At 32.5% G+C, this 63,543-nt stretch overlaps 2 protein-coding genes and 1 long non-coding RNA gene across 3 annotated transcripts; 1 reads left to right on the forward strand and 2 right to left on the reverse strand.

Annotated features, from left to right (window-relative positions):
* Positions 1–28,495: 28,495 nt before the first annotated feature.
* On the reverse strand, positions 28,496–29,612 carry LOC123665491. The gene is made up of 2 exons (XR_006745052.1): positions 29,572–29,612; positions 28,496–28,650 (listed from the first exon to the last, which is right to left on the reverse strand). It is a non-coding gene; the product is annotated as an uncharacterized LOC123665491 (long non-coding RNA).
* A 1,138-nt stretch (positions 29,613–30,750) lies between these two features.
* On the forward strand, positions 30,751–46,435 carry LOC123665703 (peroxisomal membrane protein PEX13). Its single transcript, XM_045599965.1, has 5 exons — positions 30,751–31,070; positions 32,700–32,836; positions 33,572–33,708; positions 38,050–38,215; positions 45,881–46,435. The coding sequence occupies exons 1-5, from the start codon at positions 30,778–30,780 to the stop codon at positions 46,201–46,203; spliced, it is 1,056 nt and encodes a 351-aa protein (XP_045455921.1). The 5' UTR covers positions 30,751–30,777; the 3' UTR covers positions 46,204–46,435.
* Positions 46,436–49,889: 3,454 nt separating this feature from the next.
* LOC123665702 (40S ribosomal protein S7) lies at positions 49,890–53,785 on the reverse strand. The gene is made up of 5 exons (XM_045599964.1): positions 53,675–53,785; positions 53,147–53,308; positions 52,637–52,821; positions 51,973–52,120; positions 49,890–49,999 (listed from the first exon to the last, which is right to left on the reverse strand). Exons 2-5 carry the CDS (start codon positions 53,306–53,308, stop codon positions 49,922–49,924), a joined length of 573 nt encoding a protein of 190 aa, XP_045455920.1. The 5' UTR covers positions 53,675–53,785; the 3' UTR covers positions 49,890–49,921.
* Between the last annotated feature and the right edge of the window lie 9,758 nt (positions 53,786–63,543).

A 63,543-nucleotide genomic window follows, 5' to 3' on the forward strand; every position in this document is an offset into this window, starting at 1 on the left:
CGGAAAAATAAGTTTCCGAAAATATCTTACTTATAACACTTATAGTTTCTATTAATCGATCAAAACTATAGCCATTTAAACACATTTTTTTTTGTGTGCATTTAAAATATATTTAAATGAGTTAATACCAGTATAATTACAATTTTATTAATAAAATAACAAACAAAACAAAATATTTTACTTTAATACTGAAATTCTTTCCTATACGCAAAAGGTGGTAATGGTAAGCCTATTTTCGAATACCGTTTGATTTTTCTTTTCCATATGTGTACCAAAAATCCAATTTGAAAGCCCTTTGGGGCAATGATGCGGATCAAGTAAGGCACTTACTACTAGAAGTGAGTACATTGCTCGAGCCAATGTTGGCCCAGCTGACCCATTCGTAAAACTTGGCAGCTCTCGAGCAAGTTAGAAAGCCAGGACTCTTGCCAGGAACTACTTACGTAACTGCACTAGTGAAAATCAAAATAGATTTATTAAATAGGCTTCAAAAAATTAGTTTTTTTAATGTTATATATGCCATATGTACAGTTATATTTTATTGTATTGTGTTGTGTTGTAATCTACTGTGTATATTTCAAATGAACCTAATATTTTTGTTAATGTTTTAAGTAATAATTTCACGTTTTAGATATAAGTGGAAACTTTGCTAGCTTAAACATTGTTATTATTTTGTGAAATAAATGTATTGTTTTGTGCTGTTTGTTTTCCAATAAATAAATTAAAAAAAAAATACTTTCGAATCGTTATTTTACAAATAAAATTTTTAAAAGTGTTTATTATTTTTAGTAGTAGTAGCTTATAAAAGCTACCACCGATTCGGAATGTCGATTCTGCAGAAAAGAAGAAGAGCAAGCAAGAAACTCCGCAGTTCCTCTTTTAAAAATGTTTTAATACAAAATTAGTAATATCTTCCATGAAATACAGCGTCACTAAGTCCACATATTTTTATCTATTAATTCCTGCACGAAATAATAAGCTTTAGTTATTATTATTTTTTTGTATATACTTACTACAATTAGACAACTCAGAATTTCTTAAATCAGTAACAAATATTCCAAATTAAACTACAAACTAAATACATACATATTACATACATACGTCTCTTACGTAAGTGCGGAGAGGATAGCATCTCATCTAAGCGTCGTATATTGTGCCAACTGACACGATAGTCGTAAAACTTGGACGCCCAGTAGGTCCAGATAAAACAAATTATGTAATACCACAAGGATGTTTCGTTTTATTTTATATAACTTTATGAAAACACAACGAAAAATAAACTAGAAAAATATGTGAATAAGGATACGACTCACATTGCTCGTAAGTAAGGCTCACTTTTAAAATACGAGCAGTTTTGTCGCTGCAATAGGTAGTTTAATTTCCGGATTAACGTAGGAGTAATGCTACATTAAATACACATCATATACAAACATATGTATATCGTATCACATATGTACAAAGAGTGTAAAAATATGTCTCCAGGATTTTTTTATACGCGTATGGCTCGATTACATCATAGCTTATAGACGCTTGCAAGACCAGAAGCATCGCAAGCGCGGTGCCAACCTTACCCCCCAATCCTCACACCCGAGGCTCTGGTCACCTTACTCACCACAGGAACACAACACTGGTTGAAAACAATATTATTTAGCTGTGATCTTCTGTAAGGTCGAGGTACTTTCCCAGTCGGGCTACTCCAGATTTTCAGCAGGATATGTCTGTTGTTCCATATGTCAGTTACATCTTAATATATATAAATTAAGCGTCACGTTGTTTGTACGCGATGGACTTCTAAACTACCTAACCGATTTTAATCAAATTTATTTCAAATTTGCGTGTGCAGATTGATTCAGAATGAAAGATAGACTATATTTTATTCCGATATATATAATTATTATATTCAAGAAAAAAAAAATAAAGAATAGTATAATATATATTTTCATTGAAATTAAATTCCAAACAACAGCTTGAGATATGTGGTAAAAAAAGCTCAAAACAACGACAAGTCAGTGTTAGTACCAATCAGATCCGTCTTACATGTATGTAACTAAAATGTGAATTACGAAAAATGCTACAAAATATTTAAAAATGGATGAAATGAGACAATATTATTAATTAAGAAAATCATGCAAACAACAATTAAGGAAATTTAGATTATGGTAACAAAACTGATTTATAATAATAAAGTCAAAATAATAATACACAAGCAAACTTTGGTAGCAAAGCACATTTAACTGCAAAAGTTACAGAAAACGTAAAAATTAAATTTCCCCTAAGACGGAAGCACTGTTAGAGGAGAATTCTCTCCTAATTAAAGAAATCAGTGACCTATACCTACTACATTGCAGTGTATGAGAGGCAATATTTAATGACAACGATTTCTAGATACCAACGAAATATATTTTAAAACCAGCTGTACCCTGCGCGCGTTGCTACGCTTTATTTTTTTTTTTAATTTTTTGTCGTACCGACTCAGACCTTTGTGGGCTTATAAACATCACTTTGCTGAAGATCATGACATGATCAAATGCATATTTTACGATTCTATAAAGGACATACAGACAAACATTCATTTTTATATATAGAAGATAAATATAAATACTCGTATCTAGTATACACAGTCGTCTGTTCCTAAGACACATAACTTAAAGCGTGTGTTATAGAATAAAGCTGATACATATAGCTTCATTTTTTATATAAATAATAAATAGTAGAAACACGGACTTAAGACGGGAATCGAACTCACAACGAATGGAGTTAAAAGCGAGGTCACTGCAAGCTGCGCTAACGGACTGATGATAATAGTATTTCTAAATATACGATAACGTAATTTATTATAAGAATACGAGAACTAAAAAAGACGTACTAAATGCATTATGAAATTGAATTTTTCATACAACTTCACCTAAGTAATAGGATACTAGTTCTAAAAGTTCGCCATTAACTTAATTAAACAACACAAATGTAGCAAAACGAGAGTATTAATTGCGTAACTAGCAGTGTGTAATTTTTCAAGCCAAACAATAATTGAACATTAACAACATAGATAAAACAAATAATCTAAGCAAAGTTTGGCTAAACTTCATATACGACTAGCACAAATAAAGGAAAGTTTTTTAAATATCAAAATCAAAATCCAAAATTTCTATATTCAAGTCGCACTTCAAAAGCACTTTTGATTCGTCATTAAACTAAGTATATTCGTTTTTAATAAATTTACTATTGCTAATGTAAAGCTACCGCCTACTCGTCATCTAGATTCTGCAGAGAAGAACAGGCTAAACTCCGCAGTAACTCTTTAAAAAAAACTGTAAATCATTACTAATTCAGCCATCTATTGAAGTACAGCGCCAATAAACCCACATATATTCATCATTAATATAAAATTTAAATTAGGGTCACAATTATGATTTAGAATGTGTACAAGTTACAAACTAAGCTCTACAGTCACGTGAGGTGAATAAACCTCGATCGCGAGGGTCCACCTCTATCTCCTTCATTAATCCTGTCACAACATGTTCACGCAACTTTATTAATATGATAAAGTGAATCCGCCGGCTCCGCTGATCTTCCGCATATTGCAAGCCTCGGCTAAATCTTACGAGATTGCATAATATTGTTCGAGGATTTCGTATTCTCTAGAGATTCGATCGAACATCGCTGAGATGTTTGCTATTGAATTCCGTTAAAACGTAAATATTTTATATTATTTTTAAACATCCAAATAATCTAAAGGAACAAATATAAAGTATAAATATTCGAAAAAGGATTTTTTTATATGTTAAAATAGCACTTTTGCAGTAAGTTACATTGTCGACATGGACCCAAAAATATAGACATTATTAATAATGATATATTATACATTAGATTAAACTTACAAAGAATAGTATAACAAATATAGAATTCGATTAAAACGATTTATAATGTCGAATAGTTTTTATAGTGATTTGCATTTATTTTGATGTTGATTAATTTATTATAGCTTATCATTGCATAAAAGCTTACATAAAAGCACTCTTTGGAGTGCATATGTAATAGAAATTGTTGAAAACTTTGCTGGTTTTTTTACTATGCATTTGTGTTAATGTATTTTATCATGTAAATCTGTTTGTTTCCCAAACATGAAATAAATAAATTAATTTATTAAATTAAATATTTATATGTAAAATATTTTAAAATGTATACGAATGTAGCAGATTCAAACAAAAATAATGACGACACGCTCAAAATTACCAATTAAAAAACATATTTATGATTCTGAAACGCACCATGTTCACTGCTACTAATAAATAAAATATTATTTAGACATTCAGTTACTCGAGGTTGTACTGAGCATAATACCACTGTGATATGATCAAAAACTATAAGGCCCGGTGAATACAGGCAAGCTTCACGTGGGAATCGAAGGCGACACAATTGTACGCTGATTGTATCGTTTGAGGTCCAGCTACCAGATTTACTGCTCACGATAAAACTGTTATTCAGCTCGTTAGCTTCGTTTCTGGGCACTGTTTCTCTTATTGTCGGTCTAATGTTATTAGGAAATGTTCATCATTACAGCCTATACAGTCCACTGCTGGACATAGGCCTCCACAAGTTTACGTCAAAAATAACGTGAACTCATGTGTTTTGCCCATAGTCACCACGCTGGGCAGGCGGGTTGGTGACCGCAGTACTGGCTTTGTCGCACCAAAGACGCTGCTGCCCGTCTTCGGCCTGTGTATTTCAAAGCCAGCAGTTGGATGGTTACCCCGCCATCGGTCATCATTAGGAAATGTTATCGGGTGACTAATTAGACTTAGACCACACGAACGGTTTCTGCGTCAACCTACTCTGTCACTTTCGTGTTTGTGTCACTTTAAAATATGTTGTCAAGAAATTTGTACATTTACAAAAACTTTAATATCATTAAAAAGAAACTACGCATAAAGCCTCTTTAAGGTAACGATTAAATAAAGCACAGTTAAAATATATCCCTCGATTATATCAGATCCAGCGTCGTGGTGTGCCGCTTCAAGTCCAAAGGAATTATATCAAAACATTGTTTGAGAAGCGAATCATTTTAATGAGCTAAAGGGAACTCGGGATAATTAAATCGGAAAAGAACGTCATAACGACACGGTTAATTATTTTAAATAGGTTCTTTTTTCCACATTACAATTACAACATTAAACAATAAAAGAAACGAAAAAATTGTAAGACTTAATAATCTTAATTTCTAGGAATCAACTCCAGCTATTTGTAAAATCTCCTGTTCTAGGAGAAACTTTAAATGAGTACTTTAAAGATCCTCTAGAAATAGCAAGCTAGTCTTTAAATAAGTTTACAATCTTATTATAAAATAAAATTACAATCTAATTTTTATTTTTTTGCAAAACGATAAATAGACGTACACATTTAATATACTTTTTTTAAGTTAACTTCTAATCTACAATCATATAAGATACAAATAATTAAAACGAGTTGCATTTATAATAAATAACAATCACTTCAGCCTATTGCAAGTCCACAGCTGGACATAAGCCTCTACAAGTTCGCGCCAAAAATGGCGTTAACTCATGTGTGTTGCCCATAGTCGCCATGCTAGGCAGGCGGGTTGGTGACCGCAGGGCTGATTTTTAATAAATAACAATATAATTTCATTTTTTTTTCTAATACGCCAGCTAAATTTCTACTATTTAAATATCAATATGAAAACCCTCATAATACATACATAAATTAAAATTTAAAATATCTAGTACAAACAAATTACAAATTTATTTCTCATAGTTATAGATTAGTATAAAATAATCCTTTTAGGAATTACTCAAGTATTACATCACATAATAAAGAATCATAAAAATTAAATTACAAAAGGGCTATAAAGAAAATACATTTCAGCACAGTCAACTTTGAAGAAAAGCATCTTAACAAGCTTTAGAGAATTCCGAAAGAGAATAATTAACAAAACTCGAAATACGATGGGACTAGCTACACAGATAAATAAAAAACCTGCTAACTCAGTATAAAATTGGAAATGAGTTCGAGTAATTCTCACCTATCTCTAGAATACCCATTAAGTGTCAACCACGGTCTGTTCAGAAATTTGTTTTCAATAAGCATAATTTTTTTTTCTTATTTGTACTTTTCTTTAAGGGGAATTTGGTATGGTAGGTATTGAAATAGACCTGTCTATACTATACTGTTCCTTTGTTAACCATATGTTTTGTTATCGATGTGAATGGAGCTAACGAGTTTTAAGGCGTATTTTGAAAACAAATACCACATTTTCGAGAATAACTTTCTATTTACGAAAAGTTTTAGAATTATGACAATGACACAAAATTACTTACTTCCGTCATTAATTAATGTTTGTCTGACATATATTATAAAAATATATTAATAAAACTAGCTGACCTGGCGAACTTCGTATCACCTTATTTTTTTAACCGACTTCCAAAAAAGGAGGAGGTTCTCAATTCGACTGTATTTTTTTTTTTTTTTTTTTTTTTTTTATGTATGTTACATCAGAACTTTTGCCCGTGTGGACCGATTTCGACAAATTTTGTTTTAATCGAAAGGTGGTGTGTGCCAATTGGTCCCATTTAAATTTATTTGAGATCTAACAACTACTTTTCGAGTTATATCTAATAATGTGTTTTTACTTGACGCTTTTTTCGTCGACCTACGTTGTATTATACCGCATAACTTTCTACTGGATATACCGATTTTGATAATTCTTTTTTTGTTGGAAAGGGGATATCCCTAGTTTGGAACTAGGATCTGATGATGGGATCCCAGAGGAATCGAGGGAAACTCTCGAAAATCCGTAATAACTTTTTACTGGGTGTACCGATTTTGATAATTTTTAATTTAATCGAAAGCTGATGTTTATCATGTGGTCACATATAAATGTTATCGAGATCTGATAACTACTTTTTGAGTAATCTTTAATAACGCGTAGTTGCTTGACTATTTTTTCGTCGATTACGTTGTATTACTTGTCCATGTAATTGAAGTCGGTTTTTTTTCGTTTGCGAGCAAACACAATTATTCTGAAATATAATAATAACATAATATATCAAAATAAAATATAGCCTATCTTTTAAGTTGGATCAAACTGCACACGGTGTGCAAATTTGACTAAAATCGGTTAAGTAGTTTAGGAGTCCATTGAGGACAAACATTGTGACACGAGATTTATATATATTAAGATTTTAAATTCTTTTACATTTATTTAATTAAAAATGAATTGCCAAAATACACCATACTGGATAATTCTTTTTTTTTTTTGTGTTCGTTGTTGTCAGGTAAATTTTGTACTTATTATAAGAAAATTTAAAAAAAAAATCACGAAAAGAAAAATGGCGGTCGAAAGTTCGCCGGGTCAGCTATATATACAATCACTACTGAAAATATTTATCTTAAGTTACAAGAATTCGATAAAAAAATATGCCAATGGCTTTAATATAACCCCGTCAGGTAAAATCTCAACCAACCCGACAGATACGGTTATCAGTAGTGCTATTCTGTAAGAACATTTTCGTGTCTCGACAGCGGAATCCGCGGTGAGATATCAAATTCGTATTCATTAAAACTCGACAGTCCCGTAGCGCCACACTTGTGAGTGCGGCGACGAGTCGAACCCTGTTGCGTGAGAACGGTGACATTTAATAGTATGAATTCGGTATTCTGTAAGGGGATTTACCGCTTCACACATCACAATTCGACATTTGATTCGACCCTTGACTTCATGCACATATTCTAAAATAAAGTCATAAGAAAAGAATATCGATAAAATAAACACAGCTCTAAATTGCCGCTCCTTCGATTCGACACTCACTTCACATCGCTTGTGCGTACGGAATGTTTACAGAATTCCAAACCAAGGTGAAGTGGGTTCGCTTTCGAAGTGAGCGCTGTCACTCAGGTGAAGCTCGATATCGAAATTGTTATTTACAGAATAGCCCTGCAGTACCGCTATAATCAAAACATTCGATTCGACGGATAATTATCGAATACCCAATTTTCTGGTTTATAATAAGCGAGTTTGTGCTTGGGTTGGTATTACGTTTTATGTAAGAATTTGCATCACAAGAAGTAACAATGTGCGTATAGTTATGATCCAGTTGCTTTGTGATTCTTATATTTATCACCACATACTTAATGCTGATCTTCAACTTTTCTTCAAAATTTCATTGATATAAAAATTCAATAATGACAAAATAATGACAAACTTTAAAAATGTATTTATTTATAACCAACTTTAAAAAAGGAGGAAATTTCTCAATTCGACCGTAAATATTTTTTTTTGTATGTTCGGGGACAGTTTCGTCGTTTATGAACCGATTTAGATAATTTTTTATTTGTTGGAAAGGATATCCCAACGGTGGCACCATGTTAAGGAAACCATTATCTGATGATGGAATCCCAGAGAAATCGAGGGAAACCCTCGAAAATCGTATTGACGACTAGAGCCTTTGTTATTTTTTTCGTCTACTTACGTTGTATTACTTGTCGATGTAATTGAAGTCGGTTTTTTTCGTTTGCATGCAAACACAATTATTAATTTTATACTAAGCAAATCTATTTTTTGTTTGCAACCCCTGGACGATGCGCAAAACGATCCCCACCCCGTGATCAAGTGCTCAATATCCGTGTCGATACCTTTTTTTAAACAGAGAAAGTGACCTCATCGTACTGAACATATAAGTAACACCGGATACCTAATTTTCGAATTAATATAAACCAGAACATAAAAATAACTTCACTTAACATCAGTACACATCAACATCCTCTATACGTATATTTAACACATAAATTAAAAAAAAAAACGCTCAAGCAACAACACGCGGTGAATATAAAATTAGTTTCTATAAAAAAGTATGATTAATCTTTGGAAAAAAAAACGCATCACTCGAGTCTATTTTTACACAATCATCTGCATGCGCCGACGCAACTGTTTACGATAGCGCTGCTACTAGTCGATAACATCGCATCACTTCGGTCAATAGCATTCTGTTCCCCACGAGTTTATTCATACTTAATTTTAGTAAGTACATTTAAAAAATACGTTGAACGATTTTGCAATTGAATCAAACTTACTATATACTAGCTGGCCTGGCGAACTTCGTAACGCCTTATTATTATTTTTTTTTTTTGTTATAAATATAATAATTATTTATATCGAAATAAAATATAGTCTATCTTTCAAATTGAATCAAACTGCACACGATGTACAAAATTTGATTAAAATCGGTTAGGTAGTTTAGAAGTCCATCGGGGACAAACAACGCGACGCGTAATTTCATTTGTCTTTATAATAAGCTTTGTGATTAATATAACCATTACTTGCTGATAATGTTCGTTAAACAAAACAAAATCTTCAGTTTTATAATATACAAGTATTATCATAAATTACGAAGTTAACTAAAAGATAAGAATAATATCTATTATCTACAATAAACATTACCTACCTACAAAGCTAAATAAAATTTCGCAGGATATGTAAAATTGTCACAAGAAAATTGAATAAAATCACTCATAAAATGATACGTAAGTGTTTGTAGGTGTACCTATATCGCTTTAGTAAGGCACGCTAACCCGTAAAATGCGTTGTAGTCGGGTTTTACGACCGCGGGAGAAAGTGGCAGTAATTGATTTCGCATATATATGTAATTAGCTTGCGAGATCAGGTGTGTTACGTTAAAAGGCGTCAATTGAGTAAGATTCTTGCGGTCCAAATGAGCTTTTGAATCAGTGAAAGGGTACTTGTATTAATCACAATTTTTATACTTTTTTTTTTAATTAAATAAATATAAAAGAAATCATAAAGCTATTCTCTAAAAAACTATTTTATCAAATCTTTCTCGTACATAACTCTAACTTGAAGTAACTTATGATCGTTCGCACAAAAAATGGTTAGCAGTTTCTGTATTCTGTTGTATTATCTGTATGTTTTTTTTTCTCAAAAGAGTAAATCCAAATAAAACAATTACTAAAGCAACTATATGGCTATATATATAGAGAAACTTCGCTAAATTAACGCGGAAAGCCTAACGTACAACTGTTCTGTCTAATCATGAATGATTCATCGAAACAATCGCTAATAACATTCGCCTACTCTACTGCTCTGTATGAAAACAGGTTAAGAATGTATTTAAATAATAAAGCGATTATAACTGCATATTATTTATAAGTACCTAACTGTAGTGAACAACCATATAGCTTCAAAGATATACAGTTAAAAATTACAAATAGTCCTCCAAATATTCCTTTTAATTTTTTCATTCTGAATTTTTTTAGTTAATAATGCACTGTAATTTAAAACAAACTGCTTAATAAGTATCTACTTTTTTCACAAAATAAAAACAAATTCACAGGCTTATCCGTTGAAATTAATACGTAACTTAAAAAAATCTGTAGAAAGAAGTCCTCCAAATATTTCCCTAGTTCTTTACCCTATACTCTCATTTAGCTAATTACACATTATCATCATTACTTAGTATAAAACAAAGTCGCTTCCAGCTATATGTATGCTTAGATCTTTGAAACTACGCAACGGATTTTGATGCGGTTTTCTTTGGTAAATAGAGTGATTCCAGAGGAAAGTTTATGTGTATAATACACGCATAATATAATACAGGAACACTGATAGTATTTGCAAACGTGCGAAGCCGGGGCGGGTCGCTAGTTTATTTTAACAATCTAGATGAACATTTAAACACTAAGCACTTACGAACCCGAAGGTCGTCGCCCCCCAGCAGGGGTTAAGATAGCAAACAAGATGCCATCAACTCATTTAAATTCAAATAGGACGATGTATAATGTATTAAGTATTTTTTATGATCCGTTAAAAATCGTCATAACATTACGTAAAATGTGTAATGTACTAATGTTCATAGCCTTTTGAAACCGCTGAGGAAGGAAGAGCGGAAATGATAAGCTGTCAATGTAGAACAATAACAATAAAATTTATTATATAAACAAATATGATACAACGAACTAAAAACACGAGAATATGAAAAATAAGCCCAAGTACAATATTTAGATTTGCTACATAGCTACATTTTTTTTTTTCGATAAACATACATATAAATAATACATATATAAATAATACATATATAAATAATATATATATAAATAATACATATATAAATAAATATATATATTTAGATAGCAAGTCTTTTTTCCAAAATGCTAAACGGGGTTTTATAATTCGAGATTGGCTCAAAGAATGTGTCTGTAATTTTTAGTTAAAGCAAAGTAAAAATAAAGACAAAATTCATACAAGTAGGATAACATTAACATAAAAACATTATATAAAGAGTATATAATAAATCCCAATATAAACAACTGTTGTAATATTAATGTAATACAAAATTACATCAAAATCCATAAATTCAGTTCAATCGTCGAGCTGTCAATGCAATTACATACGACTCTATTTTAAGAACATTTGACCCACTATGACCGTGTAACAAAATTAAGATACGGGTGCATGACACATGATTTTACAAAACGTGGGAATTACGTTTTAATACTTCGACACGTATTCGATCATCTTTCAAATATTACCAAGTTAAAAAATCATTAAAAAATTTGAAACGAAATATTCGATCGAAAAATAACTAGATAACAATTTATATAATAGTACTGTTATTATATTGTTCTCGACGTTATTATACGGTTCTGTTGATTCAATCAAGAGTAATGGTTGCTATGGTTACTTCGAGTTATAATACCTACGATATTATTTTTGGATTCAAATATTACGTTGAGAATAAGGTGGATGCTAATATATTCTGCGAAAACGTATTGATGTTTACGTATTTGTGCGGTCTCAACGTGGATAGGCCATTTGCTAAATCAGATAAAACACCCTAAATATATTCGTAAACGTAGGCTTGGTATTCATGTTCTTTTCAACAAAAGGCAATGTCGAATTGAGGACAAACGAAAATTGTGATTTTCACTTGGATTGGAAAATGAAATTAATTTATGATAATAATTCAAAAGAATTCGTCTTTCAAACATTTCTCTAATTCTTAATTTTATGTAATACTATTTTTAAAATATGTTAGTTTATATTAACTGTAAATCTTCATTCTCGTTTCCATCATTTTTCTAATAAACTTCACAATCTTTGATGACTTTAATAATCTCATCAGGGGTTTTTTATTTTTTTTATTAAAGATAATGATGGGACTGGCATGGAGTAATGTATAAAACTCCCTTAATAAGAAAAGGCTCAACATAAGACATAACCTAACATAATTAAATCAATAAAAAACCTAAGTCAATTTATTAAAATATACTAACAAAACGAATGTCTCGTCTCAAATGTACTTTTCTACATAATGTACATAAAAACAATCGACCAAAAAATCAAAAGAACAATTCATGATCTAGACCGTCAAACTGATTCCCGACTCGTACGTCATTTAGGTCAATTAGATGCTACTCGATATCGTCATATTCAGTCAAACCCTCGGACGGAATTCTTCGAAGTGTCAAGAACGAAGATCCTCCATCAAACAAGCAATTAACTAAGAATACAACTAAAGGACCAGACCAATCTCTATGATAAAGCTGACAACGAATTTTCGCCTTACACCCGATAACTATACTTCGTAATGAATTAAAATTAGCAGCAGATGTTTTTGAAGTTAATTGAAATGTTTCTCGTTAATCTTGTTATGATAACAAATTCAATGAATTTTTAAACGTCGATTACTTAATATGTTTACTTTAGATATCATCACTTTTAATTATTATTCAATTATTCTATGTGGATTAAAAAAAAACATTTTCATCAGTATCGCAATTCGTCCAGTCATTTAAATTACGATCCAAATCCTTCATCATTTAACAATACAACCTTCCGATATTTGTCGTTAAAAAAAAAAACTAAATTCATAATATCATACTTTTAATAAAGTTAAATTTATGTTCAACGAACAATTTAGAATACATAATTATATTAAATCAAAATAAAATACTAAAACAGTTACAAACTCTTAATAACTAGATATATATTTTCAGGCGTATTATCGGAATTGTGGAAACACAAGCCGTCATTGCGTTTACATTTAATTTAGATTCGCAAACAATACCTACACAAACGACAATGTAGTAATTCTTGCTTTCATCACATCAGGGTAAACGTTATAAGCCGTACAATTTACAAAAAAACACACTGCGACACATCATTTTATTCTATATTCCGTAAAAAATTCACACTCTCCGCGATAAACGTTTGCGTAAACCTACCGCAACGCGTCGCATGTTATCGAACAGAATGCTGCCATATTTCGACATGGTTGCGGTGACGCGAGCGTAAAAGCCGGCGACCGGCGCGGCACTGCGGGTACCGGCCGGCCGCGTGGAGCCCGACCGCAAAGAACTCATACGACGTAACTCCATACACATAAATGCGGACTACTTCTCTATAATCATCTAGCACAAGGTTCAATTTCCACAAAATATCATAGAGAACGCCAATCGATGCTCCTGAAACAGGACAACAGATCTTTCCGCCTCCGCTCCTATCCGCACGACCAGGCTGATACGAATTTTCGCAAATGCTTGCCGCTTTTGCATGTAAAACAAAAACGTAATTTTATAAACAAATTGCCGTATAAAAGACAACTCGACCTGGCTTCTCAAATTTCATTAGCTTTGACGCTAAATGTGAATTCTTGTGGGCGAAAACAAGTGCGATGTTCACAACAATTTATGTTTTTCTTACATTCGTGTTTTATACACTTAAAAATTAGTATGATTTCACTATAGGTTTATAAAAAGCAACGATATAACGGAATAAGTGCTAACTAATATTATGACATAGTACATACTGGTTTTATAATAAACTCTACATACCTAATCCGACTGTATTTTATATGCAAGAATTGTAATACAATGTATATATAATAAACGCATTTTTAAAAAGTGTGTATTTTATAGCATATTAATACATTGTTATAAAATAGCTTTAAGAGAAAGCGCTTCCCGTACATTTCTTTTTGTAAGAATAAAGCACAGCTTCCTTGGAGCCGTGCAGTATATAATAAATTAACAATTCATTGGAAATAATTATAGATTTATCTAGATCGGCAAACTAAGTATTATTTGCTCAATGTTAGTTTAAAAAAGATGAATCACGATTACAGCGACAATTGCTTAAAGCAGTTTGCCATAAAATACACTGAGTGGCTGTTCCTCAGAAGATGATAATAGCATAAACTCTTACTGCCTGCAGTCGGTAATTAGCAAACAATTCGAGGACCATTCACTCCGCAACCACTTGGCTAGCTAATTCACCGTGAGATCGCAAAGCGCTTTAATGAACGTCATATCTCCGCGCAACCCACCTAAATTGAAACCCGTTTTGTGATAAACCTCGAATTTATGGTGCTACTTAAATGCTTAAGTATTATAGCGATGGCAATTTTGTTTGATATTGAAAGAAACTTATAACTTTATTTGTAAGAACCAACACTTAAACTGAAATTGCTATAAAATACACAAACTTTTATATATTGTTAAAAATTATGTAACCTTATCCAGCGCAACTGATAAAAAATTATAACACTAAATTTGTCTGACCCTTACTTACTCTGGTGCGACATAAAATAACTAAATAATCTATACAGCATATGCGATTCAGACATAAAATAAGCGATTATCATGTCAAAAGGACACTAAAAACCAAAGAAAACGGTCCTGCATTTGCAAATATTGACAACTCGTTTCAAGATATCCAGCCGAGTATATTGGAATGGGGTGCGACCGGCGCGTTCCATGACAGCAGCCAATTGGAACGTGGATCATATGACATCGAACATGAGACGGCTTCAGTTACTGAGACTGTATTAAGGCAACACCTTATACTTGATTTCTACTAACAAGTGTCACTCCATACCTAAGTGTAAAAATATTACTTCAATAACATATTTTTTTCTAATATTTTACGAATTTAAACCTGATCCAATGGACTTAACCGAGAACAATGATTAAGTTTATTGGTCGGCGAGAGTCTTTTTATTACTTAGATAAACAGAAAGAATATTAGCTGTAGACTGTTTTATGAAAAACGTTTAAACGTTTTTCATAAAACAGTCTACAGCTATTCTACGTTTCTACTTTAAATACCATAAACCATTTTAGAGAAACACGCTCATATGTATATCATTACTCGTTGACCCCGCAAACGTTGTTTTTAATATTTCAAATATGTTATTAATTTTTTATATTTCACAAAAATCGGTCCAGCCCTTTCGGAGTATTGTAACGAACATTGTGACGCGAGAATTTTATATATGACTAACTGACCCCGCAAACCTTGTTTTGCCATATATGTTATTAACTCCTCAATCCCCCTCCTTATAACTAAGGGGTATGAAAAATGGATGTTGGCCGATTCTCAGACTTACCCGATATGAATTTTCATTCAAATCGGTCCAGCCGTTTTAGAGGAGTACGGTAATTAACATTGTGGACACGAGAATTTATTATATAAGTTTATAACCTATAAAAAGGACTAATTAATTCTCCCATAAGATGCAAAACTAACTAGTTATAACAGTCTACTTTCTCAATATACAGTTCAAATATTTGAGTAGAGCGCTCATGTTGCTTTATACAAGGATCGTGTGCTAAACGTGGCTCTGATTAAATATTTGCAAACATTTTGAAATTCAGATTTTTAGCAAGATTCGCCAAAAACTGATTGTTAAGTTTATAATAAGACTTCAACAGCTAAAATAACTTCCACCGATTAATTATTTTTGTGAACAGTGAATTCTTTGAGTTCTTCAGTACCAAACTTACGTACATTTGTCTTATGTTCGATGGGAAAGAAAAAGATTATGAGGCAGTCTACGTGTTTTAGTAGACAGTAAATTATTGATTTATTCGCAAACCACGCTGATACAGTATTGTGAAATAGTCATTAGGGTTTTAGGTTTGGGTATTTCCTTTCACATTCCTTCTTTGCCACTCGAAAAAAGGCCCAGAAGTGAGAAATGAGCAGATTTATTAAAAACAAAAATATATATTACAACCTAGTTCATATTTTCTTTATATTCATCACTTCTTGGTTGGCATAGTTGTAACGCTTATTTCAGCATCACGCTCGAAAACTTTTGAATATTTATGCAGGTTTTTGTTACAGCCGTTATTACAGCAATAACTTAATTTTTCAGTCAATTTATAACGTTACTTGCCATTACTAAATTGATAGCTGTTATGAAAAATAAATGGCTTTATTCCGTAACTACACGCTTTTGCTACAATGAGTAAAACGTTCCGCTTCACGGACTCTGCCGTGGGAATACGGAACAACTAGTTAACATTATTTATTACATTTGTATGTACATATTATGGCATCTGTTTTAAGATACATTTTTCTTTGAAGACCTTTTTTTTTCATCGATTAACTAAACTGCGCGCGATAAACTATCAGCTGTTACTATTGTTAAGTTACGTGGTCGATTTTTTAATATTGAATCAATCAAGAGGAAGTTTGGAGACTACTAACACGACATACAAAAAAACATAACCGTTATTTGATTCGTAATGAATTATAAGTGTATGTCATACATATACCAATAGACTCGAATATTGGTAATATTTGGTTATTATCTTTTTAGTAGGATTATGGTGTTCTATTAGAATGGACGTAAGATTTAATTTACTTTTGTCGTTTTTCTTATAAATATCTAATATCTGATAATCCTTCATGCTAGCTTATGTGATATTCTTGGTTACAAAACTTTAACACATTTTATCCAAAAGTTACAAAATTGTCCATCCCTCAGAACATCAGACTTACTGACCCGAAACTAAAAGCTCTCCAAGAACTTACTGATACTTGCCCTGATTTTGAATCTGTACGTAATCCTACTACTTAAGACCTTTACGACTTTTGAACAATCTTGCCTTATCATATATATTAATACGCTAAAGTTAAGATGTTTACCTCCTTTTTTAGAAAAAACCTCACAATTACTCCACGTAATAAATTATAGGTATATCATTTTATAGATAATTGCTTGCTCTACCGGCATGTACAACAAAAAAATGTATTTTGTAAATTATAACGGCGTTATAACGGCGTTATAACGGCTTTAATTTTGAAACAACGTCAACATGACTGACGGTCGGTAAATAAAAAGTTAGTCACAGAGATTCGTTTAACGGATCTCCCGCTAGATAGATGTCAGTTAATTACCTCCCACAATAAGATGAAGCATGTATACAATGCTGATTTGCTTTTCGCACTGAGAATGGTTCTGCAAGAAACGTGCGAACTGTTACGACCGTAGACTTTTATGTAGATTCTGAGTATACCGCTTACGGCAGCTAACTGTAATTGCTTTTAAAAAATTCATTTACATGACTTTATCACATCAGGGGTTTGATATTCACATTTGAGAACTAACTTTTTTGGATTTCTTATTAAGCTACTATATTATTAATATCATTATAAGTATATTAATTTATAACAGTAGTTATTGAATATATGAACGCAATTATGTTTTGCTCGGCTTCGCTTATGTAATACCTAAGTCCTTTCAGAAGCCTTAAGTACATATCACTATAAGAAAATTTTAAAATCGAGTTTGTTTGTAATTTTAAAAATTATGTAATATATTTCAAGACTCATAATATTTCTGTATAAATAATAGACTAGAATATTAGAATAGAGAATATATATGTATAATAGAATACTAGAATGATAGAAAATATAAGTTGAGTAAAAATACCTAATAACAGTTTAAAATCCTTCTAAAACATTGTTTACAAAACTAAATTTGTGTGTAGAAGATACGTTTATCTCAAAAAGGGATATAATGAGGACGCACTCATAAAAAGAGATATATTCATATATCTCAGTCAGAGAGGTCGAGGAGTTGGGACAAAATTATCAAAACAATATTCAGAACTGATTTCTATATATCAGTTGAGGTTAAGAAGAAATGTTTATGATACCTCTTTGTTAATTTTTTTTTTTTTTGGAAATGAAAATTCGAAAACTCCCGTATCGTCCTTAATAACATAAGGCATCGCCAAAGTGATGTGTTTATACATTTCTTCGTTTATCGTTGTTTTCGGAAAGTAATACTTTCTTGTAAATGGTGAAAATTATTGATTTTCATCAGCAATCTGAATGTATAAAATGTATCGAGTATGTTGTATATGCAAAGGTTACAAGTTACAACAACTTTCCGTTAGGGCTACTAGGTGTTTTTGACCCAGAAATCTAACACTATATTAACTGGTTCTGTGCATATCTTTCCATACTTAGAATAACAGGCATTGGAGGTTAGTTACACGCGATCCTATCGATAGACTCAGTATTATATGTTGTTATACAGAATATCTCTTAAGTCTATATATCTCATTTCGATTACTGTTATAAATAAATATTTAAGAGAATAATCCTACTTGGTAAATTAATAAAATAATTACCAACAATTTGCAACAATTTTAACTGAGGTAGGGCACAGCAGGAATTTCCTGCTCAAAATATGGAGCAGCCCGACTGGGGTATTACCTCGACCTTACAGAAGATCACAGCAAAATAATACTGTTTTCAAGCAGTATTGTGTTCCTGTTGGTGAGTAAGGTGACCAGAGCTCCTGGAGGGATTGGGGATGGGTCGGCAACGCGCTTGCAATGATTCCGGTATTGCTGGCGTCTATAAGCTACGGTAATCGCTTACCATCAGGTGAGCCGTACGCTTGTTTGCCGACCTAGTGACATTAAAAAAAAAACGTATCGGATTTTTGCATTACAAAATACTTCCTTAATAAATAATATCAAACTTCACAAAAATATCATAAATTAAATATAATAATTAAAAAATTCAGGAGTATAAATGGGACTTACAGTACAATAGAAAAACACAAGAGGGCAAAGATTCCGAATTAAGGCTTAAAATTTGTGCAAATACAAATATCCAAATCAAACCCACGTCCGCGATGAAGGAAAATCATCTATTCTATTTCCTAAGATATCAGCTCTATTTTTAATTCCATTTGTAACTTAATTGTAACCTCAACTTTGCGGTAAAGTCACGTTTAATGAAGAGTTGTTTCATTGTAGGGAATCGGTATATGAATATATTACATCTGGTGTAGTGGTGTGTATGCCGTGTAGGCGCCTACACTCCGGCGGTTTGCGGGTTCGATTCCCGCTCGAGGTAAATATTTTTATTTGTACAAATATTTGCTTCCGGTTTGGATGTCTGTCCTTGCGATTCTCCCCACCGTTCCTCGGTGAGAATATTAAGCTGTCGGTCCCGGTTGTCATCGTATACACCTGATAGCGATCGTTACTCATAGTGAATTTATCAGCCAACCTGCAGTAGAGCAGCGTGGTGGATTAAGCTCCGATACTTCTCCTACGTGAAGAAAGAGGCCTGTACCCAGAAATGGGATGTTACAGGCTGAATCGTTTTATACATTACATTATTATTTATTAAGAATTTTAAATATATAAAAATTTGCGGCCAAAGTAAATATCAATATTAAATATCCATTATTTCAATTAATTTTACCAGCTCATTTATTTATTATACTAATTGTGAGATATACCAAAATATCTTAACTGAGAACTTTTGAAGTGTAGCTTTAGAAGCGTTTATTCCAATGTCATGATAGTATTTGTGAATCGTTGTTTTATCCCAAAAGCTTTTCTACAACAAAATTCACGAAAGGTAGACATAGCACTAGTATAGAACATACGAAATATATACTTCGATACAAATACAAGATTTATATATTAAAAAAAAAAATATATTACAAGTGACAGTAATATTTATTTGCTTAGTACCAATTACCAAACCTATTACTTTTATAAACTCATTTAGGATTGTATATCAAACCGCAACATGAAATATATAACGTAACGCTGAGTCAGAGACGCTATTAGCTTATCGAAGAACTGACGCAACCCATAAAGAAATAAAAAATTCTTGTGAATCAAAATTTGAATAAATCACTATTTACATCGAATTAAAATCCCTCATTTACTGTTCTAGTTTAAATTCAACGAAAGTCGTAAATATTTTGACTACATACCAATTAAAGCATTGAAAATATTTAAGCAAGCGGTGTTAATTTACTTACCAAGCTGAGGATGTGGTGTCGAGTTGTTACCAAAACTGAAAGCAAATATGAAAACATTAAAAGATTTGATTACATTATTATAATCCATACATATAATAAAATGGTAGGAAAGTCAAAACTGTACATTAAATATTTTTTTAAAAGAATATTTGGGGTGTGATCTACAATCGATACCGAAGCGAAAAATATACTTTTTAGACTTTTTGTCTGTTTGTCTGTATGTATGTCCGGGATAAACTCAAAAAGTACTGCATGGATTTACTTCAAATTTGGCACGAATATTAGTAAGAAGTCGGGTCAACATATAGGCTACATATTATCACGCTATCACCTACGGGGAACGAGCAGTATACCTTTATTTCTTCAACGCATTCTGTAACAACGTGTAATCTAACGACTCATATTTGAATGTTGTTGTTATTATGTTAATAACCACGCTATAAGCTAGCTTCACACTATAAATAAAGACATTCTGTAGTATATTTAGTATCAGCATTGCACCCGTGCGAAACCGTGGCGGGTCGCTAGTATATTCTAAAGACACTAGAAAGACACTAGATACCTCACGGTTTGACAAACTGCTTTATTATTGACTAAGTCCTTTATTATTAAATAGTTAATGTAAGTTTTTAAAATGACACAGTCAATTTGACCACTTTATCTCCTACGGGACTTACCTCGATTTTTATTTTGAAACTATCGATGTTTCGGCATGAGTTTCAATATAAAAATCACAGTAAGTTGCATAGAATAAAAAGTGTTAAAAGTGCATTTTTTATTTTTTTGAGTCATCAAGCGTAATAATAAAATACATTAATAAATAAATTAATTAAAAAATAATACCTTCTACTAATTAAAAAAAAAAACTGAATTCATGAAGGAATTAATGAATAAATGAAGGAAGATATCGTAATTTAAAATAAGAACACAATTTAATGAAAGTGAGTCCATTAAAAAAAATCTATATTTGCCAAATCTTGCGTTCAAATCATAAAAAAAAATGTTATATAGTGCATCTCATAGTCTACTTTCAAAAGTAGTTCCCTCGTTCTCCTCTTTCCAATTAAAAAACGGACTTCTCTACCGTTAAAACTTTAACTACTTTAAGAAACTGTCAGAACTCGGAGACACTATTTCGCTGTTTCTTTTTTATACGTTTTATTAAAAAAAGACAGCTGTTGGGCGTAATTAAAGAACATTACTTTATAACTAAATATAATTTTGTATTTTAAAATCCAGTGAAAAACTAGAAATGATTGAGTTGAACATTGAAATATATCAAATCTACATTAAGTATTTAAAACCATTAACATAATCAACCCCGAACCTAATCTACTAATGATAGACGTTTGAAATTTTGAGAAAATATTGATTATACTGTTACACTAAAAGAATTTTTCGATAATAAATTATACGGGTGAAATAGAGACTTAAAATTTTCAAGAAACTCTCATATACACCCGACGCGAACAGACGGACACGACGAAAACAGGATATTTCCTGCTGTGCCGTAACCTTAGTCTTTTATTACCTTTAAATGTTTTAATAATAATTGTGTTTGCTCGCAAACAAAAAAATTGACTTCAATTACATCGACAAGTAATACAACGTAAGTAGACGAAACAGTGGCGTAGCGTAGTGGGCAGGGGCGGCCTGCCCCGGACGGCAATGTAAGGATGTAAGGGATAGCTATCCTTTAATTGAAACCATTTATTCGGACCCTGAAAAATCGCTCTTATTCATCCAGAATCGTATTCTGTGGTTGAAACCTAGCCCCACAAATAACGTTGTTGACTTTGGAAACCTACCCAAAAAATCGAAAAATTTCGAAAAAAAAAGAAATTCCATTAGTTCTAAACTTAGTATAGTGTTATGAGTATACTGGCGAACTTAAAACGTAGCTGTCTGTCCCTTACATCCTGTATACATATTAAGTTGAATATAATTTATTTCACGTACGGGGAAATCCCTTTAAGGTATGGGAAAGTACGCGATTCTTTGAAAAAGCTTGACAATTTACAGAAAATTTTATTGATGGATCGTCAGTGCTCCATTTCACATCGTCCCGTATCTTAATTATGTTACGCTTTCCAAATTGTGATTTATGTGCAAATAAGTACGGGTAAGTTAAGATCAAGGGCCGTCGAATGATCTAAGGTCAAAAGTTGACCGTTTATCAGCATAATATCGTTACAAAAAAAAAAAAAAAAACACTTACCTATCTTGCTCCAAAATGACGCCCCTTAATCTAAATGCTAGCCTAAGTACGTATAGTGGTTGTGAAATAATAATTCAACAACTTTGTGAAAAATTGAATTTTTACGTAAATTTTTTAAAAAGTTTAGTTATTAGTAGTAAGTTTTTTAAAAAGCAAATAGTATTAAAAAACAATGTAAAATTTTCCATAATTATGGTGTAATGTAGACACATGATCGAAAAAAACTTCGATGAAAAAAAAATTGAGGATTTTTCAAAAAGTTAAACCATCACTACATACCTATTATAAAACAAAGTTGCTTTCCGTTGTCTGTATGCTTAGATCTTTAAAACTACGCAACGGATTTTGACGCGGTTTTCTTTAGTAAATAGAGTGATTCTAGAGGAAGCTTTATGTGTATAAAACATGCATAATATAGTAGAGGAACACTGATCGTTTTAGAGGTTTCTAATGTGATGTTGTAAATAAACACATTTTTGCGCATACATTGCAAATATTTATTTTATATTTAGTATTAGCATTGCACCCGTGCAAAGCAAAATAATGATGACTGTTTTTGCCGAAAAGTTATCTACAATAATGTGTGTAATATATATTAAATTGAAATATCTAAATAAGAACAAAGCAGCAGGCGGCAAAATTTTCTTCCGCACCGGGCGGCCGACAACAACGCTACGCCACTGAGACGAAAAAAATTTACAAACGCCCTAGTCGTCACTACGATTTTCAAGGGTGTCCCTCGATTTCTCTAGGATTCCATCATCAGATCCTGGTTTTCTTATCATGGTACCATACTTGGGATATCTCTTTTGCACCAAAAAAAGAATTATCAAAATCGGACGAAGTTATCCCCGAACACACACACATATATACGGTCGAATTGAGTAACTTCCTTCTTTTTTAAGAGCCATTTCACAAAAATCGGTAACAATCCGCGAAATTGTAATATTTTGACGTCGTTAATCTCAGTGTTGGATGCAATAATGTAATTTATATTCTTGAAATATAATAGAGCAACCTTTGTTGTAGTCCATAGTCAGATCAGAATTTTGATTTATATTATGTGTATAAAATTATTAACCTTTTCATCAGCCTCCTCCCTGGGTAAACGGTCGCAATGTATACTTTGAAGTCCTACTTTTCAATAACCTCTACGTTGAAACCATTTTAAAAAAATATCATAATATGTGGAATATAATTTTGTTGTCCACTATCATAGATTTTTATTCCATTTGTATCTCTATTAAACGATAAAAAAAATTTAAAGTTACGAATATTTTCCAAATAAGTACAATTTTAAAAGCGATATTTCTCTTAGAAAACTAAGAAATTTTAACGAACTATCTTCATCAAAGTAAACTTACATCATGAATACAAAAAAAATAATTAAAAGATGTAATTATTTTTAATACATTTTATATTAAATAATAAAAAGATAGTATATATTGCCACGCATCAAGCCCGGTAAATCAGTCGAGCGCTAGCGCTCTTAGAGGTAAGGTCCACGCCAAATTCTGCGCAGCCGTCTCTTTCGCTCACACGCGCCAAGCGCCTGTTGTTATAGCGGATAAAACGCATTTGATACTTTCATAATAAAATATAAATAAAATAAACATATTACGAAAATGACTGTAAAATAATATAATGATAATTTCTGTAAACAAATGTATAATTTAATTTTCTTTTCTCACACTATCAATACAAATAGGCATTTCAATCTGTTTGTCTTGTTATTTGTTAATTAATATGTTTGTCGGTGTCGATGTCATAAAATGCTTTTTTATTCATATCGTAAATATTAGATTCATTCGTAAACTGAAAAAAACTAAATCAATTTAAAAAAATTGTTTCATAAAATTGATTTTTTTAATTTTATTTTAAATTTATTGACTGTTGTTATATAACATACTTGAAATTTTTAACAAATTAATTATGTAAAAAACATTTTATACCATAGTTATAATTTTTATTATACATCAGAAAATGATCACGATGGTCTTTTGGTTGTCACACTATACGTACTAGCACAAAGATCGCGCGGCTCGTACGACTCGCGCGATGCGACCACATTTACCTAAACTTGCAGAGCGTAAAATTGTGAAATGGCTCTTAAGTCGTTTAAAAATATTACTTTACGTGAAGCTCTTTTCTCCACTTCACCTATCTAGATAAATATTTTAGTAATTTAAGGATTGTCAGTAATTTTATTGAAGACTAAAATAGCATTTCCGTAAAATAATTCAAGGGACTTCTTTAGAAAATATTTTTAAATAAAGCGTATCCAAAATTTTATACGGAATAAAACAATTTAGTAGAATGAAGCCGCCTCGGCGCGTGCCTTTATGAAATTTATCTTACTTCCAAACGAATTCGGTTACATCGCTAGTATTGCATGAATATTAAGTAATCTTAGAAAAATACCTACTATAATCTAATATATATGAAAATTCAAACCCCATTTCCCTTGGTCACGCCATAACATGAGAACGACTTGACTAATTTCACTCTGTTTGTTCTTACGGAATAAAAACTGAAGAAATTTGTGACAATTAGAAAAATTTCGCATAACCAAAAAGTATTTTAAAACTTATAAAAAAATATAACGATTCACTGAACTTTTTTTCATTGAACGCTTGAGCGTTTCACAGAGCTACGTCTTTCGGGTCAGCTAGTAAGTAGTAAGTAATATGTATATGATGAAGAAACTACTGATTCGATCTTAATAATTCTGTTTTCGTTTGTAAACATTTTTGTAAGAAGAACAGGCTATATAAATCATACACAGTACAGTAGAGCAAAAAACACCAACTCGAGCAACAAAAAAAAATGCGGGTTTTTTATTACACAATAGCTTTACACATTTTTGTTTGCTTATTTTTCCTATTCATACGAGAATTTTGCGAATTTCCTTTACTTTTTACGCCAGTTAAAGCATGTGTAGAAAAAGTCGCGGTATTAGCGATAAAGCCACCTGGATCAACTGATCTGTTTTAATTTTATTACAGTCAACAATATCTTGATAGAAGGGATGTGAATTAAAATAGAAATAACAATTATTTCAATTTTTTGGAAATGCATTTTCACCTAATACTGCGTGAAATTGTGGAGATAAGTGAAATTCGAAAAAATTAACTAAATAAAACAACAGACGAAAAGAAAACTCAGAAATAGAATCTTGTAAGCTTATACGTTACCGGCGCAATCAGAATCTTCTGTACATATATTAAAATTATCTTAAACAGTAAAAAGAATATGAAACGATTAGAAAGCATAAATCTAAGAAGATATATATAAGAATCGTAACTTTATTGATTATCCATTCATAAGAACGGAGAGTAAAACTAAATTGTATACTGTTCAATGACCTAGTTTTTTCTTAAGAAATATTAAAAACTCAGAAACCTACTTTTTTTTATAAAATGGGTTTAAAGGAAACAATGACAACAAATGTTTAGCTTCAAATCAGTACACCGTGAAACATTTCAGAACGAAATGGCGGCAACAATAGCGGATCTACGGATGCTACCCGCGAACGACAGTGGCGCCGTTTCCTGCGTTTAGAAAATGAGATGCCTATTCACATTCACAACTTGGCCGTTTATAATATAATACAGGATTTATATAAAGACCATTATATACATACATACATGAGAATATGTTTAAAAGTTTTGATATTTGTTAATATTCTTGGGAACATTTATAATGTGAACTTCTTTTACATTGTAAAATTAATTTTAAATTGAAGATACGTCTTTATTAAATTATTGTTGTTACAGACAAAGAAATTACACACGAGTTTATTAATAAAAAAATAATCCTGCATGATGTCACTTCCAGACACACCACTATCCACCCAATGCTGGACAATGAATGCTGGACTTCTGTGAAGAAAGGTTGGAGTTTTTTGCTTTTTTAATCTTGTATTTGTAAAGTCATATAAGTTTATTCACTAAGGATTGAATAACACAAGTACCTAACATGATTGTAAATATTTTAACACGCTGTATGTTTTAGAAATAATATCTTAATATATTTTAAAAAAAATTAAAAGTACCTAAGTAGTACCTAGTAAGTGATTATAAATTTTAACATTTTTTTACACATATATCGCTGACCACAAATCAAAATCTGTCATAGCACAAATATTTAATTTGTGACAGTTGCTCTTTAAAAGATCCAGTGTGATAATTGATCATTATTACTGGTACAAATGATATAGCCTTGAAAACATAGATTTGTATATTTTCCTATCACCATATGTACCAGTATATAACTACTGATAATGGATATAATACTTATTTCAGTAACTAATTGTACAAGTTAATACTTTTAAATCTCAACAGTTTAGACTTATCAAATTTTGTTTACGGTATTTAATTGTATTTTAAACCTTGTAGGTCGATAGGCAATTTCATTCTTTCAGACTTATATTATCCTATTAAATAGTTATGGTGTCAAATATAAGATTTACTTTATTCAAGTAGGCTTCAAAAGCACTTGAATGATTATTTTAAAAATTAAAATTATATCAACAGTGATATATTCAGTACTTCAGTTCTGTAAAAATTTTTTTTTTATTTTTTTATATGAGTGTTAATTTATAATAAATAACTTTTAAAACGTTTTGCACTGCTTTTATTAATTAAATATATGAATTTATCCAGAGTGCAACCTAATTAACAAGTTTAGTGTAAAAAGAGTTTCCAACATAATCAGGGTGGGCAGATTTATCGCAGAAACTTTCTGGAGATTAATAGTTTAAATGGAAGTTATCATATTTCTAAATTTTTGAATTGGTACAAATGAGGTATTTGATATTGAAGTAGCAATTGTTTTATAAACAATATTTTTTTACACTAAATATGTCCTATACAAAATTACTTAATATAGTCAAATAAATGTATTTCACAAAAAATACACTAAGTATTTTTCATTTATAAACTGCAGAGCTTTAAAAAAAATATATGGATTTTACTTGAGGAAATATTGATCTACTTTATTAGATTAACGTTATAAACGGCATATAACATTACCAATCCACCAACCAATATGGCAATTATTTTCATTTTCTAAGACTATAAATATTAACAAAATATTTAAAAACTACATGAGATATTAAATAGAATTTAAAAAATGTTTTATGACCAAATGGTGAATATAAATAATATTTATCAAAGTAAATGATAAAAATATATAATTTTTATCATTATTTTAAGTACGTAGGATTTATTATTTGCTTATTTCAGCGATCTAGTAATAATATCCATGATAACATAAGGAGATAGGAACAAAGGCCGGATAATCATGTTTTATCACTACTTTTTCTTATTATCCATTATAATATATAAATTCTTGCACGTCACTATCGCAGTATACCGGTCGCAAAAATGTTATGTTTACTATATTTATTAAGGAAATTTAGACACGAAATAACCAGCACTGAAATAAAGATGAACTAACAATCGTAATAAAATGCTGAAAATGAAGTATTTTATTCAAATAATCGTGACAAACTTGATATCCCTGTGGATGACAATTAGAACAAATGTTATCGACATTTTATTAAAATTATGAGTATATTACAGAAACAAACTTACCTTAAACGAAGTTTTTTTTTTACTTTGTCTTATTAAATCATGAGATTTGAGATAACACTTTCAAATTATGTGATAATAACAACAAACATTTAATAGAAACTATTGACACGATTGACACCCCAAAAGCATAGACTAAACCATAGATTATACACTTATATACTGGTATAGATACGCCACTCAGAAATTAAAATTGATGTATCACGACCTCCCCCACTAACAGATGGCGTGCACATACAATTTTATTTCTATAATAATACTACAGGTGGCGCTGTTTATTTATTTTTTACCAGATTGATTATTATTTAAATAATATACTGTATGTACTTTTCACACTTTTTCCACTTATTTATTAATACAAACAGTTCGTATTAATAAATTGGTGGAAATAGTGTGAAAAGTATTTCATATTTATCATTAACTTTTATCAAAAAGTAACAAGTATGTACATTAAGAATATTTTCTATTTTTTTTTGTGTTAAGTATTAAAAATTTGATTTCAAATTAATTCTATTTTACCTAATATTAACAGATAATCGAGGGTTTAAAAATAAAACACCAGTACCATATAGAATTTATAAAACTGTTGTTTATTTTCATCTTTTATTATAATAATCGGATGCTTGTTTTTTAACATGATCATTCCTATCAAAATTTCAAAATTTTCATTGGTTTAACTTCTCTGTATGAGGATATTCCCATTTGGGAAAGCGATGTAAGGGTCCTGAAAATTTTTAATATTCTTAAAATATTGCTTTATACATAAAAGTGATACTAAAGAGACATAATAATGAATTCTAAATGCAATGAAAGGAATAAAAAGAGTTAATTATTACTTCTATTTTATTAAGGGTGTGATTTAAACAGTTTGCAAAGTATTTGTATCATTGTTAGCAAAAAAATATTACTGATTAGCTAGTACAATTGGGCAACAACATATAGTCAGCAAATATTTCTAAATCCGTCTGAAATTTGTATTGTCTCTGAACAGTTATAGTATTTTTTTTTTGTGGCTGAATATATGTAAAAGCAGCAATGAGTGACCCATGTGCTGGTAATATAAGCCTTTAAGATAATTATGCCTACTGAAATAGTATGCCAAAAAATACCTAACTGCAAAATTAAATTAGAAAAACAAAAATTCGAAAGAAAGGGATCCCTATTTAGTAATATTGGGATAGTGTCATATATATAGCTTTATTTTCCACCCACTTTTAACGAACACTGCTGATTTTGAAAAAAAAAACGTAATCTATTTTTATTGCTAACCAAAATTTAAATATGAATGCCAATCAATCTTGCTCCGACAAATAATTATTTTGCAGTATGACTGTTTTTTTTTTGTAGATACATAATAAGACAAGCTGCTTGCTTATGTTTGAATTACTAACTATTATTATGATATTATAAAGAAAAAAATTTTGCAGCCTCATTTTATTATTACTGAAAAAATCCTTGTATGCTTGCCAAATGATTTATAGGCTGTTTTTCTTGCTAACCAAATTTTAAAATGGCATACAAATTAATTACTTCTTTTATAAATTTTTTTACTAAGTCGAATAGAGAAGAAAAGAGTAATCTTGGTATAATACTTAATGTCTAAATACTGCTTTGAAACGTTTCTTTAAATAATTTGAATACTCACCATCAATATCACATTTGAAATAACATTTTAATTCAGCTGATTTCGGCATTTTAAAATACTTAATCAAAATTGTAAAATTTGTAATCCGTGTAATAAAGAGCCAAGTTAACAGTCATGCAATCAGTCCGGGGTCCAAATAACAATCCAGGTGATGTCGTAACACGTAGAAGATCAAAAAGTCCGTAAACAAGCCAAAACGTAGGGAATAACACAATAAAATTAAAATCACAACGAACACTGAACAAACACAAATAAACGAGTGATTCAAAATTCAAATATGGCCGACTAATGCACGATGGGCCTCAATAATATTGCCACGGCAAAAAATATTGGAGATAAATTAAAATATACTTATATTTTATAATATATTTTTTTATACCTATGAATCGTACAAAACATGTTTAATTGATTATTTAAATTAATTATATTTGCAAAAATTCTAGACTCTACTGCCGCTACTGCCATCTATTTTTGGCACATTAATCTATCACCCCGAACTCACCCTCCTCCTCTAAAAGATGGCGTTAGTTTGTATGAATATTTTTGAATTACGATATTGTATGAGAGTTTCACACCCCTGGACTAAACGATGCTCCGATTGGAACTAGGTCAAACTAAAAAATATGTTTCCTTGAAAAAACGAAAATTTATTGAAGATAAATAAAATTAGTATAACTTACTTATTTGTTACTAACTACTAACTTAGCAAAGCATGAATTTGAAATAATTTTTTTTTTCATTATATTTTTAATACAGTACTGTGTCTTATTAATGTGGCAACATTTGTGCAAAATTGAACAAGAGAACTGTCATATTTCCAGGCTCCAGCTGACGTTGAGTCACAGAGTATAAAAAACGTTTTATATTTATTATAATCACAAAATTCCATCACTTGCTTTTACGGTTAGTTGTACATAATATACTCTTTGGTTAGTTGTTTCTCAACTTCCGTAAGTTATCATATCAGAAACTTGAAGTAAACTTGTTTTTCTTTTTAACAATTAACTAAAACATAGTGAAAATTCAGTTCTTATACACAGTTAAATGACGTGATTATTGCTGTTTAGTGTAATACACACAATTATTAACGTGTTGAATTATTTATATAGTGTGAATATTTATATAAGTGTAAATACAACAATGAGCGATGAACCAGCGAAGTTGTTCAACGGGAACTCTGACCCCACTTTATCTAACGCTGGTGTAATGGACGGAGGCGAAGGTCCTTCGTTCAGAAACCCAATACCATCAACATCATTTTCTAATAATATTGGTCCTCCAGCCTTGCCCCCAAGACCTGAATACATGCAGCCTAGCTATGGAATGAATGCTGGTTATTCTTATGGTGGTATGGGAGGCTCTTATGGCATGGGAGGATATGGTGGATATGGATACAATGGTTTTGGAGGTGGTTATGGCATGGGAATGGGAATGGGGATGGGTGGTATGAACTCTTATGGAGCATTTAATAGATATGGACCTATGGATCTTGAGAGCAGGTAAATGTGTATTGTGTATTTGCCCATTATGCATATGAGGAAAATAATTCTATTTATAAGTAGTAACAAAGATACGTGTGTATCAACAAAGTGTCCTAATAAACATTATATTTTACATTTTATATACATATATAACAATACTCTTCATCTTGTATGGTTTGACTATATGAGTTTTATTATTAGGTATTTGCTAGATTAATAGACATCTTCATCAGACATCTATTTGAATTTTGAGACAGTTATTTGATTCAGCTTAATTTTTATAGCTTCTTATTTTCATCCATGGTAATTATGTATAAAACTGGCCTCTAATTAATGGGACTAGGGGGGAGAGGGGTGAAGGGGAGAGAGGGTTTGGTTTTTCACCCTCCCCCCCCCTCGGATAACTATTATCCGTGGTTACGGAGATAAAGTTTTGAGGTTAAATTTTTAAATAGGAAAAAATTAACCTACTACCTTTGAGGTTAGAATAACGCTTGGCTCTGGCGCTGCGCGAAGTGCAGCACTCCCTCCGCACCTTCGGCTTAACAAAAAACACTAGGAGTAGGGCAGACCAAGACCACGTGGACAGTGGGGTGCTCCGATTCGGTTTTGGGTATCATTCGAATTTCTATACCTATATTCTAGCATGCAATACTAGAATATTATTACTTAGAATATTATTTCTGATGCGTTATTTTGTTTAAAAGTGTCTATTTGTCAGTTGTTAAAGGTCAATTAGTATTGTATGATGATTTTGCAGTAAAGATGGTTTTTACGTACATTTGTTCGAAAATAACATGTGAAAGTCGTGGAACGGAGTATGAGTGCACTTCCTGCAGCAACGCAGTTAAGATAGAGTCAGAAATAACAAAAATTTAATGTCCCATAAATTAGAGGCTGGTTATGGACATAATAGCCTCATCCATAAATAGACAAATGCGAAAATCTGTTCACTGCTAAATTTGATGTTTTAAAAACAACCATTTTCCTTTTATCTCAAGTTATTGACGTATTTAATGGTTTACAATGATTTATTGCCTATTGTAAGATAATGTTATTACAATAACGTTGTCAGCCTCATTATTAGAGAGAGAGCAACAACATTATTTGTAGAATTAACGGTTTAATAACTTGCAAAATAGGTACATGAACCTAACCTAACAAATTATTATTAATAAATATCTTTAATATTTACATGCTATTATCGTATGCTCCAAAGATAAGCAACTTAATGCCTATGTTATAAGTAACTACAAACTAATAAAGCTACTTTGTCATTGTTAAATTCATTTATAAATTCATATCTTACACATAGTCAGGATGGGAATTGAACCCACAAACCCAGAGCAGAAAGTAGGGTCACCGCACACTGTAAAGAGGCTAGTCGAGTTGGTGCAGTAGTCACAATAATTAACTAATGTGTTAGCAGTCATGGATTTGGACATGGTCATGGACAATTGTTTAAACATTAACTTCAAAACAAAATTTGCTCATAGTCTTGTGATTGTATGGAGTTAGGAATAGTATGTACCATAATTAACACCTTCATTATTACTTTGAATAATTTAATTGTATTTACCTACTTACACTAATATTGTTTTGTTTGTAAATGTTATATTTTTGTCTCACTGCTCTTCTTTCTTTTAGGTTTATTCAAATGGCAGAAGAGAGTTCAAGACCAACTTTTGACTCAATACAGAGTGTTTTACACGCAGTTGGCAGTATAGCTATGATGTTGGAAAACACATTTTTTGCTTTAACTAGTTCTTTTAGAGCTATCTTAGGTAATTAAAAATATACTTTATTCGTTTAGACTTCATTAATAGTGCTTTTAAAATTTATACATCAATTTCAAAAATATATTATAAATATAATTTATAAATCACAAAAGGATTTTTAGCTATAAAACTAATATTGTTATGTAAACTTTTTTATTCAGGCTTAATAAATTATATAATACAATAAGCTATTACTGACGTAGCTTGATAACCTTGTAAATGAAGGAAATGTGTATAAAAGATTACATTCATATTTTAAACTAAAACTAAATGGACAATGCCCACATGCAAGCGTTACATAACAGATTTTTAATCTCAAAAGTATTGAAATGAAAAATGGATACGCCACAAAAAGAAGCTTTGTGCAAACATGCACTCGCCTTTTATTTATAAATATTTTAGCATAAAATGGAGAAATAGATTTTTTCATTTCTCCTAATAATAGTTTAAAAATATTTCCTTAAAATTAGTTTTTAAGTGTATGTCCGAAAATATACTTTTTTTTTCTCAATTGGCAATTCTCGTACATAGTACATTTACCATTATCAAACAAATATACTCTAAAATAATATTCAGTTCTATATTTAAATCTATTAAGATAAATTTAAACATGGCTTTTAATCTGTCAAACCACAGTGGAGCAGTGTGATGGATTAAGCTCGACTCTTCTTCTTTATAAAGATAGACGCTTTGGCATATTGATGGGACATTACAGACTAAATTATGGTTTTTTCTTTATAGGCGTAGCAGAAAACTTTGGTCGTTTAAGATCATTATTTGCACAGTTCTGGTCCACATTTGCAGTTGTTAGGAGCCTGAACTGGCTTGTCAGGAAACTGCTCGTTTTGCTCGGCATAAGAACTGAAAACGAGTTTAAGGTAAGTTAATGTTTAAATGATAATAAAACGCCGCAACGGCCTAAGAGAAAGAGAGAGAAAACTGATTTATTCCAAAATTGTTGAAATTAACTGTTTGTCTTGTATTGTTAATATTTATCTTCATTCACATTTTTACCCGACTGCCAAGGAAGGGTTATGTTTTTCGCGCGTATCTTGTATGTATGTATGTATGTATGTATGTATGTATGTATGTATGTATGTATGTATGTATGTATGTATGTATGTAATATTCTTTACTACCTCATATTTCCAGAACCACTGAACGGATTTACATAATTGAGGTATTGTTAGGTTCGTATTAGCTGCCCAAGTGTTCTTAGATAGGTGACATTAAAAAAAATCAAACATGGTGGCTGCGCGAAGCCATTGTAATTAATGAAAAAAAAATTTTTTTTCTCGAATACTACAATATGGATATCAAATTGAAGGGCACAATACAAGGATTTTAAAAAGGTATATCATGATTATTTTAACCTAATTATTACAGATAAAACGTTATAATTTGTGTGCTGTGTTTTCAAAATTACTTAGTACCTACATATCAGTACTTATTTAATTACTTTAAAATATACTGTATTGCACAACCAGAAACAATGCATATGTACAAAAGGTGGTCTTATTGCTTGCCAACATTCCTTTATAAAAAGGTCATGAAAAAGAATTAGGTGACCTACAGAAAAATACCTACAATATATTCAGACAAAAAATGACTTCACACAGTTTAATAAAAAAAAACATTTTCTTTTTCAATCAAATCCTCTTCTTTATAACGACTGTTACTTCTGTAGTAACGTCAGTCAGTCAGTCAGTCAGTAAGTCAGTCAGTCAGTCAGTCAGTCAGTCAGTCAGCCAGCCAGCTCAGCCTATTGTCACAGTCCACTGCTGGACATAGGCCTCCCCAAGTTCGCGCCAAACATGAAGAATGTTCTCAAATTTACTAAATCTTTTTTAAGTGTGTTGCTGGCTGTTGTATAACTTTATGCTGGGTGTACCGATTTTATGATTCTTATTTTAAACGAAAGCTGGTGCTTGCCATTTGGTCCCATTTAAATTTGATTGAGATCTGACGAGTCTTTTTTTACTTATCCCTAATAATACATATTTACTTGACTATTTTTCTTTCTACCTGCGTTGTATTGGGTATTTGATAAATTGAAGTCAGTGTTTTTTTCGTTTGTGAGCAAAAAAAATATACATGTTAATTACTATGCAACACAACATTCATTGCTAATTCACTATTCATGAATTTAAAATCCGGCCATAGCTTTAACTATATTACTACTGTACATATACTAGAATTAAATTTTAAAATAAAGATATTTATGAATAGAGGAGATCTTAATTATTTTATAACAAGTGATAAAAATGATAAAGTAATCATTTCATTTTAAAACAAGTCATCTTATTCGCAAAGATATTTAATCTGGATTTTTTTACGTAACTTTGTAATAGTTTTTACTGTAGCAGTAGGTACATATCGATACAAATAAATCAAATTGGAATGTCTGTTTTTAATATTGAAATAACAGCTTTTTACTAAATTAATATGGAGGTATACACAGTACATATATCAAAATAACATTTTTTACAATTTTAGTCAGTCTGTCTGTCTGTCTGTTTGTTCCGGCTAAACTCTGATACGGCTGGAGCGATTTTGACCTGACTTTCACTGGCAGATAGCTGATTTATAAGTAGTAACTTAGGCTCCTTTTATTTTTGAAATTTGTTTATTTTATAAATCTGCAAACAGAATAATAACTTTATGTTAAATTCCACGCGGACGAAGTCACGGGCACAGCTAGTAACAAAATATATTAAACCCAGTGACAATATAATAGATGTTATGTAAACATTTCTTATCTATAGTAATAATAAGACCCGTGTTACTCCTTGCAATAGTAATCATGTAAATAGACAGATAATGAATTATAATTATAATTCATCTAAGTAAGAAATTTTACATTTTTTTTAGAATTACAGATTTATGGCTTTCATAAATATGACATCACATTGCGACCTTATAAAAGAGAGATTAACCATATTAACTCATGTGAAACACGGATAGTGATATAAAAATTTGTCATGAAAGTTTTCTCTTAAAATTCAATAAAATTACATTTTGCTCGCTATATCCTTCTTGGTATTTAATTTTCAATTTTCTAAATATAGTCTAGATATTATGTTGATGTTTCCTCATCCGAAATGGCAATGGAACAAAAGATAAGTAATCACAATTAAAATTATTATAAATCAAATATAACAATATGAGAGTTCTGTCTGTACAAATTGAGGCCATTTTGTGTCAAGAGAATCTTTGCGTTATCCCAAATAGAATCCTACTAATATTATAAATGTCTATGTAAGTTTGTTTGTTATGCTTTAACGCGAAAACTACTTTGTGTTCTTGATGATTCGTGTGAAATCGACAGTATAATTGGTGTATACTGCGGATATGCTTGAGTTACTAAATAAAATATATTTATTTATTTGTTAAGGACAACCAACAGAAGATACAATATAAATGCTTTATTTATTTTATACTTTATTGACCATCACAAATATATTACAAACAAAGCATAAAAATAGTTACAGACAGTGAAGTACAATGGGCGGACTTATGGCTAATTAGCCATTTCTTCTAGACAACCCATAGCTAGCATAGCTTTAATACATAATAGGTAAACAATGATCATTGTAATTGTTTTTATAGGCAGTCACTACATGCTATACTGCTCAGTGTAATGTAAATTTAATATATAAAATCACAACAAAGTGGATTTATGAGGGAAATAAAAATAATATAAGAAAAACATTAAAAACGCTAAAAAAATATTAAACAGCGCAGATACTTTAGCCAAAACCAAATGTATAAAAAGAAATAGATTTACATTTCAAATGTTAAATGTAAAAAAATACATCAGTTCAAAAAAAGACATTAATAATAATAATAATACAAATATATATATATTACACAGGAGATCATTAAAGAAAATAAAAAAGGAAAAATACCAAAATATTAACATGAATAATAGATAAGATATGTAATCGTTAAAACATTAAATTTGAATAAATTTATGTAAAATTGTCTTGGTAAAAGCATATCAATTTCGATTTAAAAACACCATAAACATATAACATTATATGTAAATAATATAATATTTATAAATAATGTTTGCTAGGTACAATCTTATTTATCGATTTCTTATGTAGTGGATATTTTTACGACTGGAATTATTTAATGTGACATTACGAATAGGTCCTTGGTAATGCTTTGTCACAGCAACTGGCTGTTGCGCATTATGATAGAGTTCGCAAATTCAGTCTCCGCATCTGGATATTTTTTTTTTTATAAACCTTACAGATGATGGTCTTGCCTCCGTGGAAGTAAATTCTAAAGCCCACTGAATGACTTAATTGTAAAGCCTTCATTTAATTATTAGTTCTATTTAAAACTCTAAAATGTTTATGGTTTAATTGAATATTTTTATTGGCATTTTTATGATAGAATTTTTAATGTGACAATTAAATTTAATATATTATTATAAATACTATATTGTAAAAATTGTATATGGGTTATTACTTACCTGAAGTAAAGATTTTAATAACATTTTTTACAATAATAATACTTGTTAGCATATTGTAGGAATATTATGGACCTTCCTAACCAAAACTGAGGGATATTCGAAATGTAATCTATGCGTCACTTCAGCCTATCGCAGTCAACTCCTGGACATATGCCTCCACAAGTTCGCGCCAAAAATGGCGTGAACTGCCCATAGTCACCACGCTGGGCGGGCGGTTTTGTGTCCGCAGGGCTGGTTTTGTGGCACCGAAGACGCTGCTACCCGTCTTTGGCCTGTTCAAATTCGGCTGTATTTCAAAGCCAGCAGTGGATGGTTATCCCGCCATCGGTCAGCTTTATAAGTTCCAAGGTCGTAGTGGAAGTGTTCTATGCGTCACCGTTACTGAAATTATTTTATAATATTTATCTAATACCCATTTATATATACGTGACACAGGTGTGTTAGTAGCAGAGACGAGTGTAGTTATAAATTTAAAAAATCAAAATAAAAAATAACTTTACTCCAGTAGACTTTAACAGAACTTTTAATACGTCGTTTTACGAATTAAAACTATATTTGTTTTATCCAATTTCTTGTAGTTAAAAATGATGCTACCACCGATACGGAATGTAGATTCTACACAAGAATCCTCAAGAAACTGCGCAGTTAGTCATTTAAAAAAAAACTGTGTAGTATAAAATTGGTAATATCTCGAATCTATTAATATATAAAAAAATAATTATAATAATCATTCCAGGCCTGGGCTGAGGCAGTAGCGGCGTCACAAACTAGTACTGCAACCCCAGAACAGCGCGCCAAAGGCTCGAGCTGGCCCATACTACTCTTCTTCGGAGTGATCGCCGCTGCCCCATACATTGTACTTAAAATGCTAAATGGGCTTTCAACTAGCATACATGAAAGATGTAAGTACTCACATACTTATGTTTGCAGAGAGGATACTAAGTTTTTCAATTTCTACCTCTGTAATTGTCTACTGGACTTGATACAAGAAAGAAGAAAATTATAACAATACAATACAATACAGGGAAAAAATGGACGAGGAATACATAGATAGAACTAAAAAAGAATAGGTTAACTAGGTTACTGACTCGGCATTGTTTTTGTTTTAAACGCTGATATTCTGGCAGAACCTGCGATGAGGCAATATAGGTATTGGTAGTAAGTTAGTCCAAACAAATATACACTAAAGTTCATAATATATATGTCAGAGAATTAAGAAGGAGAAGGCATACTTTTCGGCTTGAAGGTATATTTCTCTCTCTCATGATCTCAGAGTACTCACTCAGTCTACTGTGGGCATAAGTGGGTAATGTTGACACAAGTAAACACAATTAATGATATCACCAAATTATTATAACACTGGAATCAGTTAACAGAAAGGTAACGCAGTACGGAAGGCGGGTAGCGGGGGGCGAAGACTAACTTCTTAGCATTCGATGGATTCACGGTTCACCGTGCGGGTACCGAGTCCATCGTGTGGCAGAGGGAGTAACTCAGAGCAGTGCCTAGGACTTGCGACCCAGGTGTAGGTTTAAGGAGGCCCCCTTTGCAATGCGCATCAACGCTCACCTTCACTGCTCGAGTTATACGTCCCGCCTAGCCAAATTAATCGTAATAGGTAATAATTAATTCGATTGCACAAATTAATTATTGAATGAGTCTAGGTTAAGCTACTAGCAGGATACAACAAGTGTATCGTGCCAAGCCAGAGCCAAGACTGCCTTAGCCGAGGTGACACCGTTCGTTTTATACACGTCAGAACAATTCGAGTAATATAATAACTGAGGGTAGGTGACTATCGAACGATGTGCTAGGTGGCGCGTCGATCACCCCACTACTCTAACAGCTAATAATTGACAAATGACATTATCTGAATACACCCAAGTCAAACACTTGACGTTCTGTATTCATACTCTGCGACACGGCCATCTTGACAAGTCACACGTCCTCGTGTGATGCTGTAATAAGGAAAAAGGTACTGCGGTATCAAAGTCTCATCTCGGCCTATCCTGATTCACACTTAATCAAGGATAAAGTGATAGTACAACCACTTTTGATAACACACCATACAACCATACGCGAAACTATCATTAAATCAAAATTAACCAATCCCGATTGGTATGAACAGGACTCCATTATTAGTTCTACATAAAGTCGCTACAGACTGATTTCAGTGGGAGGTAGAAAAATATCTAACTTGAGGTATGCCGATGATACTACTCTTCTCACTCAAACAAAAGAGGACATGGAACACCTGCTGACACTTCTAGAGACAACAAGCCTCTCCTTTGGACTTACGATCAACAGAGATAAGACCAAAATGATGATAGTGGATCGAGCCGAACTAAACCATCCTGACATCTCTATGATTGGCAACTATGAGGTTGTCCAATCTTATGTGTACCTTGGTTTGACTATTGCAAACACCGGAGGATGCGAAGACGAGATTCGAAGGAGATGTGCTATTACAAGATCTGCCGTTGGCAAGTTAAAAAGAGTCTGGTGCAACCGTAATATCACCAGAGCCACGAAAGTCCGCCTAATGAGAAGCTTAATCTTCCCGATATTTCTTTATGGCGCAGAAACGTGGACGGTTAGACTCAAAGACCGACGCAAAATCGACGCACTCGAGATGTGGTGCTGGCGGCGACTGCTGCGGATCCCTTGGGACAGCGTTTAGGACCAATATTTCGATCCTACAAGAATTAAAAATCAAGCAGAGATTGTCGTCGACTGTGCAAACTCGAATCCTGAAATATTTCAGACACATTGTTCGAAACGAACAATCCATAGAGCGACTCGTTGCCCAAGGGCAGGTAGAAGGCAAACGGTCACGCGGTCGATCACCTACGCGCTGGACAGACCTTATCAAAGCTGCGACACAGACCTCCATAGTCCAGAGTTCTCGAGACGCCGAAAACCGCATCAAGTGGAGACGTATAGCGGGAGCTACTTTAGCCAATGAATCGTCGTCAACCATGACCACTCTGTCAAGAGTGAACGACTAAGAAGAAAGTCGCCACTGTCACCTAAATCGAGCGACAGCAGCTCATGCCACTCAGAGAGTGACGATAACCTTAATTAAAAGAGTCGTTACTGTCACCTAAATCGAGCGACAGTAACTCATGCCACTCAGAGAGTGACGATAACCGTAAGTCGCTACTGTCACCTAAATCGAGCGACAGTAGCTCATGCCACTCAGCGAGTGACGATAACCGTAAGTCGCTACTGTCACCTAAATCGAGCGACAGTAGCTCATGCCACTCAGCGAGTGACGATAACCTTGCCACCTCCATCGAGTGACGATAACCGTAATCAAGAGTCGCCACTGTCACCTAAATCGAGCGACAGCAGCTCATGCCACTCAGCGAGTGACGATAACCTTGCCACCTCCATCGAGTGACGATAACCGTAATAAAGAGTCGCCACTGTCACCTAAATCGAGCGACAGCAGCTCATGCTACTCAGTCAAACTTTACGTAAAAGAGGAAAGTAGACAAACTCTACGCTCTAAACTTAAGATATTTGAAGGACTTTACAATAATCTCAGTCATAACTAATCACTACACATAAATACCACAGCCATGTACCATCGACGTTATCACAACCAAAACTATAGACGTACTCTACTTCCACAACAAGTTACAACCAAGCTTTAAGAAATCTCCGAGTGAATACCTCTAACACCACGGCTCTCTAGCCGAAGAGCAAACACATTACTCTCTCACAACGATCTCCATAGACCACGACCTCCGCCAGAGTTAAACGCACATCGCACACCCACGGACTACGACTACGAAATAACTACTGGTACGGTCAAACACATTACGGTCGATAAAGTCATTCACTCAAGTTTCTTAAGCTTCATTATCAACAAGATCTTAAATTACATCAATTTCGCCTGGTACATGACCTACTGGTATTTTCCCTAACCTATCGTGAGTATTTGTAGGTACGTTCTAATTTTGTCTGATTTACCTCTTCGTTTTGAATTAAGACCAAGTCACCAATGTCAAACTTTAAAATTTTAGCCTTAATTTTATTAAATCTAAATTTGTCGTAACTCGCACTCGTTTCTATGTTCCTAGCCACTTACTCTGCTATAAAAAGCAAAGAGAACCTATCTGGCACCGCGTTAGAGTTCATTTCTTCACAAGTAGTATAGGACTCACAAACAGAAACCGACTGGGGCAAATGATGTTAGCTTCTATTAGCTCTCTAATCTTAGAACGCACTATCTACCTTTCATCTGGACTGAGCCTGTAAGACGTTAAACAGCACGGTAAACAGTATGATTCGCATCAAGAAATCTAATTATTAGTTCACTAGATGTGACACGCGTGTGGGGTAAACAATCAATAAAAGCGTGAACAAATTCCTTAAGCAAGGACAGCAGAGATTCATTACTCAGAATACCTATGTCGATATCGTCAAGATTGTACAAGAGTCCCGGTTCGTAAGTACAGGTAGCAACAGATTTTTATTTTGCGATATTAAAAAAACGACTCAGTAATGCTAATTGTACACCTCGCTTTGAAATTTCTCGACCAATGATTACGTCATATTTGAAACAATCATCGGGCAATCACATGAAGTAGAATCGATAAACGACTACCACTAATCAACACGTCACAAAGGACTTGTTCAGTACAATCTTCATTAGCATAACATACAGCCTGTAAATGAATAATCGCCCTATGAAGTTACGGCCAACAGTTTGTCTAACAAGATAACATTCGGCACTGGAATCAAAATAAAAATAGTACGACTCACAAGATTGTTGTAATTTTCCACAAACGCCTGCCACTGTACAGACATCCACGCGTCGCTCTGCTACAGCGTCGCCGGGATTGCCGCGACGCTGAAACTCATCACGACGCTCATGACCGTTGTGACAACCACGGCTATTGCGGCGACACTCACGACTGGGGTTGCGACTACCGCGGGGGCTCGATACTACGATCACGCTCACAATCTGACATTGTAACTGAATCGAAACAAAAACAGAATCGCAAAATCAATCGCTACACAATTACCTACGTATCACGTATTAAAACAAAACTAAATTCAACAAATAACCGGTAAATCGAATAACGTAATCGAACACTGAACAAAAACCACTTACACACCGATAAGAATACAACAGAACGACCGAAAAGAACTAAAATATCGATGTAACCACCAATCACCACAAAATATTGCAACTAACTCGCACACTTGCTAAAAACAGATGTATTGTCAGGGGATAGGCCTATAACTTCACATATTTTCTGAATGATAGCTTCCATACCGGAAGCGAAGAGAGACATTTGGTCGTTCAATGTAACTAACTAAATTAATTAAATTTTGAAAGTGGGGTTGGATCTGATCCCGCTTCTGATGTCAGAGAATTAAGAAGGAGAAGGCATACTTTTCGGCTTAAAGGTATATTTCTCTCTCTCATGATCTCAGAGTACTCACTCAGTCTACTGTGGGCATAAGTGGGTAATGTTGACACAAGTAAACACAATTAATGATATCACCAAATTATTATAACACTGGAATCAGTTAACAGAAAGGTAACGCAGTACGGAAGGCGGGTAGCGGGGGGCGAAGACTAACTTCTTAGCATTCGATGGATTCACGGTTCACCGTGCGGGTACCGAGTCCATCGTGTGGCAGAGGGAGTAACTCAGAGCAGTGCCTAGGACTTGCGACCCAGGTGTAGGTTTAAGGAGGCCCCCTTTGCAATGCGCATCAACGCTCACCTTCACTGCTCGAGTTATACGTCCCGCCTAGCCAAATTAATCGTAATAGGTAATAATTAATTCGATTGCACAAATTAATTATTGAATGAGTCTAGGTTAAGCTACTAGCAGGATACAACAAGTGTATCGTGCCAAGCCAGAGCCAAGACTGCCTTAGCCGAGGTGACACCGTTCGTTTTATACACGTCAGAACAATTCGAGTAATATAATAACTGAGGGTAGGTGACTATCGAACGATGTGCTAGGTGGCGCGTCGATCACCCCACTACTCTAACAGCTAATAATTGACAAATGACATTATCTGAATACACCCAAGTCAAACACTTGACGTTCCGTATTCATACTCTGCGACATATAGTTATAGCTGACGATTTTTTTTTGTATGATAACAACACATAAAACGAATGTAGACAACAATGAAATGTAATCAATGTATATTTGTACCCATTAAAGATAATATAAATATATTCATGATTAAATATTTGAAATAAAAGTAACGACGATATTGTTTATATTTTTATATAAACTTATATTTTAATACAAAAGATAAGTGTCACGTGCAGTGATTGATATTGACGCATTAACTGTTAAGAATTATGAAAAAAAAAAGTTATCAGTCATTCTAAGATAAATATTAAAATTATCTCCATTCTCATATCTCTTTTCAGCTCTCACTGTATAGCCCCATTAAAGGCCCCTTGTACGTTAGCGCTTAGCGCTTATTTTTATAAAATATCATGCACAACCCACAAACAAACACAACAAAGATATTAGTGAAAAATTATAGGTCTAGCGAAACATTAATCGACTGATTCACATTTTTAAATCTGTATATATATTATTGTTTGTCTATATGTCCTTTATAAAATCGTAAACTTTGCATTTGATCATATCATGATCTTCAGCAGTGTTGTGCATGAGCTCTCAAAGGTTTCGGAGTTGCTGCGACCAAAAAAATAAAATAAAAAAAAACGTAGCAACGCACACAGTGTAGCTAGTTACTCTACACTACACACTACACTACACTAGTAGTACAGCTAGTTTTATTATATGTATTTTTGGTTAATGCAATTGATAATTTTAGTTATTAAAATACTTCAACAATGTTCGAATTTAACACATTGTAATAAATTATTAAAACAATTTTGCTTTTGCCATTTTTGGATAAGCTACACAACTACATAAATTTTACATTATAAAGCACTATAGTCTACTATTTTTAACCGACTTCAAAAAAGGAGGAGGTTACTCAAATCGACCGTATTTTTTTAAATGTATGTTCGGGGATAACTCCGTCGTTTATGAACCGATTTTGGTAATTCTTTTTTTTTTTTTTTGTTGAAAAGTAGATCCTAGAGTAGATCCCTAGTTTGGTACCATGATAAAGAAACCAGGATCTGTACGTCTACCATGAGTTTCCAGAGACGATACACGTTAGCGAGTGTAGTAGAAAATTTGTATGGCAAGTTGAGCAGCGCCTCTACCGGATACTATTGTTACTATATTTGGTACCATAAGTTTTCTCAGGACAGTTAAGTTAACTACACTCGTAAATGTCATTCTAGAGCGCCGATATTTTCATACAATTCGCTACCATGAGTAACATATTTGACAGATGTCACCCTGTTTAACGTTACTATTATAGTTGCGTCACTCACTTGAAAAAATCGTGCGAGAAGTTTATAATTATTAGGTTTATATACTATTTAATTGCATTATATTTGGTAGAACATAGCCCCGTTCCTAAAACACAATTTACGATATAACAATATTATTTTCTATATTCAATTTACGAAATAATATAATACAAATTATACAATTTATTTAGAAAATTATGATCACGATTTACGTTAATAAAGAAAGAGATAAATAACCATAACACTTAAATAAACACTTACTTTTTCATATAATCCACCATGTTCGAACTGGGAAGCATTAGTTCTCATTTTTTATATTTTGTTGTTTTAGGATTATTGTATAACAATTAAACAATATGATTGTTTCACAAGTGTTTGACAACAACTTAAGTTAGACATTTAAACTGACGGAATAAATTGAAAAAATTTAGAAGTTCTTGAGCTCGCATGAATACACTGTAATATGCTGCTTTGCATTTTTGTCGGATTATTTTAAACTTCGTTTAGACCTCACTTCATTCGAAAGTCATCATGTTTACTCTTTCTTTTTTCTATACGGAAGAAAGAGATAAAGATATTAGTAACTAATACCAATATAACGGATTTAAAACTATAAGTCTTATCGAGTGCTCGATAGACTCTATAGTGAAATTCAGAAATACTCGTAATAGGTATGGTATAGATAACTATTTCTGTTGCGTTTCTACGTTTACTACTGTAGTTATGTCATGTGCGCTTGTAACAAAAACTCATGGTAGACGTACTGATGATGGAATCTCAGAGAAATCGAGGAAAACTCTCGAAAATCCGCATAACTTTTTACTGGGTACCGATTCTGATGATTTTTAATTTAATCGAAAGCCGATTTTTATCATGTGGTTACATTTAAATGTCATCGAGATCTGATTACAACTTTTGGAGTAATCTTTGATAATGCGTATTTACTTAATATTTTTTCGTCTACCTACGTTGTATTACTTGTCGATATAATTGAAGTCGGTTTTTCTTCGTTTGCCTGCAGACACAATTATTTATTATTAAAAAAAAAAACAATTGAAATAATTTACTTTAAAACGCTCGCATTTAATAGTTTTTCAATTACTTGTAAAGTATAAAATTTACAAAAAATGTTTAATACGATAAGTACAATACCTTACACCATTTTTTTTTATAATTATTACAGTGCAAGATCCAACCACATGGCAAAATCCCCTACGAGCAGTTGCCCAGCACGATTTCCAGGCATCATCTCCTCAAGAAATGAGCTTCAGTGCTAACCAAGTTCTAACAATCGCACCCCAACATCTTCAGGGTAACCTCTGGAACTCAGGTTGGCTTATGGCCTCCACAGATAGACAAACTGCTGGATTAGTCCCAGTCAATTATATAAAAGTTGTTAAACCTGTAAGTCAAAGTGAAAATGTTAATAATACAGCTAGTAAATCAAGTGATTCTCCTGATCAATGTAACGAAAAGTTAGAGAAATATTACAACCAGGAGCTTTAATTATAAATATAGTTTTTGAAACTGCAAACATCGATTTTTGTTATTGTACAGTTAATTTGACAAAATGTCTAAAATATTACTGTCTCCCCTGCATGCAATCTCCTTTTGTATTGTTCAGAAATTTAAATGAAATGGTACAGCTATTATGTACAACTGAAATGCTATCAAAAATATTCAATTGAAAAATTGCATATGATATTAAAAGACTATAAATATATTTACACAATATTAAGATTTATTAATTATTATTTTTTTTACCATTTGGTTGTGGTTTATTTTTAATTGCCTTTTTCTTATTAATTAGCAAAATGATAATTGCTTTTAATCTACAAAAAACTGCAAATTTAAATAGAGGATACATTGTAAATGACCAAATTAATTGTTGTATTTAACAAAGCCAGGTGATTTATGTTTTTCTTTGAAATAAACAAAGGGCATTTTTAAACTTTTTGGTGAATGACAAAATCTTTAAAAACTTACTTTGTTTGCCAGGATTAAAAAAAAATATGTTTATTATTGTGTTTTATCTGTATATAATTAGTTTAATGTCTTAATGTAATTGTTAATTAATTCGGAAATTTTATTATCTGTGGTATTGTAAAATGAAATTATATTAAATTGATGGTTACATATTTTTTGTAAAATTGTTTTTACATTGAAAAATATTTTATTTGTAATTATGTATATAACACGTTAAACGCCATGAGGGACACCAGTTGGGCCTCACTTGTTTGGTCCATGGGACCAGCTTAAAAATCCTTATTTACAAAATTTTTATGATAAGTTTTTATTGCACTACCATTCCCATTCTTAAAGATCTTACTTATTTTTCCTTACACTAAATAACATATTTTTCTGAGTCATATTTTTTAAGTTGGCTCTGGCTCGCGGTCATGTGGTGTCCCCCATGGCACAAACAGAAAAATTACAAAATCAAAGCGGCGCGGCGTTTAACGTGTTAAGAAAATATTAAATTTAATGGGTAGCGATATTAATGAGATTTGTAGCTATGGGCTTGATATGGGATTCAAAAAGAATATTTCAATTGTTTAATTTTGCCTTTTAAGTTCTCTCTTCATTCTTTTTAGTAAAATGTGATGTGGTGATGACGTATGTGATGACTGATTTTTATAATAAAATTATATTGACTACTAATTCTATCTTTGTTTTGATATAATTTTACTCGTTTATGCTTAAATAAAATCGAGGAGTATATTGGTTTGAAAACATCTTATCTTTATCCTGTGTATTATTATATTTTGTCTCTGAAAATATTAGGGGAGATTTGAAAATTAGTTTTCTTTTTAATATCATCATCATCATTTCAGCTTATCACAGTCCACTGCTGGACATAAGCCTCCACAAGTTGCACAAGCAAAAAATGGCGTGAACTCATGTGTTTGTGTTTTAATATACTCGTAAGCTATTAATATTAAGCGGAGTAACAAAATGTTTATATCTCTTGTCTTTATAATAATTTAGACACTTGTTGAAATACCATTTATTCGGGAAACAAAATATTATTTCATTATTCATTTAATTAAAAAAAGAAAATTAATCAATCAATTGGGAACCTTAGTTTTTGGTCAAATACATTAAAAAAAATTAAATTCACATTCTGCACTAAAGTACAAGAAGTAGTCTATTCACGTTTGCTAATTAGGTTAAAGTAAATTAGCAAGCCGTGTTCATATTGAACAATTACAGTCAGCTATTGACATGGTACAAAAGCGTCTGTAAATTTTAAAAATGGATACCGCTAATAGAAGCTTGTATGTTATATAAGGTAAACTTGACAAGTATTCAAAAATTTAAAGTTTGTATCTATTTTTAACCGACTTCCAAAAAAGGAGGAGGTTCTCAATTCGACTGATTTTTTTTTTTTTTTTTTTTTATGTATGTTACATCAGAACTTTTGACTGGGTGGAACGATTTCGACAAATTTTCTTTTAATCGAAAGGTGGTGTGTGCCAATTGGTCCCATTTAAATTTATTTGAGATCTAACAACTACTTTTCGAGCTATATCTAATAATGCGTTTTTACTTGACGCTTTTTTCGTCACCTACGTTGTATTATACCGCATAACTTTCTACTGGATGTACCGATTTTGATAATTCTTTTTTTGTTGGAAAAGAGATATCCCTAGTTTGATATCATGATAAGGAAACCAGGATCTGATGATGGGATCCCAGAGAAATTGATGGAAATTCTTGAAAATCCGCAATAACTTTTTACTGGGTGTACCGATTTTGATAATTTTTAATTTAATCAAAAGCTGATGTTTATTGTGTGGTCACATTTAAATTTTATCGAGATCTGATAACTACTTTTGAGTAATCTTTGATAACACGTAGTTACTTGACTATTTTTTCGTCGATATACGTTGTATTACTTGTCGATGTAATTGAAGTCGGTTTTTTTTCGTTTGTCTGCAAACACAATTATTGAAGTTTGAGGATAAATAATACACATTATCAGACTAGTATCACTTCAGCCTATCGCAGTCCATTGACGGACATAGTCCTCCACAAGTTCACAATAAAATTATACCTATATATAACAACATAGAAGCGATGTTAAATACTTGGGTATTGAAGTTTGACGTTAAATAATGGTCTAAGATCCCGATATAAAACGACCTTCACCGAGATGTTTATTTGATGAAATGTATTATTATATATATCTCATGCTATGCCCTCTTCTATCGCATGGTTGGGACCTCTCAGTTGCATACATTCACTCGCAGCAATATTTCACTTTTCAAAATTCGACAACCGGAATTCGGGACTGATTTTTCGCAGGCAACCCTATACCATCGTGAAGATCGTTTTATATCGGGATTCTATACTATAATACACATTATTAGTCTTTAGTGTCACTTCATCACCATCACTTCAGCCTTTGGGGAGCGTGAGGAACAGGTTGTGCAATTCCTCATCCCCCATCGAAAAGGGAGGTTCCTCCGACCAGACGAGTGTTGTGTCTGGTGGGCTACCGCCTCGACGGTTGTTGTCGGGTTCTTGTATACATACATGTTCAATTGCTCTGATAACTTGATATCGCGATGTAGGGTATGTCAGTTCTTAGTTCGTATGTTGAGCGATATATTTTGCTACAAGCCTATCGCAATCCATTGCTGGACATAGGCCTCCACAAGTTCGCGCCAAAAATGGCGCGAACTCATGTTTTTTGCCCAGTCACCACACTGAGCAGGCAGGTTGGTGCCGCAGGGCTGGCTTTGTCGGATTGAAGACACTGCTACCTTCCATCTTTCGTATAATTATATCATACAATTGGTGGATAAGAGATCTATATTACAAAACCATATTTTATAACTTGACATTTAGTATTTAAAAACTTGAGATCATGTTTTTAATTAAACATAGGTAGCTGTATGTATAAAATTATTTTTTACATATCCAAGTCCTAATAACTGTACAAATATAATAATACAATACGCGTCTTTTTTATATCATTTTTTGCACTTTTCAGAATCAGTTTTCTATACCTATAAGTTGTTGACAGGTTTTTAATTTTTGAATTGTGATAATTAGTCAAGCCTGATTTTTTTTTTTTTTTTTTTATTAGATAATTTTAATATTGAGAAAGGTAACTAAGACAGATCAGTAACCTAAAATAGTGGGTAACCAAGAAACTATGAGTAAAAATAAATGAAACGAAATTATAATATTTAAGTTTTATTGTAAAGTCATAAGTCTACAAGTAGGGTTCAGGGAACTCGAAAGTTACCTCACGCCCCGTCAACTTCTTGTATACTGACTGGAACGTGTCCACCTGTTAACAAAAACAACATATTACATTTAATACAGATTCAGTTTGACAAAAATAAATAAGATTCCACTGAAAATAACTTTTTTTTAGCATATATTAATTTAATTTAAAAATGAATTAACATTAAAAAAATATAACTATAATATATATAATTATCAACGTTCTTATGCAGCATTTAATTGTTCTAGTAAGTAACTATTGTGGAAAAGAAAGACATTTCCACATTAGATCAAAAAAACAAGAATTTCATACAATATCTATCATAACACACCTATTTATGTACTTTATACAATTAAAAATTCACTTCAAGCCATGTTTATTATTTTAATAGCATTAAACATCAGACATAATTATTGTACATGGTTTACAATTAACTAGGGTCAGGTAATTACACATTTGTGACATCTATAATATAAAAATGAGTCGCTGAATGTGTTGCTAAGCGCAAAACTCGAGAACGGTTGGACCGATTTCGCTAATTATTTTTTTGAAATATTCCTTGAAGTATGAGGATGGTTCTTACGGAGAGAAAAATTCAAAAAAAAAAAAATTAAAATTTCCTGAAAAAGTCTGAAAACAACACTTTTCTATACTCCCATACAAAAGATTTGTGATGATAATACTTAAAAGTCAATTTGAACTTTAATACCATACGATAAAGTTTGTGTTAGGCGATACGAAGTTCGCCGGGTCAGCTAGTTTTTAATAATACTGTAAACAAAGCAGCTTATTTTGTTTGATAAATGCCTCACACTTAGGATTTTCCACACCCACAACAATATACATAGCTAAAGTATTATTAACCACGAATAGTTATACAATTTATAATTTTCCAGTTTGCAATATTCATAGATTACAAATTTTGTCAGTCAAGTCAGTTGACCACATTTAAATATTATGGTGACATACATAAGGTATACATATGGTTTATATAATATACTATATTCACTAATAGAATTTTTTATGATATACTAATATGAATGATTTTGAACTTAACATGTTATGGTAAACATGGGCTGGTTTCCGCAACTCGACGACTTTGCGCCTATTTTGCGTAACTTAACATAGAATTCGTCTTATTTATTTTTGTATTACCCACACATTAGGGAATTCTAAACATTTTTAATTTAATAATATCATATCAAAATACAACTCTTCCAGCGGGGATCGAACCTGCACGCATAGTACTATACTTTCTTGCACATATCAAGGTTGGCTGGTAGAAAATGCATTAACGTTAAGCCCGCCTTTTGTACACACTTGTATTAGTGTAATTATTGTACAATGAAGAATTTAAATAAATAAATAAATAGTAGCATGATGCTCTCTCCTGTCAAAGATTTTCTGTAAAAGAACTCACTAGACGGAGCCGCGTCACTTAGAACCGAATATAAAATCATCAGATCAAAAATTTTCGATCTAAGCACCGACACAGTCAGTCGGAAGTGCAGGTTTGATTTGATATGATATTAAAAATGTTAAACTTACGCCGAGTGTCACGAAACAAAATTAAAATTTAAGTAGCGATTAAACTAATTTAATCACAAGAATTTCATACAATTTTTGCGATTAAATTGGTTTAATCACTACTTAAATTTTAATTTCTTTTCGTGCAACTTGGTGATAAAATGTTTGATATTAAGGATTTACATATCACCATTACATATTGTTATTCAAACTTTTGTGACTATTTAATTAGATAAACAATTAAAAGGTCGTTAGGTCTTAATGCAATGAGTTTTGTTATGATAATGCTAATTTTGTCAATTAGGTACTATAATATAAAGTGAATCATTCACAAAATAACTTTTAACAAAAACAAGTTTATTTTTTTTAAGCTATGATTGTTCAAATACTCTATCATAGTCTAAGTTTTATTAAAAATAATTTCTGTTGAATTAAATTATTGCTTAAATTAATTTTCTTTTATCCACACAATTAGTTTAATAATAAATAATACTCATGTTTATATTTACCTTGTGTTCAATGGTGGTCTGCTGATTCTTGTCAAGGTGCACTTTGATCAGTTGTGATCCGTCGAGTTTCACCCTGATCCTCTTGCCGACAATCTCAGCAGGAAAGACAAGATCCTCGAGGATAGCATCATACACGGACGTCAAAGTCCTGTAATAATCATATTGTTTGTAGTGCTATTATTTTAATAAGATTTAGTGATTTCATATTATTCTTTAGTTTTTGCAGAAATAACAGGGGCAAACATGTTGCCGACCTGCTCCAGGAGCTCTGGTTACCTTACTCACCACTGGGACAAACAACTTAAGAGCAGTGTTTACTTATTCAGGATATAGGATTACCTTCAATTAGTTTTGACGTTACCCACTTTTGATTTGGCAATACTATTTAAAATTTGTAAAAAAAAAAGAAAATCTCCCCCTTTCTAAAAATAGTGGCCTATTCCCAGCTGTGGGATGTTACAGACTGAATCAATCAATGATCAAAAATATATTAAATGATGCATATATATGATTTTATGTAAACATTGTTTTTTGTTTGTTTTTTTTTTATGCTTCAGCTTGTCTACTAGATAAGGCTGTATTAGCTTTAAATCCACCTTTTGAACAATGATTAAGTTGTGTAATAAATTTTTTAATAAACAAAATAGAATAACTTTTATTTTACCTTGATCTTGGCCTCTTCTGTTTGTTAGCGACACGTGTCTTGTGGCTAGGTTTAGGTAGAATTTTACGGTCACCAATGAACACGACATGCTTGCCGCTGAATTTCTTTTCCAATTCACGGACCAGTCTGATTTGAATCTTCTGGAAAGCCTTCAGCTTGGGCATGGGCACATAGATGATGATTGACTAGAAATTAATCAAATAATTAAATTATTACCAAGATTTTAATTTACAGATCAACCGACAGTGAAACAGTATTTATTTATAAGTATTTTAAAATGGAATGAGCTAGAAGTAATATATAAAAACTGCAGAATAAGATGTACACTATTAATTTGGATTTTAATCAATTAGAGTTTGAATACATTCTTAACAATAAACAAAACATCACCGGACGTATCGGATACTTCATTCTCACAATTTTTATTTTAATAGTTGTATAACATTTCCAAACGAAAATATGTACAATTAATAAATAGTATTTTGATGTTATAATTCTGTAGTTACTTACCTTTTTATTATGGAGTTCAATTTCCTTAGCTTTAGTAATGTAAAGCTCCCTTAGTTGGGCCTTCAGGTCAGAGTTGGTCTCCAACTCGACCAGCGCCTGAGAGATCGAGGTTTCGAAGCCATCAGGCTCGGCAGCGCTCGCTTTGATGATTTTCGTACTCATCTGGAAAGCCAACAATCACTTTATAACCAAACTTTACGATGTATAGGTTAGAACACTTTTCACCCTAAATACAATAAATGTACACTTGAGCACATGCAAACAATAACACTTTTAAATATATAACGCTGTGATATTAACTACTGTTCAATATTATTAGCTTCTTTCACTTTTTACAAATAAAAACAATCCTGGACACGGAGAACAGGAATTTGTCACTCATAAATATCATGGTAATCTTTACCCTAAAAATTGAACTTTTGTCGTTAATATGTTCTTTATAAAGTAAATTACGTTTTAGTTTTAATATTTGAAGAACGAATGCGTTAAATTTACAATTATTTAAAAATATATTCGGGATATAACCACCTTGAACACTGAGCGGGAGCAAAAGAGACAGATACAGAAAATGTCAAAATTGTGATCAAGTGAGTGTTACCAACTCAGATTCAACTAAAAACAAATTGACAAATTGGTGAAATTGGGCACTCCACTCTAAATTCTCATATTGCCTACACTATATTAAAATATTGTCTATTTGTCCCAAAATTAATGTGTATTTTACGCGCAAGCCCAATTTGAAAATGTCCTCAATTGACCGAAAAACTTGATACCACTTTAAAAAATTCATTAGACAAAATTCTAAATTTATCTTTTGATGAAAATTCGTGGACCCAAGCTACTTTACCAATTCGAGATGGTGACATCGGCGTGAGCAAAATTTCTAGTGTCGCTCTTTCTGCGTTTCTTGCTTCTGTGCATAGTATCAAGGGTTTATGTTCTGACATCTTAAAATCTAATTCAGTCCAAATTACAGATGCTACAGATGCAATAGACAACTGGAAGTTAATGTGTCCTAATGGCGATATCCCGAAGGACGCTACAAAACAAAAACTTTGGGATATGCCAATAGTTCACAATACTTATATAAGTTTAACGCAAAATCTTACAAGTGACAAAAACCGTGCCAGGCTAGCTGTGTCAAATAAAGAGTCAGGTCACTGGTTACACGCAATGCCGTCAAAAAATCTTGGGACACTTTTAGACAGTGAAAGTTGTAGAATTGCTCTCGGTTTCCGGTTGGAAACTCCACTGTGCTTTGAACACAGATGTCCGTGCGGAAAAGAGGTCGATTCTTTCGGGCTACACGGCCTTTCCTGTAATAAGAGTTCAGGTAGGTTTTCCCGCCACGGTTCCCTAAACGATACCATAAAAAGAGCTCTTGCCACCATCGACGTTCCTGCTCTTATCGAGCCTACTGGAATTAGTCGCAATGATGGCAAGAGACCTGGTGGATTGACGTTGGTTCCCTGGGAAAGGGGACGGGCGCTTTTGTGGAACGCAACCTGCGTTGACACACTTGCTCCGTCTCATGTCAGGGAAATAGCCTTAAAAGCGGGAGCCGCAGTGGAAAAAGCTGAAACGACAAAACGGCACAAATATTCGTCACTAATTCCAAATTACATCTTTGTTCCGTTTGCAGTCGAAACACTTGGACCTTGGAGTAGCAGTGCTAAAAAAAAATTAAATGAGATAACTCCTCGCCTTATTGCCTCCACTGGTGACAAAAGGGCTGGTGCATTTTTCGCTCAGAGAATCGGCATAGCGATTCAACGGGGAAATGCTTCTGAAAATCCAATAAACGCTAAAAAATGGCTCTAACGTCGATTCGAGTTGCCCGCTAGTTAAACCTGAAAAATATGTACAATTTTTGTATGTATTATACTCTATACTGTGTGATACGGCATCAAAGAATATAGCCACCCCCTCTCTTCCCGTGGGTATCGTAAGAGGCGACTAGGGGATAACACAGTTCCACTACTACCTTGGAGGCCTATGTCCAGTAGTGGACTGCGAAAGGCTGCTGTGATGATGTGATACTTAAATAACATAAAATGTTGTTTTGGAAAATGAACCTTTGATTTTTATGCTATACTCGCGTATGTGCGTTGCCGCCGAGGCTGAGCACATAATATTTACCTGTCAAGGAGTGCGATCCGTTCCCGGTAGCTGAACAGAGAATGCCTCAGCATGTCGTGAATTCGAGAAGGTACGTTAGGGATAATTTGATTGCGTGTTCAAAAATTAAGCTTTAATACATCGTTTAAATGTCCAACTCGTTTACAGCTCACGTATTTATTAGTGGCGACTGGCGGCGGATCGTTCCAGCACTGGGAGGCCGTGTGTTATAGGCGATTCATCAAAACAGTACCGTGCACAAGCATTTTATACTCGCTTTATCAGCTTTGATGTTCTAGAACCGAACAAAAAGAAGAAGAAGAATCGATGGCCGTTGGAGCAGACGAGTCCCGGAATAGAGACCGCGACTTGGCAAACGCAGTGTGGGACGTCCTCCGGCCCGTCGGACCGATGATCTACGTAAGATCGCCGACGTAGGCTGGATAAGGATTGGGAAAACCGGAAAGTCTGGCGCGAACTATGGGAGGCCTATGTCAAGCAGTGGACTGCGATAAGCTGAACTGATGATGATGAGTGATGATTTCATTATTTTTTTAAATATTCTTCTTAAAAGTATTTAATCTTATTGTGAATTTAATTATTTACAACGTAAAAAAATTATCACTTATTTAATATCGCAAAACTGGCTTACTGTTTTTGAACGTTTGTGTACATTTTATTTTGACATCTAACTATTCAAGTTATTGACATCCAGTTAACACGAAAAATTGCTGAAATTTCAGCTTAATTTTCTGAAAAGGGATTATATAAATTGAAGTTTATAGAAATACCTAACTTTTTATGTGTTGTAAAAAATCTATTTTAAAAAAGAAAGTATTAATTAAAGGAGGTTTAAACTTTATAGTTTAAAAATTGCGATATTTATTCCTCAAAGCCGATATTCATCTTTAGCAGTCATGTATTTTATAAATAAACCTTGAATCAAAGAAAACACGTCGATTGTAGGCGGAGTTACGTTATTGAAAACATGATACCATTGAATACCGAGTAAGTACACTTCTTTTATTAGTTTTATTATAAGACGAGTATAGGAGTGTAGGACTGCGTTAATACGTTTTTCCTACTCAATTTATCCGATTTTTTTTTTCTACCGGTAAGAATAAAATCTTTTTTATATAAAATTAGTCATGCATATTATAGGCTTTAGGTTTTTCATTTTATGCCATCAAAAGATAGGTAGCTATGTTCCTATTAGGTTTTTGAAAGTAATAATTGGTAATAATATATCTCCAAAAATGTTATGCTTTGCTCCAAAATTAAGACAATTTATATGCTTACTTTTTATTATATCAGTTTTTTAAACTTATTTAAAATTAATTATTGAAAATATAATTTCAAGTTTTCCATGACATTTTGTTGTACTCTAAAATAAAATAAAGTCAGTTTAAATGCATTATACATTGAATTTCATCATTATTATCAAAAATCTGTCATATCTGATTTTTATATACCATAACTGCTGTGTCTGCGACAGTCCACAAGGAATTTAACAAAAAAGTACCATTTGTAAACTTCTCCAGTTCACAGTTATAAAATAAATATTTTTTTTAAAATAAAAGTAGTCTAAGCTACTCCTTACTATATCAACTATCTGCCAGTGAAAGCCCCGTCAAAATCGGTCCAGCCATTTTAGAGATTCAACGGAACAAATAGACAGACAGACAAAAATTGTAATAAATTTTATTTTGATATATCTACTGTGTATACATATATCTGTATGCATTTAGTAAAAAGCACTTATTTATTTTTATTTTATTTTATTATTTTTAAGAAAACTTACAGCTAGACAATTACATTATAGTTTTGGAATTACTACTAAAAGGCCAATTGTAATGTTACAAACTGATACTCCAATTTTATTTATTTGTGTCATCTTTTCAATTGTGGTCAATGATTTTATTTATTCATGTTCTATACTCACTAAACCTAAATTATTTGTAAAATATTTGTATGTTTTGTAAACTAGCAATTATTACTTTTCATTTTTATTTATGTTATTTATCAAATAAACAATAATGTAACTTATTTATAATAAATAGCATTAAAAAAACATGCAGGTTTATGACAATAAATATAAAATAATAGCACATTTAGCCATCCTCCTATTAGAAGCAAGCTGGGACTGAAAAATCAAACAAAAAAATGCACACATTATTAATTGCACATTTAACAATGAATTTAAAATAAAAAAAATCATTTTTAGGAAACAATTTTTTTTTTAATTGAATTAGTTTTTTCAGTTTACGAATAAATCTGAATGAATGAATATTAATTGCACATTTAACAATCTTTAAGTATTTGATAAATAGTGTGGGAAATATGAAATTTCAATTTTTATTTTGTATCTTCTTTTACTTCATACTGTAATTATCCTAATAAATAATTAAAGAATAAAGAGTAATCAAATAACTATCGATAATAGCACTACTTAATATAAATTATTTTTTTAGTTCAACAAATGTTTACAAACCTGACCTACAAAAAAATAAAAAAATAAAAATTCAAGTGGGACCAAATGACACACCACCTTTCGATTAAATTTTTTTTGTCGAAATCGGTCCACCCAGTCAAAAATTCTGATGTAACATACATAAAAAAAATACAGTCGAATTGAGAACCTCCTCCTTTTTTGGAAGTCGGTTAAAAAAAATAAAACCGCCAAAATTTGTTGGTCTACTTTCATCCAAAACTATGCAACTTACATTCACACACAGATTTTCTGGGGCATAATAAAATGCTATTTTATTCATATCGTAAATATTAGATTCATTCGTAAACTGAAAAAACTAATTCAATTTAAAAAAAATTGTTTCCTAAAAATGATTTTTTTATTTTAAATTTATTGACTGTTGTTATATAACATACTTGAAATTTTTAACAAATTAATTTTGTAAATAACACATTATACAATAGTAATTAATTTTTATTATACATTAGAAAACTATCAAGATGGTCTTTTGGTTGTCACACTATACTTACTAACACAAAGATCGCGCGGCTCGTACGACTCGCGCGATGCGACCAAATTTACCTAAACTTGCAGAGCGTAAAATTGTGAAATGGCTCTTAAGGGAAATATCCCTTGAACTACAGTTTGCAAGTACAGATAAAATTCGCCGAGATTCCCAGCTATCTAGATAATGCGGTTATAATGATAGTATTATAAGTGGTAGAAAGTCGCCTAGATTATTCAAATGAGGTCTCCATCATTTAATTCGCTTACAATATTTATAGCAGAAATAAATAGAGCGATATGAATTCTATTTTAGTATTGTAAATTAAATGCACCGCGAGACTAGACGATTCAAAATTATGGCATACCGTGGAGCGATACAGCAATCTCCAATTTAATGCTAATATTACAGTTTCATGGTCTAAAAATCTTGCCAATTGACGTAAATCAGCATAATTGTGTTTGCTCGCAAACGAAAAAAAAAACAGACTTCAATTACATCGAAGAGTATACAACGTAGATCGACGAAAAAATAGTCAAGTAACTACGCGTTATCAAAGATTACTCAAAAAGTAGTTATCAGATCTCGATAAAATTTATATGTGACCACATGATAAACATCAGCTTTCGATTAAATTAAAAATAATCAAAATCGATACACCCAGTAAAAAGTTATTGCGGATTTTCGAGAGTTTCCCTCGATTTCTCTGCGATCCCATCATCAGATCCTCCAGTTTCCTTATCCAAACTAGGGATATCCCCTTTCCAACAAAATAAGAATTATCAAAATCGATACATCCAGTAGAAAGTTATGCGGTATAATACAACGTAGGTCGACGAAAAAAGCGTCAAGTAAAAACGCATTATTAGATATAACTCGAAAAGTAGTTGTTAGATCTCAAATAAATTTAAATGGGACCAATTGGCACACACCACCTTTCGATTAAAACAAAATTTGTCGAAATCGGTCTACCCGGTCAAAAGTTCTGATGTAACATACATAAAAAAAAAAAATACAGTCGAATTGAGAACCTCCTCCTTTTTTGGAAGTCGGTTATAAACTTCAAAATAAATCTTACTACCTAGTCCAGCCATAAGTTCTATTACAAATGAAAATGCATTTTTTTAAATGAAGTAATGTAATATTATTAAAATTTATACCGACATATTTATTAACGTCTCGGCAAAAAATAAAAAAAATATTCTATTTGCCACGAATCTATGGATTTACGCACTGTTTCCAAGGGAAATTACGCCACTGCTTGCTCCAAAGATTTTGTAAGAGACTCAATGTTGCCGTCTCGTTTAGAGCAGGCCATGTCCTCTAAAACTGACCATAATTTGAAGTCTAAAGGATTGAGGTCTGGGCTACTGAGGGCCAGTCTTCAACTCTTATAAAGTCCGGAACGTTGGTTTCAAGCCAGGCTTGGGTAGTTTTTAGGCCTTGTGACCAGGTGCAGAGTCCTGCTGGAAAGTCCACGATATAATTTTAAAAAGTGTATTGCTGAGAGGTTTCACAACATGATCCAAGACTGTGTCTTGAAAGACTTTGGCTGAAGCTTTCACTCCTTTTTCACAAAAATGTAGTTTTGTGACTCCTTGATAAGACACGCCCCACCAAACCATTACTGACGCAGGATGATGACCACGTTGTACCTTTCCGACAACTTGAGCAGTTTCTTTAGAACAGTGATCGTACACTTTACCATTTTGCTTACTGTAGTGTTCTTCAATCGTAAAAATTTTTTCATCGGTAAAGAGGATATTTCTGTGCCTTTCACCTGCGTATCGCGACAGAAGGCGTTTTGATCGATCCACTCTCTTTATTTGTAAAGATTGATTTAGGGCATGTCCTGTATATCGACGATAAGCACCGAGCTTCAGGTCTTGTTTTATAATACGCGACAGAGTCCTAGCGGGAATCTACATTTCTCGCGACAACAATTTTTGGTTCCTAATGGGGTTTCGACAAATTCTGGCTTAAACAGCAAAACTTAACAGCCTTTGTAGTCTTAACAACACGCGGCCGCCCCGATCTTTTCTGGTCTTCGATAGACGAAGTGTTGCTGTATCTATTGATAGTACGATATACGAACATACGGCTGATACCAAGCTTTTGAAGCGTCTGGAATATGATCGACGGCTCCACACCCACTTTGTGCAAGGCGATCACTGCAGTCCTATTTTCTTCAACACCCCATTCCATATTGTAATTAGATAATGAACACGAAAAAATAGGTGAAATGGCGCAAAATCGTAATAAGTTTTTAAAATAATATACGTGCTCCAATTTCAAAATAATTAAAAAGTAGAAAAAAAGAAAAGTTTTCATGTAACAGTATTTATGGTCAGACTTTTGAAGCCTCTTACTTCTTTTAGAGTTGTTAGAAATCGATTAAATAAATAAATGAATAAGAAATTCTTTATTGGACCAAATACTTTACAATTTCTTAACCTGCCAGACTGCGTGACAGTTTATCGACGGAAATTAAATACACGTGACACAATTGTTACCATGCCCAAATTTATCGTCATTTTTGGAACGAAGTTCCTTACGGCAGGCTTGACACTTGTCTGGGCGAGCGAACTGAAAAAAATGTGATACTAAAATCGTAAGAAAAATATATAACGGAAGTGACGTAATATCAGTCACATGACTGTATAATATAGGGTGTTTTTTTAAGCCCGACAGAACTTGAAATTATAAAAAATAACACAAAAAATTAAATTGTAATCAAAATTTTTTTTTTATTCGAAAGATCAATACGTGGCATTAACATTTGAAAATGATTTCGGGCATATGGGCACCGCGGCTGTTCTTGACGAAGCGCATTCTGGACGTCCAATTTTGGGCCACTTTTTCGAGCACTGCTGGCCGTATGTCACGAATAACACGAACAATGCTGGCCTCCAAGGCGTCAATTGTTGCTGGTTTATCAGCATAAACCAGTGACTTCACGTAGCCCCACAGGAAATAATCGAGAGGTGTCAAATCGCACGACCTTGGAGGCCAATTGACAGGTCCATTTCTCGAAATCAACTTATCGCCAAATTTTGATTTCAATAAGTCGATGGTTGCGTTCGCCGTATGGCACGTAGCGCCATCCTGTTGAAACCACATCTCCTCCGGATCAATGTCATCCATATTTTCAAACAAAAAATCATTGATCATGGTGCGGTAACGATCTCCATTGACCGTAACGCGAGCTCCGGCCTCATTTTTGAACAAATAAGGTCCGATGATGCCACCAGCGTGAAAACCGCACCAAACGGTGCATTTTTCTGGATGTAATGGAGTCTGTAGGGTCTCTTGTGGATTGGTCTCGCTCCATATGCGGCAATTTTGCTTATTAACAAACCCGTTAAGCCAAAAATGCGCCTCATCGCTGAACACAATTTTGCGATAAAACAACGGGTCAGTTACCAACTGCTCTAGAGCCCAATCGGCGAAAGAACGACGCATATAATGGTCTCGTGGCTTCAATTCCTGCACCAGCTGGATCTTATACGGGTGTAGGCCGAGATCTTTGCGCAAAATTTTCCACGTAGTGGACGGACAGAGCCCCAATTCCTGCGACCGACGACGAATCGATAAATTTGGATCTTCTTCCACACTTTCGTTTACAGCGGCGATATTCTCTTCAGTACGCACATTCCTTCGACGTGTTGGTGTTATTGCATCCTCTAGAGAGCATATGGTACGAAATCTATCCACAGTTCGACGAATGGCTTGTTCAGATGGACGATTATGTACGCCATAAAAATGACGAAGTCGTCTATAAGTTGCGCGAATCGACGACTGATTTTCAAAGTAAATTTGGATAATTTCGTAGCGTTGTTCAAGCGTGAGTCTATTCATGATGATTTGTCAGAGTATACTGAAACGATAAAAAAAAATATTTCATCAAAATTTAATTTTTTGTGTTACTTTTTACAATTTAAAGTTCTATCTAGCTTACAAAAACACCCGATATAACGTTTGTAAAACTAAAATATTACTAGTAAACTTTTTTAAAATTATTTATATAATTTTATATTGTCGACAGAAATAAATAAAGCCATATGTTTTTTTTTTATTTCACTTAATAGTTTGAATTATTATTATTATTATTTTGTTTGATTTATTTTATTTTACGGTATTTGTTATTTTTCAAAATACTAAATTTAAATATATTTTTTTTAAATATTAAATTTCCTTAATACTTTTACGTACTTAATTAAAAACCAATCAATAAAATTAAAAAAAAAATCAAGAACTAGAAAATATATATATAAATTTCAACATTTTTTTCAAATTGTGTTGCTTCTATACTATCCAAAGGAACTTCGTTCCTAAATGGTGTCCCATGACACCACATAATTTTTAGAATTTTTTTTTTTCATATAACTAGGTCATCAAACAACAAGCGTAAGGCTCACCTGATGGTAAGCGATTACCGTAGATTATATACGTCGCCAACACCAGAAGCATCGCGAGCGCGTTGCCGACCCTATCCCCAATTCTCCTCAGGTGCTCTGGTCACCTTACTCACCAACAGCAACACAACACTGCTTGAGAACAATACTATTTAGCTGTGATCTTCTTCTATAAAGTCGAGGTACTATCCCAGTCGGACTGTTCCATATTTAAGTAGGACCTGCTGTACCCTACCTCAGTTAAATTGCTATTATTATTTTTCAAATATAATATTGGTAGGTACTTGTATGATTTTTTAAATGAACAGATTTTACTGGACAAGAAACACTCTTCTCTGGTTAGCTATTTTTATTTTATTATTTATTACATTTGTATTGGAATAATTTTATTATTTATTTGCTTTAGCAAAAATAAAATGCTTAATATTTATTTCTTTCTACTACATTAAAATATTTAAATGTTAAAATTTTATTGTTGTTTTATATTGCTGATTGTGGCCGAGACTTCTATTGTCTAACTATATAATGTTATGCACTTAGGCATAATAATTTTTAAAATATTTATTCACTATAAAGTCATTACTGTTGTGTAGCTACGGCATTAAAGAATATAGCAACCCCCTCTCTTCACGTGGGTGTCGTAAGAGGCGACTGAGGGATAACATATTTCCACTACCACCTTGGAACTTAAAAAGCCGACCGATGGCGGAATAACCTTCCAACTGCTGGTTTTGAAATACACGGGCTGCAGACGGACAGCAGCGTCTTCGGTGCGATAAAGCCAGCCCTGCGGTCACCAACCCGCCTGCCCAGCGTGGTGACTATGGGCAAAACACATGAGTTCACGCTATTTTTGGCGTGAACTTATGGAGGCCTATGTTCAGGAGTG

The sequence above is a fragment of the Melitaea cinxia genome, chromosome 24 (assembly GCF_905220565.1).
Source record: "Melitaea cinxia chromosome 24, ilMelCinx1.1, whole genome shotgun sequence".
NCBI classification, from domain to species: Eukaryota; Metazoa; Arthropoda; class Insecta; order Lepidoptera; family Nymphalidae; genus Melitaea; species Melitaea cinxia.

Coding starts and splice junctions, on each gene's coding strand:
- LOC123665703 (XM_045599965.1), top strand. CDS start 30,778: ATGGACGGAGGCGAAGGTCCTTCGTTCAGAAACCCAATACCATCAACA. Junction 32,837..33,571: donor TTCTTTTAGAGCTATCTTAG/GTAATTAAAAAT, acceptor TTTTCTTTATAG/GCGTAGCAGAAAACTTTGGT. Junction 38,216..45,880: donor AACTAGCATACATGAAAGAT/GTAAGTACTCAC, acceptor TAATTATTACAG/TGCAAGATCCAACCACATGG.
- LOC123665702 (XM_045599964.1), bottom strand. CDS start 53,308: ATGAGTACGAAAATCATCAAAGCGAGCGCTGCCGAGCCTGATGGCTTC. Junction 52,121..52,636: donor CAGAAGAGGCCAAGATCAAG/GTAAAATAAAAG, acceptor TGATTATTACAG/GACTTTGACGTCCGTGTATG. Junction 50,000..51,972: donor AGACCACCATTGAACACAAG/GTAAATATAAAC, acceptor TTTTGTTAACAG/GTGGACACGTTCCAGTCAGT.